The sequence below is a fragment of the Maylandia zebra genome, linkage group LG3, assembly GCF_041146795.1.
Source record: "Maylandia zebra isolate NMK-2024a linkage group LG3, Mzebra_GT3a, whole genome shotgun sequence".
In the NCBI taxonomy this organism is placed as follows: domain Eukaryota; kingdom Metazoa; phylum Chordata; class Actinopteri; order Cichliformes; family Cichlidae; genus Maylandia; species Maylandia zebra.
In genome coordinates, this window is record NC_135169.1 from 21,424,815 (window position 1) to 21,496,509 (window position 71,695).

At 40.2% G+C, this 71,695-nt stretch overlaps 5 protein-coding genes across 6 annotated transcripts in view; 3 read left to right on the forward strand and 2 right to left on the reverse strand.

The window, feature by feature from the left end:
* Positions 1-18,346: 18,346 nt before the first annotated feature.
* On the reverse strand, positions 18,347-24,215 carry LOC143416690 (protein NLRC3-like). Its single transcript, XM_076882160.1, has 7 exons — positions 24,076-24,215; positions 22,566-22,688; positions 22,114-22,180; positions 21,029-21,248; positions 19,137-20,931; positions 18,875-19,048; positions 18,347-18,524 (listed from the first exon to the last, which is right to left on the reverse strand). The coding sequence occupies exons 1-7, from the start codon at positions 24,213-24,215 to the stop codon at positions 18,347-18,349; spliced, it is 2,697 nt and encodes an 898-aa protein (XP_076738275.1).
* A 13,505-nt stretch (positions 24,216-37,720) lies between these two features.
* LOC101480398 (uncharacterized) lies at positions 37,721-51,131 on the forward strand. Of its 2 annotated transcripts, none has more exons than XM_004576139.4 (3): positions 37,721-38,062; positions 39,825-40,055; positions 48,831-51,131. In XM_004576139.4, exons 1-3 carry the CDS (start codon positions 37,852-37,854, stop codon positions 49,859-49,861), a joined length of 1,473 nt encoding a protein of 490 aa, XP_004576196.3. In that variant the 5' UTR covers positions 37,721-37,851; the 3' UTR covers positions 49,862-51,131. The 2 variants fall into 2 exon arrangements, with proteins under 2 accessions (XP_004576196.3, XP_076738512.1); XM_076882397.1 differs by lacking the exon at positions 48,831-51,131 and adding an exon at positions 45,538-46,539.
* Positions 40,602-43,494, reverse strand: LOC143416794 (uncharacterized). The gene is made up of 2 exons (XM_076882410.1): positions 43,102-43,494; positions 40,602-42,721 (listed from the first exon to the last, which is right to left on the reverse strand). The coding sequence occupies exon 2, from the start codon at positions 41,998-42,000 to the stop codon at positions 40,867-40,869; it is 1,134 nt and encodes a 377-aa protein (XP_076738525.1). The 5' UTR covers positions 42,001-42,721; positions 43,102-43,494; the 3' UTR covers positions 40,602-40,866.
* A 3,796-nt stretch (positions 51,132-54,927) lies between the features above and the next one.
* Positions 54,928-57,199, forward strand: LOC106676819 (tripartite motif-containing protein 16-like). The gene has a single exon (XM_014414191.4). It carries the CDS (start codon positions 55,335-55,337, stop codon positions 56,874-56,876), a length of 1,542 nt encoding a protein of 513 aa, XP_014269677.3. The 5' UTR covers positions 54,928-55,334; the 3' UTR covers positions 56,877-57,199.
* An 11,786-nt stretch (positions 57,200-68,985) lies between these two features.
* Positions 68,986-71,695, forward strand: part of LOC112433151 (tripartite motif-containing protein 16) — a 2,992-nt gene continuing 282 nt past the window's right edge. Inside the window, exon 1 of the mRNA XM_024801457.2 lies at positions 68,986-71,695. This exon is cut by the window's right edge and continues 282 nt beyond it. Coding sequence (XP_024657225.2) covers positions 69,037-70,713 — 1,677 coding nt within the window. The 5' untranslated portion in view covers positions 68,986-69,036 and the 3' untranslated portion in view covers positions 70,714-71,695.

The following is a 71,695-nucleotide window of genomic DNA, read 5'->3' on the forward strand; positions in this document are numbered from 1 at the left end:
GCTTCCCTTATACATTTTTACTGCTATGCTGATGACACCCAGCTCTATCTATCCATGACTACTTTAATTCATTATTATTAGGAAGTTCTAAAACCTCCCTGAAAAGCCTTCAGTAATCCAAAATGCTGCAGCAAGACAGAGCCTTCAGTTTTCAAGCCCCTCTTCTGTGGAACCGGCTTCCAGTTTGGATTCAGGAGACAGACACTATTTCTACTTTTAGGCTTAAAACCTTCCTTTTGTTCTAAAGCATATAGTTAGGGCTGGACCAGGTGACCCTGAATCCTCCCTCAGTTATGCTGAAATAGGTGTAGGCTGCTGGGGGAAGTGTTTCTTCTTCAATCACCTTTCTCAGTCACTATGTGTTAATCAGAATCAGAATCAGAATACTTTATTGATCCCTGGGGGAAATTATTTATATAGTATAGTATATATATAGTATATAATAGACCTCTCTGCATTAAATCGTACCCATTATTAATCTCCGTCTCTCTTCCACAGCATGTCTTCTATCCTGTTTTCTTTCTCTTCCTGTTAAAAGGGAGTTTTTCCTTCCCACTGTCACCAAAGTGCTTGCTCATAGGGTCATTGATCTGCATGTATTATTGTAGGAATACATGCAGTATAAAGCGCCTTGAGGCAACTGTTGTGATTTGGCACTGTTTAAATAAAACTGAATTTAATGTATTTTGAGGATTTCTTACCTAATATATGAAAACAGCATAACATAGTATTGTTGAGTTTTTCACAGATTTCTGTCTTTATTCCTGATGATGGATCCAGTGGTGGTAGGGGGTCCTTGTAAACTTGCAATGAAAAGTTTTGTTTTAATGTTCTTTTTCTAAGTAAATTATGTTTTAATTAAATTACCTGAATAAATCTGCTTCATGACTGAACTAACAAAAACAATTAAGTTCTCTAATACAACTTTTACAGTCACCCTCCATTTGGGCCAATTTAATCTTTGTAGGTTTAAATTCTTTTTGTAGAAACAGCAAAAGTTTCTACAGAACAAACGTCTTGTTCTTGCCAGACAAGAAAGTTGAAGCAGGTAGGGCCCTAACCCTATGTGGAAATAGCTTGAAGAGAGTTAAGATTTTCCTCTTTGAAAAAACACTTTGACTCTGGATTAATGTGGCATGAGCACATCTGGAATATACAGGGTGGGCCATTTATATGGATACACCGTAATAACATGAGGATGGTTGGTGATACTAAAGTCCTGTTTGTGGCACATTAGTATATGTGAGGGGGCAAACTCCTCAAGATGGGTGGTGACCATGGTGGCCATTTAGAAGTCGGCCATCTTGGATACAACTTTTGTTTTTTCAATAGGAAGAGGGCCATGTGACACATCAAACTTATTGGTAATGTCACAAGAAAAACAATGATGTGCTTGGTTTCAACATAACTTTATTCTTTCATGAGTTATTTACAAGTTTCTTTGTTCACAGCCATTGACATGTCGAAGAGGTTAACACGTGAGGAGCGGATCGAAATTGTGTTGATATCTGGTGAACGCAGTAACCAGGTCATTGCAGCAGATTTCAATGCAAGACACCCTACGAGACCACCCATCTCCCATGCTACAGTTAGCAAACTGCTAATCACAACAAAGTCCACACTGACCTCTCAGGTCCTTGGTCCTCCAGAGTAGGAGTGTACCTGGATCACAGAGCAGGTATTCTGTCTTTCTGCAGCGTCTCTGAAACCATGACTCTCCTCCACAGAGTCCAGACCACATTCACTCAGCCGCTCTATGCTGGACTTTGTGTTTATGGAGTTGAAGCCACTGCAGAGTTGATTAAAGTCAAATAGAGAAGACAGGTTCATGTTGATCCCTGACCATTATATGTACTTGTGTAGTTTCTAAATGAGGCTTTACATTTTAGAAGCTGAGAAGTTCAGTGGTCCATTGATGTGTGAAAATAATATTGCACTGATTCAAACTGTACTTACATTTATATACCTTACATCAATATAAATCTGAATTTGTTCTTATGGCTGATAATCATGTGAGTTTAAATGATACTACTCTTCATATTCAGCATGTTTGAAATCTGTCATCAGTCTGGTTAGTGGTTTTATTCTGTAGTTGCTGTAGTGGGTTGTCAAATGCAACAATATATTGGAGCTGCAGTGATTCATCAGTTAGTCAATGATTAGAGAATTGATTGTTTTATCATTATTTTAGTCACATTTAAAGCTGGTTCCAGTTTCTGAAATGTGAAGATTGTTGATTTTCTAGATCATATCTGACCATAAACCTAATGTCTTTAAAGTTTTGAACCTTTAAAATGTAACAAAAATTAAATACTTAATGTTTGACATTTAATTTTTTTTTTCAGATGTAAGTTTGATCACACTTGTATTTTCACACTTGATCATTTATACATTTAAATACAGACACTAAATGATACAGGCCTGTATATTGTGGAGAGAATGTTTCTTTGCCCTGAGCTGTGTCTGGCAGGCAGAGCGTCTCCACAAATCTGATGCTTTTGATTTGGAGAAAATGATCTGAGGGAGACACCTGGAATCTCAGCCTGTACACAAAGAGAATAAAATGAACAGAGTTATACACAAGTGGTGATGTTGAATGATTGGCAAATAAATGTCTTTTTTAATAATGGACAAACCTGGTTGAAATCGTTCCTCCAAAGCTTCTTTAGAAACTTGGCTTCAAAGAGGAAAATTTTTGTTTGTTTGTTTGTTTTATTGTTTGTTTCATGTTTAGACATCTGTTTTATTCAAACTGTTTTACCCAAAGGTTTTCTTCTTCTCTCATACATAAAATATAGTTCTTAATCTTACTAACATGAAAAACAATTTTGTTGTCTTGTTTTAAAAGTGTTCTCTAAATGTGCCTTATCCAGTCTGTATCCTGGACCCTGAGCAAATACAAGAATGAACACCAGGCTGAAACAGACACAGCAGGGACTCAGCAACTTAGAGTCAGCATACAGTACATAATAAAACATAATAAAGGATAAGCTGGTTCAGACAAAGTAATACACTATATTACCAAAGGTATTTACTCACCATTGCAAATCAAATTCAAATCAGGTGTTCCAATCACAGATGTTTAAAGTCCAGCATCTGCTTTTACAAACATTTGTGAAAGGATGTGCTGTTCTCAGGATCTCAGTGAATTGCTACTAAAAATTCAACCCTCAACTGCTTGTGGTATTATAACAAACCTGAAATAATTGGCAAAGACAGGAACTCAGCCAGTCAAATCAGGCCTTCTCGTCCAACATCGCTGTCTGACCTCACATATATGTGTCTGGAAGAATGTTCAAAAAGTCCCATAAACTCTCCTAAACCTTGTGGAAAGCCGTCCCAGAAGAGTTAGCTACAAAGGGTGGACTGACATCATATTAAACCTTGTGGATTAAGAATGGGATGTCCCTCAGTTTTATATGTGTGTGAACACAGTTGAGCAAATACGTTTGGTAATATAGAGTATGTATCAACATACACAGTTTAAGTGCTGACTCATGTCGGGTTAGTATGACTGTAGTACTCTAACTTGCATTACTCATCAAAATTACACCTGATAATAATTACACATGTGATCAAGCACTTGTCACACACAGTTTGAATTAGACTGATGACTCAGGTTTGATTTGGGAGAAGCTGAACTGAACGGGTATTCAAAAGGACCTATTTTGTGAACTTTAGGGTTGTTTTGATTGCACGAGGACGCTCTGTGACTACTTTCTGGAAGTCTGAGAAAAGTCATTTGGATAGAAAGAGTTCCACCTGAAAAAGTCCAAGAGGAAGCCGTGATCTACAGGAAAACATAAAAAAATGTTTTTTTCCACTTGCAAAAGTTCAGGGTCAGGTGAAATTAATGGCTGATTCATTTTTGTTGAATGCAAGCATTAAATAAATTATTTAATTTGTAATTAAAGTAAAAGCAAAGTGTTTCATAGGTATTTGTACTGTTGGTGAAGTGCTTATGAGAGCAGAGAAGGTTTGGGAAAAAGAGACTCAGACACTCCTTTGACTCGGCCTTTTGTGAACTGATTAGAAGTTTTCACTGTTCACTAATCAGCCAAGTCAGTCACACCACTTTAAAGTGAGATCGTCTGTCGGGTTGTGACGTTGTCTCATTCAAAATTAAACTGTGAGGTGAAAGTAGGTTTAAACACTTCCTGTGTTCATCTCAGAGAAAGTCTCACACAGTACCAAGAGCTTTGTAATCAGAAACAACTTCACATTCAACTAACGAACCACTAAGAGCATCGTGGTGCTTATATGGGAGAAGGTGATGTGTTTGTACCTTTTGGTTTTTGTGTTCCTGTTTCTAGAATGAAAGTTTTCTGGTATTTGCTGATATACGCAGGGTCTTACAATATTCTGCACACGATGAAGAGATTTTAGGAGAATACAAAAAGCTGCCATTACTTAGTTTTTACTGAGTTTATTTAAACCAACCAGTGAGGACCAACAAATTTCAGTCAGTTTGTGTTGTTTGTGTTGACTGAGGTTTGTGTAGCTGTTGTGACACTGATGTCTTGGAAGGAAACTACTTAGCTTTTGTGGTCTGGAGTCTATGGGGAATATTTCCTGTAGACTGTCTTCTTGGAGGTGACTTAATATGTCCTGTGACTTATTAAAATGAAACCAGTTTCAGTACCAACACAAACACATAAATCTGAATCTCTTATTTGATCTAGAAGAACTTACAATACTGTTTTTTAAACTTTCTGTGAGTCTAAAAACTCTCAAACAATGCAGGAAACAGTTTGTATGAAGAAATTAATCCCTGAATTTTTAAACCCATCTTCCCCATGTTTTAACAAAACCACATTACTCCATCTTCATTACACAACACTAGCCCTCTGTTAGATACGCAATCAATTTAAAACTTTCATTGATTAGATTTGAAGCCTCGCTCGGTCTCCTACTTTAGGACCCCAACTCAAGGGTTCAGGTCATGAGTTTGAGGGTCTGAACTAACCTGGATAAAGTCAGTCACTTTGTTTAAGTCATGTCTTAAAAAATAAATTCATGGGACTGTTCTCCCCAAGTTTATTTGAAGTTTGTTTCCTATAAAGCTTCCACACCAACAATCCTGCACCAGCCATCTGAACTCAAAAATCGGTGTCTCAGGATGGAGTAGATGTGCAAAGAAAAAATAAATAAAAACACAGACACTTGTATGTTCAAAGTTTAATCAAGAACATTGAACCTATCCAGTCCACTGAATCCAGAGTAGTATTTGCTGTAGTATAACGAAATGTCACAAGGTGGCGCTATTTTAACAAATAAAAAGGGAAACACTAAAGTCTGTTAACTCTCAGACTCTTCCGCTGACTGTCAGTAAATACAAAAAAAACCCATCTTGGAGTAAGAGCTGACAATGTTAATAACATGTTATGTATATCACAGTGTAAGTTTTAAACATCATAAGTCAGCAGGTTATTATAATATACAAAAAGCAATATTATAAATGAGTTCACTTCAAGTTCACAGCCATCATTCAGTAGTTGCTTAAATTAAATTAATTTTCTTATTCTGTTTTTATGCAGACTTTGCCATCAGTCTATATAATAAACAGCTCAGAGCTCCAAATTATACAAGAACAACAAAAGAGCGTTATCCATTTGAACTTGTTATTATTATCATTATCACCTCGGCGTCTTTTGAACCAGTGAGTCGGGCTCATCCCGCAGGACAACTCAAATATGTTTGGTGGGAGGAATCTCTTGTTTGCTGCACGAGTCTCAACCAGTTCACATGCTTTTTCATCTCCTTCCTGATGTAACTGGTGCGTCTCCTCCAGCCTCATGCTGTGCAGCCAATTGTTTTTGTTAGGGTTTACGTCATTATTTCCTGTATCTACACTTGTGATGAATATTCAAGAGTTTGGAGAGCTCTGCTATGCAAATTAACCCCATGCAAAATGGAGGTGAGTGCAGTCGCCTCCATTTATTTTATCTGTTTTAAATGTTTTTATATTTCACACTCATTTTATTATAACTCAGAGTTCCAAGTTTCTGTATTAAAATTCCTCAGAGATTTTGATAATAATAATAATAATAATAATAATAATAATAATAATACATTTTATTTATAGGTGCCTTTCAGACCCTCAAGGTCACCTTACAGTAACACGTAAACATACCATAAAAAACATAAGAAAAATGTATATATAGCAAACATGGTAGATAAAATTTAGACATAAACAGTCATAAAAGTATAAAAGCAAATATAAAAACTGAGCAAGGTAAAAATGGACTAAGACAGATCAGGTGTATGCAATTCTAAACAGATGGGTTTTGAGTAGTGATTTAAAAGTGGTGAGACAGTGTGTGGTCCATAGAGCAAGTGGAAGTGCATTCCAAAGTCTCGGGGCAGAACAACTAAAGGCTCTGAGTCCAATTGTAGTCAGGCGAGCAGGTGGAACTGACAGAAGGGAAGCTGAAGAAGAGCGGAGTGTAGGAAGGGGCGAGTATGTATGGAGAAGATCGGATAGATATGGAGGAGCAAGGTTATGAAGTGCTTTGAAAGTGAGAAGCAGGATCTTGAAATTGACACGGAGGTGAATTGGGAGCCAATGGAGCTGTTTAAGAACAGGTGTTATATGTTCAGTGGATCTAGTTCTGGAAATAATACGAGCAGCTGTATTTTGAACCAACTGCAGTTTATGGAGGGATTTATAAGGTAAACCATAGATTTTTTTATAGATGATCATAGATGATCAACAGCAGTGTCAGAATGGATGTGTTGGGGAAGTCTGTTCACACTCTTAGTTTGCATTAAGAGTTCTGGCAACCCACAGGTCGAAGCTGTTCTTTAGTCTGTTGGTTTTGCACCTGATTGATCTGAACCTTTTTCCAGAGGGCAGGATGTTGAAGAGGTGGTGGTTAGGATGGAGCTGGTCCTTTATAATTGCCCTGGCTCTGGAGAGACATCTTGAGCAGGCAATTAAGTCCAGGGAGGGGAGTGGACAGCCGATCACCTTCTCTGCAGTTCTGATGACCCTCTGTAGTCTCTTCTTGTCAGCTGTTGTGCAACCAGCATACCACACAGGGATGGCGTGCACCATCACACTCTCGATAGTGGCACGGTAGAAGGACACTAGGAGTTCAGTCTGCAGCCTGTTCCATCTCAAAACCTTCAAGAAATGGAGGCGCTGCTGGGCTTTCTTTACTGGGGCTGATGTGTTTGTGGACCAGGATAGGTCCTCAGAAATGTGGGTGCTGAGGAACTTAAAGGAGGACACCCTCTCCACATAGTCACCTTTTATGGAGAGGGGAGGGGGATCAGTTCATGTTTTGGGGAAGTCCACTTCATTTGTTTTCTTGGTGTTTAGGGTGATGTTATTGTAGTTACACCTTTCTGACAGTCGCTGGACGTCATCCCTATAGGCGGTGTCATCATCGTTGGTGATGAGCCCCATCAGAGTGGTGTCATCTGCAAATTTGATGATGATGTTGCAGGGGTGTAGTCACTGGTGTAGATGGTGTATAAGAGTGGACTCAGCACACATCCCCGTGGTGAGCCAGTGCTGAGAAACAGGGTGGATGGTCTCTGGTTGCCAGCCTTGACTGATTGTGAAAGGTTTGTGAGGAAGTTTTTGATCCATGCACATGTGGAGGGGGGAAGTCCAGGTTGTCTATAAGAATGTCTGGAATGATGGTATTGAAGGCCGAGCTGAAATCAATGAATGAATCAATGAATACTGATGTCCCAGGATTCTCCAGGTGATGCAGAGCAGAGTGGAGGGCGGTGGAAATTGCATCCTCTGTGGACCTATTTGCCCTATAGGCAAACTGGTGGGGGTCAACTGGAATTTTACTGGAATACTCTCAGTCTTTCACTGAACGTGCTCCTGTGACTGACCAGCATGTCATGGAGTGGGTGGGAGGTGTTATCCAACATTGTCTTTATCTTGGACAACATTCGCCTCTCCGACACCACCTTGAGGGAGTCCAGCTCCATCACCACAACATTACTGGCCTTACGAATCAGTTTATCCAGTCTGTTGGCATCTGCAACCCTCAGCCTGCTCCCCCAGCATGCAACAGCATAGAGGATCGCATTGGCCACAACAGACTCACAGAAAATCCTGAGCATTTTCTGGCAGATGTTGAAGGACCTCAGTCGCCTCAAAAAATAGAGACGACTCTGGCCCTTCCTGTAAAGTGCTGTGGTGGTTTTAGCCCAGTCCAGTTTATTGTCAATGTGTACTCCAAGGTATTTATAGTCCTCCACAATGGATTGAAACAGGGGTCAAGTGTTTCCTGGTCTTCCTGAAGTCCACGATCAGTTCCTTGGTCTTTGCCACGTTGAGCTGCAGATGATTCTGCTCAGACCACGTGACAAAGGAGTCGACCACAGCCCGGTACTCTGTCTCATCATCCCAGGAGGGTCGGCCTGATGGTGTTGAAAGCACTGGAAAAGTCAAAAAACATGACCCTCACAGTGCTAGCCGGCTGGTCCAGATGGGTGTAGACACGATTGAGCAGGTAGATGATGGCGTCCTCAGTTCCGAGACGAGGCTGATAAGCGAACTGAAGGGGATCCAGATGTGGTCTTACTATGGGTCGCAGCTGGTCCAGGATGAGCCTTTCCAGGGTCTTCATGATGTGGGAGGTCAGTGCCACGGGCCTGTAATTCTGGGGGCCACTGGGACGTGGCGTCTTTGGTACAGGGACGAGGCATGATGTCTTCCACATCACTGGGACCCTCTGCAGACTCAGACTCAGCATAAACAGTTTATGAAAGTGTCGTGGTCTGGGTGGTTTTCCACAGCATCAGCTCCTCCCCACTGGGTGGAGTCTTTGTTGTTCCTCACCTGATGGCAATCGTACCAGCAGTATTTATGACCGGCGCACTCAACTGGTCTTCGCCAGATTATCTGCCAACTTTAGTCAGTTCTCGGCCTCACGTCCGTTCCTTGGTGACTCGTCGTGTGTATTAACCGTATCTCTGTTTTTCTCGTCAGCCTCTGAAACCCACCTACCAAGCTCTCCTGGATACCAGTTTGCTGCCGCCGGTAATCCCTCTCCGTTTTGGAACTGCCATTCTCTCCTGCCTGCCTCCCTGCATTGCATGCAGCACCCACCTGGACCTCTCCTGCCTCCCCCCTCCACGCAACCCCCACCTGCAAGCTTGTAAGACAGCTCAGTGTACTATCCTTAGATTCACTCGCAACCCTCTGTGGGATTCCCCTGACTGCTCTCTCCTCTGTTTCAGTGCCCTGGCCCGCCACAGTTTCCCCTGCCCAGTACCTGCACCCAGTTATCCCTGCCATCTAGTTATCATCACAGTATTTTCTCTCGCCTCAGACATCTAGTTTATGTTCATTGATTCTAGTCTGCACTTTCTGTTAGCCTCTGAGCATTGTAAAATAAAATCTCTTTTCGTTACACCTCACCCCTGGCCTCCGGTTTTGAATCTGCACTTGAGTCCATCCCATTTCCACGGGCCACTGCGCCTGACAGAAAGACTCCACACAGCTGGGGGGCACAGGCCTTGAGGACGAAGGGACTCACTCCATCTGGTCCAGCAGACTTGCCTGAGTGAAGTCTCCTCATTTGCATCTCAACCTGGTATTGAGTGAAGGTGATGGGTGGGGGAGGGGTGTCAGGAATCTCACAGGAGGCAACAGCTCCATGTGAAGAGAGAGGCTGGCACAGTGGTGTGGCTCTGGATTCCAGGCTGACTACAGGTGAGGTTGTGGGGGTGGGAGCAGACACTGTGGTGTCGAATCTATTGAAAAACAGATTCAACTCGTCGGCTCTATTCTCACCTCCCTCAGCTCCCCTGCTGTTGGTTGGCCTGAATCCAGTGATGGTCTTCATGCCCCTCCACACCTCTCTCATGCTGTTCTGCTGGAGTTTCCACTCCAGCTTCCTCCTGTAATTGTCCTTAGCCTCTCTGATCTTGTCCTTTAGTAGCACCTGGACCTTCCTCACCTCCTCTTTATTGCCCCCTCTGAAAGCCCTCTTCTTGTTGTTGAGGAGGGCTTTGATGTCCTTAGTCACCCACGGCTTGTTAGGTGAGGTGAATCAGGTTATGATCTGACCTACCAAGTGGGGGGAGGGAGGAGGAGCTGTATGCATCCTTGACATTAGCATACAGTAGGTCTAAAATTTTCTCTCCCCTGGTGGGACAGTCCACATATTGTCTGAATGTTGTTAGTGTATTGTCCAGTGATACATGGTTGAAGTCACCGGAGATCACAATAAAGATCACCAAAATTAAATCAGCTCCAGCTTTGTTTTTATCCACCATCATGCACACTTTGACATCTTTCAAAAATGTGGACACAACAGGATGCAGCATGTAAAGCACAAAAGTGACAGAAGCTTTTTAACACTCAGTTTCACTTTTGTTTGGTATTATTTCTTTAAATGTCTTAAAGCAACATCAGAGTTTAATATGCAACAAGTGGTTGATGAAACAGAGATATGAAAAAGTGAAGGAAAAAAAAGGTGGAGCTGAAAAGAAAGTGGGGAAGAAAGAGTCTAGAAAAAGAATCAGTAAAATTTGTCAGTCTACTCGGCATCGTAGCAGCTGCACCTTCAACAGAAGAACCAGAAACAGTGCCAAAAATACCAGGCGCTCCCCCAGCTGCTAAACATGTCACAAATAGAAGGTGGACTTCATATGTATCCAAATGCAATTAACTTTTTTATTTTTCATTTTAAGGATGTGGATCTTAGTGCAAGCAGAGAAACAGAGCAGCTGACTTTGGGAGTATATGTTGTCAGACATGAAAGAGCAGACTCTGCAGATTCACCTGAGGACATTGGTGTCCTCAGAGAAGGATACACTGTGCTACAAGCTCCTAGTGATGTGGCAAAGGGAAACAGTCTATCAATGAAGGTGTAGGTTCTGAAAAACAAACTGAGTGGCACAGCCTGCAATGAACTATAGAGGAACTGGTTTTAAGGCTCTTGAACTCTTCTTTAGAAAATAAAAAAAAAAAAAACGGTTCAATTTGAACTGCCACATGAAGTTCAGCAAAGCTTTTCACTTTTCTGCGTTCTTTGTTCCTGTTGAACTTTTACCACCATCCAGCACTGAACAAGACTGCTCCTAACTTTGGACTTTAGTTTAAGTTTTGAAGAAAAGTTTTCTTCTAAATATGAACAAAAATGCCAGACTGTAATTTCTACCTGTTGTTTACAGGCCTGGATTGTGAGCTTTTCATTGTAACCCAAGCAAGTTTACATTACTTAAGCCAAGTTAATGTTAAAAATGTTGGAATCACAACACTTTTCATTTTTAATAATTTCTGTTTAACATTCTTCCTGCACTTAAAAAGCACTTGCATATATATATGTATATTTTACATTAAGTGTTATTAAAGTTAGGTTAACTAAATAACTTGATTTAATTAATTTATTTAATTTTCAAACTTATATAGAGTAAGTTGCAATTCTGTTAAAGTGATTTGATCCTATAGTTTCAGTAGAGCTTGTTTTGGTTGAGTAGATTTATCAGATATACTTAAAATTTCTTGTTCAAGTTAAATGTATCATACATTTTATATTTCACTAACCCAGTTGTGTGGAACCAGTTGACATAACTGGGTGGAGTAAATACAACATTTTATTTCTTAGAGTGTATTTAAAAGTGACTGTTTGGTGAAGTGTGCAGCTCTCTGAACACATGAGGCAGAGTTCATGTCACAGCCACTGAAGCAGCAGCAAAGTGAGCCACAAAAGACAAGAGCTGTTTCTCAGTATCAGGTTTGTGCTTCCTTAGTTGCTAATTTAAATTTGGCAAGTTAACTTAAGCGCACAGACTGTGCTCAGGGGTACCGTTCAGTGGAGCTGAACTGCTGACCTTCTGATCATGGGGTAACCACTGTACCTACTGAGCTATCCCTGCCCATTTTGTTTTGTATAAAATGAAATGTCTGGCAATTTGAATATCCAATAAATGGCAAGATGCCTTGTTTTTTGAGGATTGATGGTCTGGTATAATAAGTGGTTTTGTTTGGAGTTGTTCAGGAATTGTCTGTGTCACCGTTTCACAGATCAAGGTGTGACATTAGCAAAATTGGCCAGCAGGTGCCACTGTGGAGATGGTTTCAGATTGTTTCAAACCATCATCTCAAGAACAAATTTCCTCAAATGTTTCACGAAGCTTCGCTTTGCTCATCATTAGCATAGTGACAACTTCACAGGAAGTCCGTATTTCAGCATTTTCATAGTTATGTCACAGTTTAGCTAGAGGTGGAGCCGAAATCCAGACTTAAAGGTGAACTTTATAAACTGAGAAACTGACCTTTCTTTTGGGGCAGCAGAAAATCCACATTTACTCCCAACTAAGGGTTTAAATGGACCTAATGCAGAGAAGAGTCACACTGACACATTCAGACAGCTTAAGAAAAATGTATTTAACAAAAATACCTTCCAATAAACAATTTTTGTAATAAGCATAAATATTTTACATGTTTATCTGAGAGTCATTATTAAAAAAGTATTCACATTTAATCTGTATCAGATAATCTGGACTAATATTAATGAAAGAGATAAACTTTTTTGTACTTAATCATGAGTCAGTGAAGGACTAAAAAACAAACGATGCAAATATATTGCAATGAATGTCAAAATAATAACAAAACAAACAAAAACCGAAAGCAAATTTTGAAATGATCTCCGTCCAACGAAGCGAGTCCTCAAAATTGTGCACAATTGTTGTACTTGAGCAAACAAATTGTTCACAAGTACACAGCAGTGATGCAAACCTACCAGGAGAAAGAAAGAAATCTTAAAAGACAAAATTATCAGCAATAATTATTTGAAAGGGAAGTGACTGGAATAAATATGAACATATAACTATAAGTATACAGGCTTTACATTCACATTCAGATCATATGCATCACAGCACCACCAACACTAAACACAACCATCAAAGTGATATTATCTGATTTTTTTTTTTCATTTTATGTGCACATTTTATTTGTGTGTAAATGTATTGCTAGGAAACCCGCAGTGTTATTTTACACTGATTTCACCAGGGTCAAAATAATTCTGATGTAATAATTCTGATGGTTCTAGATGTACGTGGTCATACTTTTTCCACTATGTAATGGACAAATCTATTATAGCAAAGTTGTGATATATGGACTTCTTCTAACAGATTTTTAAATGGTGATGGGTAAAAAATCATCTCCTTGGTAGTTTAGTGTTAACAGAGCCAAACTTTTACATTTGCCTGTCAGTGGAAAATGAGGTCATCATCAGAATCACTCAGCATCAGCAGGGTATTCGAATTACAGGAAGATTTTTCTGTTTTCATTATCAAATGAAAACGTTCTTCATCCCAGTACATTATCTAATGCGAGTTAACACAGATAAAGAACAACCTGACTCCTGAAGCCAAATTCTGTTTAAAGTAGATCAATAATTTAATTAATCTAAACTCTCCCTCTCTGGTAACTTTGATTTTGCACCAGATATTATAAAGTAACCACAAGGTTGGTGCTGTTACAGCTGGTCCTCTATCCATGCCAGTCTTACTGCAGGCTAAATTATATCTGAATAGAAAATTCTGCCGGACTATGTGGGGACATTTCTTTACCAGCTAATGTGACGCATGGTTTTCATCCAGCATGCAAAATGTCATGTAAATATAGCTAATAAGTCAAAAACACACTTACATTTCATTAGCTCTGGTCTCATCCACCAAACTCCTTGAGGCTCCACACTGAAATGAGCACATCATCTTTTAGTGTGAAAACATGGCCTTCTTCATCTTTTCTAGAGAAGTAAGCTTGTGTTTTCTTTTATTTTGTAATAAAATGAAATATATAATACACTTTCAGTTCTAAGGTCCCATGTATCAATGGACAATTAAAACAAGAAACCATTTGGTCTGTATCAGGTTCTTAAATTACCTAAATACAACCTGAGGACACTGAAGTGTATTAGACATGCATCCTGTATAAATCACTCCCTGTATAAAGCAATGCACACTTGTAGGATATCTTCAGCAATAACCTGTGTAGTAATTGAATAACTTAAGAGTAATTATTTTAAGAAGAATTCTTTTTCACATGATTTTATTTTCACATCTGCTCTGCATAAATAACAAATAACTTGCTTCACTTTTCTTTTTACACTAGGAAAGTCAAACCACAGTTTCAAAGCTTACAGTGGTTCTGCATTTATTGGCATAAAGGCAGACAGTAAGCTCCAGAGAGTAAGTCTGGGAAGACAGTCTGACCCAAAACATTGGTATGGGATGACAATAAATGTGGTAAGGAGGGGACAATGAAACAAAAAGGATACATGATGTGATGATCCCTGGGCTTTGGACCCAGCATTTGGAGTTTTGGGATGTTTGGTTTTTTTCTGGTTTTGTGCTTTTGATTATTCTTGGTTTCATGATTGATTCTGTACTGGTGTCATACTTTCTTGCAGCAGCATTTCTTGGTTTCAGTCTGGTTTATTTACACCTATTTTCGGCCTTCCTGGGTTTTTGTGACTATATTGAACAGAAAGCATTTCTTTCTCCTGTTGTTTATGAGATATTTCCACCAGAAATATCAGTGGCAATAACTTTTTTTTGCTTTTTTTTTTTTGCTTTTTTCCGCCTGTCCCGTTTGGTTCATTTGCCATCAGAAGTCCAAGAAAGATGCCCAACGGATTTACTTTACTAAATGGACCATCCCGGCCTTTTGATTGACCTTTGTTTTTATTGTTTATTTATTTTATTTTATTTTCAGTTGTTACTCACGGGACAGATATGACTGGGGGAAAGGTAAGGGAGAAAGAAAGATACGGAGGGAAAGAAAAACAGCGGAGAAGAGGAACGGTGATAAAAGGCACCAAAAAAAAAAAAAAGGTTAAGGAGGCAAAAAATAGGTGGGGGGAGATAGGCCTCCATACCTTGGAGGGCCAGAGATGTCCCTAGAGAGGAGGCATCTGATACCCAACCTGACATATAGACACAGACAAACAGGCACACACAGATACAAACATCCATTCCCACCCTCATGCTCTCATATGCAATTACTCAGCACTCACCCAATGTGGAGACAGACATAAAGAGACACTGTACACACAATCACACTCCCTAAATGTACTCTATACCCCAGGTCCAGGTATCTTTGCCCCTGGAGGGGGAAACTGTACCTAGACCCAGGTAGTGTTACCCTCTTCCCTGGGGTGGAGACAAGCAGACCCCCGACTCCGCAGTAGTCCGATACTCCGATACCAATCATTTCTGTTCTAGAATCGATTCTCACATTAAAATATCGATATTTTAATAATTTTGGGTAAAATTGTAGTTTATCATTAACAGGAACAAGGTGGAAAGAAACTGTATCATTCGGATTGTCTATATTGGAAGGAACTACTTCCTCTTCCGCCTTTCATAGTCATGTGCGAAATATAGCTGTATAAATGTGTCGCAGCCCCTTGGCGTGCACACTCACAACAATAGCTGAGCGTAATTGGAGTCATGCGAGGACGTATTTTACAGCCACAAACAGCCAAAACGTGGTTTGCGATACATGTGGCAAGAAAGTGAGGTGTTGTGGCAACATCACTAACCATGTCAAACACCTCAGAGTAAATCATATCACAGAATATAACGAGCGTATGTTGAGGCGAACTGAAGAGGAGGGGAGGGACAGATGCTGCTAGAGCGAGACAGAAGTCTTCCACGGAGTCCTTTAGTGCTGCAGGCAGGCAACATGCTCAAATAACCACAACTTCAGTTTTGTTTTTTTTTATTTCTATATGATGAATTCTGCATTATTAAGTGATAAGAACAAGTAATCTGATGTCCCGTAATCATTATGACGCTATAATTTGAGATACAATAAAAGATAAAAGTTTTTGTACAAAGTATCGGTATCGGATCAGTATTGTCGATACCACCCTGAATTTTACTTGGTATTGGATCGGAAAGGAAATCAGTGGTATCACACATCACTAACGGGCAGCACTGAACGGGGGGGTGTGAAGACAAACCTCCCTCTGCCTGCTCATTATCAGTTTTGTGGCGTGTTCTAAGTGTTCTGATGGGGGGGCTCGTCTCCTGTTCTACAGTCTATCACAGATATTAATGTACTTATTTTAACCGTGGATATATTTCCTTCTGAGTGTACTCTGACTGTATCGTTGTAAATATACATCTTTTTGTTTGTTTGAAATTGCAAAAAGAGTCAAATGCCACCTTGTCAAAGTTAATTGCCTGGACTGCTGCTGAACCTGTTGTGGTCCTGGGGGCTTTGATCCAGATTTTGTCTTTGGACTCTATATTCTGGCTGATCTTTATTATTCTCTGATTGTTTTTTTATAATCTGAGTTTTGATAGTTATTAGTTACTAGATATGTATTTGATTTAGTGCTCCTGGATTTCTTAATTATTTAGTATACATTTGTGCTTAGTTTTACTTCTGTTATTTCATACTCCTGGTTATAGTGATTGTTTATTTTGATTCCTGGAGTTTCAGTTTGTTCATTGCTTTCTCTTTGTCACTTCTTGAGTCTCTGTCTCTATGTTTGTCTACCTTTCTGTCTCTGTCAAGTTCATGTGTCTCTGTCACACTCTCAGTATCCTGTTACTTCCTGTTTTATTTTGACAGTTCCTCATCTAAATGTGCTTCATGTTTGCTTCCCCTGTCTCATCAATTTGTGTTTGTTTAGCTGTGTCCCCGGGTGTGTCCACTCAGCCCTATTGTCTGTGTCTCACTCTGCTCTTTGTTGCCCCCTCCTTCATTGTTCATTTAACCTCTGTCGATCTGTTTGGTATAAAGTCAGGTTGTTCCTGTTATTGTTTTTCAGTGTTGGGGAGTAACGGAATACATGTACCGCCGTTACGTATTTAAAATACAAAATATGAGTAACTGTATTCCGTTACAGTTACCGTTTAAAAAGGTGGTATTCAGAATACAGTTACTTTGTTGAAATAAATGGATTACACTGCGGTACTTTCCTGTTTCATTTTGTCGCGGGTCAGGACTGTTTGGGTTTTGTTTGACAGCTACGTTCTGTTGTTCCAGGCGGCAGCGTTACGGTTGCCATGGTTACAGCGCGACGCTCTCTCTCTCTCTCTCTGCGACTGTGTGTTTCCTGGGTGAGAGAGCGCCTTTTCGTTGTTGTTGTTGTTGTGCTAAGCTAACAGGCAGAATGCTACAAGCATAGCTCTAAAGAATGTAGCATCATGGGGAGTGTAGTCCGTGTTGCAGGGAGAATGGACTGCCATACACGTTATGGGTCTGTGAGCGCGAGGAGGGAGAAAAAGGGGAGTGGAAAGGTACGAGTTGTCGTCGAGGAAAAACGGGAGCTGGAAGCATGTAAATATAATAATAACCACTGCAGCCAAGAAGAGTGCCTGACGAGCCCAGTTGTAAGTAAGCTAAGACTCGACTGTACACCGTGTTCGTGTTTTCCTCCGAAAACAATAAGTTCCGTTGGAGCAGTCTTTCAACGTCTCTCTCTGTCTCTCGCAAGAAAAATTGACCCACACAACAAAGTAAAGCTATTTTTCGGCTACGAGCCGACAGGGACCCCGCCGTATTAGTCAGAGGTCCCTTTACTACAGTTCGGAGTCGCGGACCTTCAGTAATAGTAATAAATCACACAGCAATAGTACATTCACGTTGTTGTAAAAAGCATGATAATATATTAAGTAATCCAAAGTATTCAGAATACGTTACTGTCATTGAGTAACGTAACGGAATACGTTACAGAATACATTTTGGGGCATGTATTCTGTATTCTGTAATGGAATACATTTTAAAAGTAACCTTCCCAACACTGTTGTTTTTGTTTAGTTGCTTAGGTTATATCCAGCCTCATTAAAGCTGTTAGTAACATCTGACTAGTGAGTCCTGCATGCAGGGTCCACTCCCTGCTTGCCTTATGTCCTCTTTACAGACAGAGTGAGGATGAAATCACTTGATGCTACAGATAACATTTTTAGAAACATTTTCATAACTTTAATAAAAACTAGAGAACAGACAAAGTCAGAGCTGAAAAATTCTGCCTGTTTTATATTCTCACTGAAAGCAGAGGTGGTTAAAGATAAAGTAATGTATTTACAGTGTAATGCACCATGCTCTCCCTCTCTGTTGATACAATTCACTGGAGCTCACCCAGTAGTAGAACCAGCGTATTCATTTATGTCCCCTGTAATGGACATTTGTTTTTGGTCTATATTTTTTGACTTATTTGAGCTACCTTACTAAGTCCTGATATACTAAGTAGAAGACATCCTATGCTTTCCATTGATATCTCAGGTGCTTGGGTGGACTATTATTACTGGCCATCAAGTCAATAGTTACAAAAAACCCTTAAATCACATCAAGTAAATATCTGTTCTTCCTTATAATATGTTGAAGAAAAAAAATTCTGTTTTCCTACCAGAGCATGTCGAGTTTCACATGTGGATCCTCCTTTAGATCAGACAAAAGCCTAATTTCTGAGTCTCCTGGGTGATTATAGCTCAAGTCCAGCTCTTTCAAATAGGAGGGATTGGAGCGCACAGCTGTGGCCAGAGAGGTGAAGCCTGTTCCTGTGATCTGACAGCCTGACAGCCTTCAAACACATCAACATGTCACATCATTGTAATGAACTGCTCTGAATATGCTGATGTACATGCAGTCGAACTAACAGATTCTGATTTCAATTAAAGTTATTAAAAAAAACAATCAAACTGGCTTTTGTGAACTCACTTTAAAAAAAGAACAAAACACATTGACTTTCTGTCTGTTTTGCTATGATGGACAATCATAAATAAAGTTATATTTTTCTGATTTATGAAGTGTGTGTGTTTCACTTCTACTCTATTGTTCTCTCTCAGAGCTTACACCACAACAGAAATTAAATCTATAAAATAATGACAGTTGTGAAATACCCAAATCTCCTGAAACAAAGAATCAGCCAACCTGAGAGTTTCCAGCATACAGTGTGGACTCCCAAGTCCAACACAAAGCAGCTTCACTCCTGAATCCTGGAGGTTGTTGTTACTCATGTCCAGCTCTCTCAGTCTGGAGGACTGAGAACTTAGAATTGAGGAAAGAGCTTCACAGCTTCTCTCTGTGAGGTTACAGCCACTCAACCTAGAAACATAAATATCAGTAAACTCTCCAAAGTCTTCAAAGAAACACTTTAAAGTAATCTCTTGCCAGGATTAAACTGGATACTTACTGGGCTGTTTTACAGGCTGTGACCACTGGCAGCAGCTGCAGAAGAGCCTCTTCTGAAGCTGAGTATTTCTTCAGGTCAAACACATCCAGACCTGTTTCTGATGACAGTAAGATGAAGACCAGAGCTGACCACTGAGCAGGAGAGAGTTTAACTTTAGACAGTTGCCCTGAACTCAGGTGATGCTGGACCTCCTTCACTATAGAGTCATCATTCAATTCAATCAAACAGTGGAGCAGATTGATTCTTTTCTCTGAAGAGAGAGTGTCATTCATTCTTTCTTTAATGTACTTGACTGTTTCCTCATTTATCTGTGAGCTGTTTCCTATTTGTGTGTGCAGGCCTTGTAAAAGATTCTGATTGGTCTGCAGTGAAAGACCAAGGAGGAACTGGAGAAACATGTCCAGATGTCCATTTGGACTTTTTAAGGCCTCGTCCACAGCACTCTGGTAGAACTGTCTTACTGAAGATTCTCCAGTCTGCACTGAGGTTGTTTCTTCTTCTTCCAGCAGGTTGATACCAGAGTTGGTGAATGTCAGATGGACATGAAGAGCAGCCAGAAACTCCTGAACACGCAGATGGACAAAACAGTAAACCTTCTCTTGGTACACTCCTCTCTCCTCTTTAAAGATCTGTGTGAACACTCCTGAGTACTCTGAGGCTTCTTTGACATTAATGCCACACTCTGTCAGGTCTGATTCATAGAAGATCAGGTTTCCTTTATCCAGCTGGTCAAACGCCAGTTTCCCCAGTGCTTCAATCATCTTCTTGTTCTCTGGACTCCAGAGAGGATCTGTCTCAGCTCCTCCATCATACTTGATGTTCTTCACTTTGGTCTGAACCACCAGGAAGTGAATGTACATCTCCGTCAGTGTCTTGGGCAGCTTTCCTCCAGCCTGTTTGGTTTTTAACACACTCTCTAGAACTGTAGCAGTGATCCAGCAGAAGATTGGGATGTGACACATGATGTGGAGGCTTCGTGATGTCTTGATGTGAGAGATTATGGTGTTGGCCTCTTCCTTGTCTCTGAGTCTCTTCCTGAAGTACTCTTCCTTCTTTGGGTCAGTGAACCCTCTGACCTCTGTAACCATGTCTATATACTCAGCAGGGATCTGATTGGCTGCTGTAGGTTGTGTGGTTATCCAGATATGAGCAGAAGGAAGCAACTTTCCCCTGATGAGGTTTGTCAGCAGCACATCCACTGATGTGGACTCTGTAACATCAGTGAGGATCTCAGTGATGTGGAAGTTCAGAGGAAGTCGACACTCATCCAGACCATCAAAGATGAACACAACTTTGAACTTTTTAAAGTTACAGATTCCTGCTTCTTTGATTTCAGTGAAGAAGTGATGAATAAGTCCCACTAAGCTGAACTTTCTATCCCTCAGTAAATTCAGCTCTCTGAATGGGAATGGAAAAATGAACTGGATGTCCTGGTTGGTCTTGTCTTCAGCCCAGTCCAAAGTGAACTTTTGTGTTAGGAATGTTTTCCCGATGCCAGCCACTCCTTTGGTCAGAACTGTTCTGATTGGTTTGTCTCTTCCAGTTGAAGCTTTAAAGATGTCTTCACACCTGATTGTTGTTTCTGGTCTGTTTGGTTTCCAGGAAAACATTTCAATCTGTCTGACCTCGTGTTCAGTGTTGACCTCTCCGGTCCCTCCCTCTGTGATGCAGAGCTCCGTGTAGATCTCATTTAGAGTGGTTTGGGTTCCTGGTTTAGCAATCCCCTCAAAGACACACTGGAACTTCTTCTTCAGGTTACATTTAAATGTATTCTCACAAAGTGGATCAGGACTTTCTACAGGAAAGCACCAGAAACATGAGTGTTATGATTATAGAAAATGTGACAATTTCATTCCTGTAAAGACTGAATTTATGAAGAGAAATCCTCTCACTGCTCTGCAGACAGTCAGCCAGCTCCTGCTGTTTCATTATTCTCAGGAAGTTAACTGCAAGTTTCAGAAATGCCTCTCTGCTGCTCCTTCTCTGCTTCTCTTCCTCACTGTCCAACACCTCCTCTTTATCCCTCTGACACTCTGAATAATCTGGATTCAGATCATTCTGCAGCTTCTTTAGCTCGTTCTTCACAAAAGTGATAATGTTTTCCTCCAGTATCTGGAAAATAAATGACACAACCTGAATTAATGAAAAATCTGATTTTCATAGTAAAAGTATTTTTTTACAGATATATTTTGTGCTTCTTTTCGATTGAACAAAAAAAGAGTAGAAAAATAATCAAGTAACAATTTAAAACAAAATTTAAAACAAACTCCAATCAGAGAAAAAAAAGAATTTCAACATTTCATTGTTTCATAACATCACTGCATCATTTTTCTTAAAATACTTTTCCTTACAACATTCTGAATAACACTCTTTGTCATTTCTAAAAATAAAAAAAGATAATAAATTGTTATATGCATGTGTACATAAATGGCCTCACATATGAGTTCATGAAAGCCCGTTTTGACCCCCCAATTTTATCTCTACAGTATAAATTTTATCAATCTGTTGCCACTTAGTTCATGATATTAGAAACAATCAGATCTTTTTAAAATTTCAATCTGCCTTCTGTTCGCATCATAATCCTGAGATTGCTTTGATCAAGGTCTCAATGATCTGTTGCTCTCTCCTGCCTCTGGGCTCTACTCTGTCTTTATTCTTTATATTTTAATCAGCTGTTCCAAAATGAATATTTAGCTGCTAATGGTTTTATCAAATCCTTTTCAGGATTTAATAATGTGTGTGGGTTTTCTTTCTTGCTCATTCTTTTGCATTTTAAATTGTTTTTAATTTACATTGTAAGTTTTCTTATTGTTCAGCACTTTGAAACTTTAATTTAACAAGAATTGTGTTGAATTTTGCCATTATTATATGACGAGTATTGGATTTCTTTTCCTGTCAGACACGTTAATATCGTTGATACTCTAAAAAGTGCAAATTTAAAATAATTACAAACAGAGTTTGGTGTACATGTACAAACCTTAAATACTGAGTCCAGATCAGTTTGATGCTGAAGACTTGAAACATCTGAACTCTCCTGATCAGCTCTGTGGAGACAACGTGAAGAAACTGTAACCATTTTGTACAAAAATACAAGATGATTTTCTTTGAATATTTTATTACTAAGTTGATTTAGCTTGAATCCTTTAAACTGATTACACTGATCACTAAATTAAGAGCCTTGGCGTACGAGACCACAGCAGCATTATTAAATGAATGAAAAATTAAAGAAAAGTTAGCACAGCCTGTAAATTGAGTGAATGAATTAATGTCTGTGAAGCTTCTCAGTCATCCAGGTCATCATAGTCTAAGGAGCTTGAAAAGAAATGAGTGAATGAAGAATGAATGAATGAAATGTCCAGGAGCTCTTAAACTTCAGGACTAAGGGCAGTTGTATTAACAGTAATAAGGTAAATTTGACATTTTTCTTACTCCTCAGCAGCAACAGATTTTGTTCCTTTAAAGTAGATGAAGTCATCCTTTGACCGATCACTCTTCAAAGACAGACATGTGGGTCCAGGATCAGCTTCAGGAGCATCTGGTGTCTCACTGATCCTGGTGAACAGAGAAAAACATCATGAGAGAGAAAAATTTTTTATTTTTAGCGATCAGATACAAAAGCTGCACAGACAGTGTTGGGAAGGTTACTTTTAAAATGTATTCCATTACAGAATACAGAATACATGCCCTAAAATGTATTCTGTAACGTATTCCGTTACGTTACTCAATGACAGTAACGTATTCTGAATACTTTGGATTACTTAATATATTATCATGCTTTTTACAACAACGTGAATGTACTATTGCTGTGTGATTTATTACTATTACTGAAGGTCCACGACTCCGAACTGTAGTAAAGGGACCTCTGACTAATACGGCGGGGTCCCTGTCGGCTCGTAGCCGAAAAATAGCTTTACTTTGTTGTGTGGGTCAACTTTTCTTGCGAGAGACAGAGAGGGGCGTTGAAAGGCTGCTCCAACGAAACGTATTGTTTTCGGAGGAAAACACGAACACGGTGTACAGTCGAGTCTTAATAGCTTACTTACAACTGGGCTCGTCAGGCACTCTTCTTGGCTGAAGTGGTTATTATATTTACATGCTTCCAGCTCCCGTTTTTGCTCGATGACAACTCGTACCTTTCCACTCCCCTTTTTCTGCCTCCTCGCTCACATACACATAACAGCAGTCCATTGGCTTCAAAACAAGCTTTGTGTCCATTCTCCCTGCAACACGGACTACACTGCCCATGATGCTACGTTCTTTAGAGCTATGCTTGTAGCATTCTGCCTGTTAGCTTAGCACAACAACAACGAAAAGGCGCTCTCTCACCCAGGAAACACACAGTCGCAGAGAGAGAGAGAGAGCGTCGCCCTGTAACCATGGCAACCGTAACGCTGCCGCCTGGAACAAAAGAACGTAGCTGTCAAACAAAACCAAACAGTCCTGACCCGCGACAATATGAAACAGGAAAGTACCGCAGTGTGATCCATTTATTTCAACAAAGTAACTGTATTCTGAATACCACCTTTTTAAACGGTAACTGTAACGGAATACAGGTACTCATATTTTGTATTTTAAATACGTAACGGCGGTACATGTATTCCGTTACTCCCCAACACTGTGCACAGACTAAGAACTAGTCACAAGAATAACATTACATTAAGTCTATAAAGGTTGAAGCTCTTCCTCTTTAGGATATTAATTCAGCTGCCTTTTGTTCTTTTTATCACCAGGTGAATAATAATAATAATAATGATAATAATAATAATAATAATAATAATAATAATAATAATAATAATAATAAGAAGAAGAAGAAGAAGAAGAAGAAGAAGAAGAAGCAGAAGAAGAAGCAGAAGAAGAAGAAGAACTCTCACTTATTATTCATGGAAGGCAAGTTGAAGTGGACAGCTGTAAGATACGTTTAACATTCAGCAACTCTTACTTCTCATCAGGAGACAGTTTCCTGTTTTTAAAGTCAGGACGGACTCCCTGTGGACTGGATCTTTCCCTCATAGTCACAGAGCTGAGTCCAGGCTCAGGCTCAGGCTCAGGTTTGGGAGAGTCTGGTCTGAGGAATAACATCAGTTAGAGGAATATATATAACAACAAGCCTATAAAGTCTGAAGCTCTTCACACTGAATGATTTCTGTCCTCTTTAGTCTGTCTAGTTTTAAACTTTTACATTTCAGGCTGTGTAAAAACCGTCTTTGCAGTTTTCAGAGTTTTGTCTCCTTTCAGATGGGATGGATCAGTTACTGTCATGTAGCCTGGATCTCTATGAGTCGCTGTAGTACAACATTTTATCATTACAGCTTCTTGTGTTAAATTAAACAAAATAAAAGCATTTAGTGTTTGTTAACAGTGCTGGGTTAAAATAAACTGATAACATAAGAAAGAACAGATGATTATCTTGTAGACAGATGTGTTGTATAGTTACTGCATGAAGGAAATATTTTCTGTATTTGTTCTTGTAGCAGTGAATCTAATGTGAGGTGTTGAGTGTGATACCTTTCCATGTTTTTAACACCTGCAGTCACCTGATGAAAGAGAAAAGTGAGAATAATTCTGCTTCGTTTCTGTTTATTGAGATTTTTGATTGATATGAAGGTACTGATGTGTTTAATATAATATAATATAATATAATATAATATAATATAATATAATATAATATAATATAATATAATATAATATAATATAATATAATATAATATAATTGTCAAATAAGAGATCTGGAGTAATACATTCAAAAGGCTAAATTTTACATAACCGTCTTTCTTGTTCTTTGTAAAACAGTAAAGGTTAAACTTGTGAATAAATATTTCATCTCTTTCATTGTTCTTACAGGTTCCTCCAGGCTTTAAAATTAACAGATCCAAAGAGCCTTTTTCTCAGGACACTGAACTAAACCTGTTCAAATTAGCATTATTTTCTGTTCATCTGTCGGGTAAAACCCACAGAATCAGATTCCTTTAAACTGAGATCTGGTCCAGACTTCCTGTATTGGCGTAAAGATCCTGAACACCATCACTCTCTCTGCACCACGATATGACCTGTTCCTGTTTTGTTGTTTTTCTATTAAGGCCTCTCTTTGCTTGAAGAGTTTGAGACTATTTAAAATAGTTTTCTTTTATTCATTTATTATTCATTATTTCACTTTGATCTCATTATCACACTAACATTAGGAATCCTTCTTTACTTTAACTGTTTCAACTTTTCTTTCAAATGTTTAACTAACCAAAGAGAAACTGTTGACTGTGTGTAACCACAGCACGATTTAAAGAAACATTTTCACATAATAATTTAATGAAGAAGTTGTCATACCCAAAAAATAAGAAATCAGTTTCATCTGCACATTCTTAACAGAAACATAAAATTAATATATATAATATAATTTTATGAATATAATTAACATAAATTAAAGCTCACCAAATGTCCACATTCAATGTGTTTTATCCTTCAGCTCACTTCCTTGTTTTTCTCTTAGATACTAATAATTTGAATGCAGGTGCTCACTGTATTGATGATTTTACATGCCTACACCGCTCGACTGGTTAAACAAGTTTAAAGTCTCACTGCTTTGTTCTAATGTTTTGATGAGCTTCCTGCCCCTAGCTACTTAATTTCTTATCAAGTGAAATGTTTGAACTGCAAAATATTGATGATTTAGTTACATAAATGATGTGCAGCATATTAATCTATAATAACAGTTGTTTTAAGAACTGTACGAGTTTTGAATATCCTGTCCTGTTTCACTACCAGGACTGACTGAACTCTCTGAATCCGAAACATGATAAATTACCAACAGAGTTCATCAACCAGAGGCATTAACAGGTTATGTCAAAGCACGTAAAGTCATCATATGCTTAAATAACTCGTGTCTCAATATACAAAAGACCAAATTCATGGTTCAGTCCAACCAACAGACGCAGAGATGGTGCACAGGGTGTGGTCTCCCTCAGTCTTCTCTGTCCAGAGCAAAGGTTCTTAAATGTTTTGTGTCAGGGCCCCGTTACAGAGGTGAACATTATCCTGTATAATCAATTGGTTTGGTCTTCGCTCAGCTTAATAATATGTACTAACTAAAATATTTATTTAATTTCAACAGGAAGCAAGCTGACCCATCATCCACTTTGCAACAGGAAAGAAGACACAGAATTACAATGAAAGAAATGAAAAGATGAAATACATACGTCTGCTGTGTCTTCTTCTTTCACTTGGTACCTGTCTGCTTCATCAGTACCTACATTAAACTGGCAGACGTGTAGTTTCACTGTATATGCAAATACAGCTGCCACACCTGGCTACCGGGGGTCAGATTACATCAGTTTGTTCCTCTTTCTGTGTTCACTTCAGCTTCAGTTCATTTCTCTGTTTGCGTTTGTTTTCAGTAACTTTGTAGAAACACAGAGTTATTAATTTTGTGTGGCTTTATGAATGATGTTTGAAGGCAGCAGTAAAAATACCTCTCATCACTTGTTTAAGGCACCTTTGCATCAGCACAGATTGGTGAAGCATTTGTGCCACATAGAGGAGAAACTTATAGCAAAAGTACTTTTGTGTGTATTTTAATCTAAAAGGAGAAAAAATAATCCTGTGTACTGTAACTAAGTAACTAAGATGAGTTCATATTTACAGAAAAACTTTAATCAGAGTACATGTATAAATGTAGCTGCGCAGCTACAGGCGGATGGAAAACCCATCAAGAAGAGGAAGTGAGTAACGGCAGATATAAAGATTAAATAGTGAAACAAATACTCCCATGAGTGTTGATAAGATGAAAGCTTCTCAACATGACAAATATAAAAGGCATGTGTATATGTATATATTTGAATCTTGAGGGAGGGGGTCTGTCCCACTTGTCAGAGGGAGAGAGGCAGGACAGTTCACCAGTCTGTCACAGGGCCAACACAGAGAGACAAGACAACCATTCACACTCACATTCACACCTATGGCCAATTTGAAATCACCAAATAAATCAATCCAACTCCACATGTAAGGCTTCGCACTGTGGGAGCAAAGCTGGAGAGAAGCAAACCACCATTTAGCTAGCCATTTTGTCATGTAACAGCTGTGCACAGGCAGGAAAAAGGACCCACACGCTGGACTCAAAGGCAGAACGTAAACTTAAACACTGCTTTATTGCAGGCTCGGAAGTGATACAAAAACAACGAAACTAAACTGGGGTAAACCAAGGCTCAGAATTCACTGGGAAACAGACAGTATGAGGGTGAACCGACGTTAACAACACGACAACGAGCACTGGAGGACACACTCCCTATAGGGCTGTGGAACGTGATGTCACGGGAGGGGGGATTTTTGTTTGAGGTGCTGTTGGAGTCAATTTGTTAAATGTTGTCATTGTGTTACTTAAATTTGTAAGTCTTCGTTCAAGCAACAGGATCAGAGACATTCCTTTGTCTCTGACAACCTCTCCAGCTACTCTGGTGCTGGGGGAGGCTTTATTATAGGCACATCCTATCTGAAAGATCTGTTTTCTTGTGTAGTGAGCTTCCTGCTTTTGTGATCCTTTTGGTGATCAGGAGGTCACACAAACACGGGCGTCAGCCAGGGCCCTAGGTGGCCTGTTGAGAAGTCCCAGGACGTACGGTTTGTTGCTGGGCCAGTTGTATAGCGTCTGCCTCCCCCTCGATGGGCACGGATCCACACTTCTGAAGCAGACCTCACCTGGGAACGACTTCGTGTGAGTATACTTTCAGTTTCGTATATATGGAGTGTAGTTGGGAACTACTTAAGTCTCTCGGGGAGAGCCACGATCAGGGATCATGAGACCCGGTGTCAGGGACACATAGAGAAGGGGCCCGTCACCGGGGGTGACGTAAAAGTCTTTACCAACGTAAAGAGCCTTTTTCTCAGGACACTGAACTAAACCTGTTCAAATTAGCATTATTTTCTGTTCATCTGTCGGGTAACACCCACAGAATCAGATTCCTTTAAACTGAGATCTGGTCCAGACTTCCTGTATTGGTGTAAAGATCCTGAACACCATCACTCTCTCTGCACCTGTTCCTGTTTTGTTGTTGTTTTTCTATTAAGGCCTCTTTTTTCCACTCAGTGTTTGAAGAGTTTGAGACTATTTAAAATAGTTTTCTTTTATTCATTTATTATTCATTATTTCACTTTGATCTCATTATCACACTAACATTAGGAATCCTTCTTTACTTTAACTGTTTCAACTTTTCTTTCAAATGTTTAACTAACCAAAGAGAAACTGTTGACTGTGTGTAACCACAGCACGATTTAAAGTGCACAGAGGCCAACACAGACAAGGGAGCCGCTCATCTCCACACCTTTGCCGGATCGTCCATGGCAAAGGATAGCCCTGGATCTCTGTGAACACAACCGGAATAATTACCTTGTTGTGTCGGACTACTACTCACGTTTTATGGAAATGCTGCACCTACCATCCACGACCAGTGGCCAGGTTGTTCAGAAATTGAAGTCGACCTTTGCTAGGTTTGGGATCCCTGACGAGGTGGTGAGTGACAATGGCCCTCAGTTCTAGTGGGCAAAATGGTCACGCAGAGAGGGCAGTACAGACTGCAAAGGAAATCCTCCGGCACAATGACCCACTGATAGCACTAATGTGATATAGGTCTACTCCCTGTACCACTACAGGCTTCAGCCCAGTGGAACTTATTATGGGGAGGAAGATCAGGACAACCCTGCCTACCTTGGAGAATAATCTTCAACCTAAATGGCCCAACAAAAGAGAGGTTAAACGAAGGGCTGCTGGTCAGAAGGCCAAGCAGGCGTTCTACTACGACCACCGCCATGGTACTAAGCCCCTACCTCCACTCCATCCAGGGGATGCTGTCCTAACTAAGCTGGACCAGGAGAAGGCTTGGGCAACACCGGCCATCATCTCCAAGGAGAGTGTCACTCCGAGGTCTCGTCACCACACCCCAAGGTGCAGTGCTGCGACGGAACCGCCGCCATCTCCGCCTCGAACCATCTCCACGGGCTATGCCACAACCACTTCCAACACCCACTGTGGACACTGAGGAGCTGCCATCTCAGTGCACTGGTGTGTCCACTCCAGAGACCCCACCTTTGGCCCCTAGTCTGGCCCGAACCCTTGCACCCACTCACGCCGACGTACCGGATCAGGGTACGAGGTACAGCCGGGTACGCAAGCCAGTCAAGAGGCTGGATCTGTAGACACTGGGGTAATGGGAGGGAAGGAAGGACTGGGGAGTGGGAATGTTGTATTGTTGCTGTTTTGCACTTGTGTTTTGAGCTGCAACCAATGCTGCTGTTACCTGGTTGAGCTAATTACCTTAAAGGTTTAACATGTTTAATAAGTCCTGTTTTGTGGACACTGCTCTTCAGGCTGACAGTAAGCCAATTGTGCCTGGTCCTTAAGAGATCCGCCCAGAGGCTATTATAGTGTCACATGTTATCATTGTGTCGTTGCTGTTCTATTTGGGGTTTGTTATTGGAAATAACATGAAAAGGTGGGGGGAGGGGGGGGTCATATACTGGGTTGCCTGTGTTGAGCAGGTGGGCGTTGCAGCTTTACGTCACCATGACATGCTTTGTGGCAGGGCTGTCTATGTGCACTCTTAGCTGCCACACCCATTGTTGTGCTGTTATAACCCATGCTGGATACACGTTCAATAAAGCAGCATCATAAGAAAGCTACTGAGTGGTCATTCTACAGGTATGATCCGAGCTCAGACACTAAGCGACTAAGCGAGGGGGCGGGGCAGCTGCTGCCTGCGAGTGCGCTGTTGGAGTAACGCAGCCAGGCAGACAGAGGAGAACTGAAGTTTGACCAGGTACCAAAGCAAATCATTCGTACTGTACAAATAATGTAAATATGACGGTGCATCACAAAAGATTGATATCAAACTGATCACTTGACCCATATTACGTTACTTGCTCTTCAAGTGAATCAACAAATGGCGAAATGAAAAGCCGAACAACAACAATGCTGTTTCTTTAGAGAGTCTTAGTTTACGTGTGTGTTTAAATAAATAAATAAACGGCTAAATAAATCGGTTTCAGTAATGTACTGATATACAAGAATGGACATAAGGGGCTTCTTTCAAAGAAAAAACTCAGGTAGATGTTATTTTATATATTATGCTTTGTATGTTGTTCAATATATTTCTATGCAAAACAAGAGGAATTTCAATACACAGCAGGATATTCACAGTTTAAACCAGATATTTACACTTCATGGAAAACACAAGAACATTTTTTTACTTTACAACATCAATTTAGAATAAACTTGTTTTGTTTTGGATAAATAAATATTGAAATATCTTTTGAATTAGTTAAATGTCAGAATAAAGAGAGACAGAGCTGTCTATTTTTATCACTTTCATCAAATTTAGGAGCACATGTACACTAAGTTTATTGTTAATTGATAAGAAAACTGCAGACGATTCCATTCTGAGCTGAGAAGCTTCTGATAGGTTTGTAGAGTCCATGTGAGTAAACTGGTGGCACACCTGTGTGCATATAAGGCAAAACACAGAGCCTGTTTCTTTGAAATGTGTCATGGTCCTGGGTCGGTGACCCAGCGCTTTTAGTTTGTTATCATTTTCTAGTTGATGATGATTGTTTGAGTTCTATGTGTTATATTTGGTCTGCCTTTGAGTCTGCGTCTGTGTCTCTGTCTGTCTATGATGTCAACCCGTTTGTTTGTGAAGCTGTCTGTTTAGTTCTGTCTTTCTTGGTTCCCCGTGTTTGAGTTTCCTGCTTTATTATGAAGGTCTCTGTCTGATGTGAGTGTGTTCAGTTTACATTTCCCCTGTCCCGTCAGCTCCGATTCCTCCCAGCTGTGTTGCCCTCCTGTCTCTCATCCCCTGATTACTGGTGTGTGTATTTAAGCCCTGTGTGTTCTCCTGCCTGTTGCTGGTTCGTCTGTGTCACCCTGTGGTCCACGGTGTCCTGTTCCTCGGCTGCGGCGCGCTGCGTGCTGCGTCTCATCCCGTTGTCGTATGCTCCCAGGTCTGTTATTTTTTTTTAGTTCTCCCAGTTTAGGTGTCTTCAGTTATTTGTTATGTCCCACTGCTTGTTTGCCACTACACCTCTGTAAATAAACCTCACCAGCAACTCATCCACTGCCTGCATCTTGGGTCCTTCCAACTCCACACGGCTCGCCTCGGCAGCCGTGACAAAATGGGAAAATCAAGAGATATCAACCAAAACACCAGGAAAAGAATTGTGGAGCTCTATCCGTGTGGCTCAATTTTGAATACAATTTGGTGCCATTTACAATTAAGAAATACAGATAGTTTCTCTTTACTCTTAAAGTTAACAAATATGTTTTTTTTATATTTATCTAAAATATTTATGATAATATGATTTATCTAAAAAAATAAATAAACATTTAGTCTGATTTGATGTTACAATTAAAAAAGTGTTTGTGTTTTTATCTGAAGAGTGTAAATATCTGGTTTCAACTGTATATTTGATGATGTTGGTGTTTGGCTTGATTGTCAGCACAAAGAGGGAGAGAGAGGAACAGAGAGGGAACAAGAGCAGGTGAGACACACATGTTAGTCAAATGGTTGTTTACCAAAAGTATCACCGTATCATAGGTCCTCATGTATCTCGTACCTAGTGTTTCTTTTTAGGTTTGTTATTTTTCAAATTCTATATTTATTAAGTTATGCAGGCTTGTTTGCACAACAAGGCTAAATAATTATATAAACTTTTCTCAAACTAAATAGTGGACTTTGGTAGAATTAAAAACAAGTGTAGTGCAGGTCTATGATGATTTTTAGTGCTGCTATCATCTAGTTCTGATTCTGGTTCTGTCCTGGTTAAGTCCTCAGTAGTCCTGATTTTGAACTGTTGTAGTCCTGTTTTAATTCCGGATCAGTTCAGGGTCTGGTTGAATTGGGGTTTAGTCCTCGTGTCTTGATACAGCCCTGATTTTGTTCTGCCTTGCTGCTTAATTAAAAAAACTAGTTTAAGGTGTCCTGCACATGTGATATATATTTCTCCCTATATGAAGTCATTCTTTTTTTTTTTTTTTTTTTTTTTTTGAAGAGAACTCAAAACAGAGCCAATTAATCTTTCAGTCATTTCTACCCCCTCTCCCCCCCCCAATCCCACATGCATACTAATTATCATAATTATGCAAAGTCTCGTGGCCATTGATCAACAACCACTGACCAAAACCCACTGATCAAAGACAGTTGATCAATGACCATGAGTACCATTCACAGAGAGTTGGGGAATGGCTGCAATCACAGCATTGTAAGATGGCGAAAGATGTACCTGTTAGAGTTAAATTGTTAAATGTTTGTCATTTTTATGTTTACCATTTGTACAGTGTTTTAACTCTGATGAAAGAAATTCCACTGTCCTTCCCCCCAGATTCTCGAGGTTCTGGTGGGGGCTGTAATGTTTTATTGTAGATACATCCTATTCTTTTGATGTAAGCTTCCTGGGTTTATGACCCTTTGGTCAGCAGGAGGTCTAACACACACACACACACACGCACACACATTCTCACATAACACACACACACACACACACACACTCAGTGTATACATTTACATACAGTCCTTGTCTTTGTAACCAAAGGGGGTTGCAAGGGGAGGTGTTTTGTAAACTATTGTTTGAAGTTTGTCAATAAAAGGCAGCGAGAGGAGGCCATCATCGGGGTCTTTGTCGTGCTGGACACAGATGAGAGGCCTCCCTTGCGCAAGTAATGGATCGATCGACTGTCTTGTTTTCTTCATGATGAATAAGTCTCTAGAATTAGCAGGGTTTGTGGAAACAGACCCAACAGTACCCTTAGGCCCCCTCCTCGTTTCAGAGATGGTCTTTCCCTTTTCACGTAAACGGCCTCCTTGACTCCGCACTCAAACAAGCGTTCCTCCCTGTCCAGGATGTGTACATCCTCATCATTGAAAGAGCGTCCACTGACCTGTAGGTGTAAATAGACTGCAGAGTCCTGGCCTAAAGAGGTAGCTCTTCTGTGTTGTGCCATCCGCTTCGCCAGAGGTTGTTTGGTTTCCCCGATGTATAAATCCTGGCAATCTTCCTGGCACTTAACAGCGTACACTATGTTACTCTGTGTCGGGGGACCCTTGGGTCATTGTGGGACCTTAAGGGCACACAGCACCTCCTCTCTGTCCACGTGTTTCCTCGTTCCCTCCCCTTCAGATTTGCACTTTGAAGATGGGTGTAACCAACATGTGGTGACATGTAAGAGCTGACAGGCTCCATTCACTGCAGAAACATGTTGTTGAGATCAGAGCTCAGACTAGTTTCAGTTATTACGAAGATAAACTCACACAGTCACTGACACTGAGAGGAGAAATGGCACAGAAAGGAGTTCAGCTGGACCGAGAAACCTTCTCTTGTTCCATCTGTTTGGATCTACTGAAGGATCCGGTGACTATTCCCTGTGGACACAGCTACTGCAGGAACTGTATTAAAAGTTTCTGGGATGAAGAGGACAGGAAGGGAATCCACAGCTGCCCTCAGTGCAGGAAGACTTTCACACAGAGGCCTGTCCTGGAGAAAAACACCATGTTAGCAGCTTTAGTGGAGCAGCTGAAGAAGACTGGACTCCAAGCTGCTCCAGCTGATCACTGCTATGCTGGACCTGAAGATGTGGCCTGTGATGTCTGCACTGGGAGGAAACTGAAAGCTATCAAGTCCTGTTTATCTTGTCCAGCCTCTTACTGTGAGAAACACCTCCAACCTCACTATGATGCAGCTCCATTAAAGAAACACAAGCTGGTGGCCCCCTCCAAGAAGCTCCAGGAGAACATCTGCTCTCATCATAAAGGCCATGAAACAGTCCCAGCTGCAGCAGAAAGGACTGAGAAGCAGAAGGAGCTCGAGGTGAGACGACTAAACATCCAGCAGAGAATCCAGGAGCGAGAGAAAGATGTGAAGCTGCTTCAACAGGAGGTGGAGGCCATCAATGGCTCTGCTGATAAAGCAGTGGAGGACAGTGAGAAGATGTTCACTGAGCTGATCCGTCTCCTCCAGAAAAGAAGCTCTGATGTGAAGCAGCAGGTCAGATCCCAGCAGGAAACTGAAGTGAGTCGAGTCAAAGAGCTTCAGGAGAAGCTGGAGCAGGAGATCGCTGAGCTGAAGAGGAAAGACGGCGAGCTGGAGCAGCTCTCTCACACAGAGGATCACAACCAGTTTCTACACAACTACCCCTCACTGTCAGCACTCAGTGAGTCTACACACTCATCCAGCATCAATATTCGTCCTCTGAGCTACTTTGAGGATGTGACAGCAGCTGTGTCGGAGACCAGAGATAAACTACAGGACATTCTGAGAGAGGAATGGACAAACATCTCACTGACAGTCACTGAAGAGGATGTTTTACTGTCACCAGCAGAGCCAAAGACCAGAGCTGGATTCTTAAAATATTCACATGAAATCACGCTGGATCCAAACACAGCAAACACACATCTGTTATTATCTGAGGGGAACAGAAAAGTAACATTTATGGAACAACAACAGTCTTATTCTGATCATCCAGACAGATTCACCTTTTATGATCAGGTAGAGTGGAGAGGAGCGGTAGAGGAATAGAAGTAGCAGTCTCATACAAGAATATCAAAAGAGCAGGGAGTATAAATTAATGTGTATTTGGATAGAATGACAAATCTTGGGCATTACTTTGTGAAAACACCAGTTATTCATTCTATCACAACAAAGTCCAAACTGATCTCTCAGGTCCTCGGTCCTCCAGAGTAGGAGTGTACCTGGATCACAGAGCAGGTATTCTGTCTTTCTACAGCGTCTCTGAAACCATGACTCTCCTCCACAGAGTCCAGACCACATTCACTCAGCCGCTCTATGCTGAACTTTGGGCGACCGTGGCTCAGGGGGTTGGGAAGCGCATCTGTAATCGGAAGGTCGCCGGTTCGATTCCCAGGCTCCCTGTCCTGGTCGTTGTGTCCTTGGGCAAGACCCTTTACCCTACTGCCTACTGGTGTTGGCCAGAGGGGCCGATGGAGCGATATGGCAGCCTCGCTTCTGTCAGTCTGCCCCAGGGCAGCTGTGGCTACAACCGTAGCTTGCCTCCACCAGTGTGTGAATGTGAGAGTGAATGAATAGTGGCATTGTAAAGCGCTTCGGGTGCCTTGAAAAGCGCTATATAAATCCAATCCATTATTATTATTATTATTATTATTTGTCTTTATTTCTCTGCTGGAGCTACTGCAGAGTTGATTAAAGTCAAATAGACAGAGAAGATTGTTGGTTTTCTTGATCACATATGACCCTAAACGGAACATCTTAGAGGTCTGGACTTTTGAAAAGTATCAAGAATTTGAGTCATCATCATTTTTTATAATACAATTGATATCAAAAACACACAAAAATACTGAGGAAGTGTGGTGAATAGGGAAAAGATAAAAACATGTTAAAACAATATTGTGATTATTGCACTTGGTAAAAAAGAAAAAATTCAAAATGTACTAATTCATCGTGAAAAGATAAAAAGTTCTATATTCAAATAATCTCTACTATAAAAATCTAAAATACAATTCAAAAAGTAAATAAGGTTTTAATAAGCTAATAAAAAATTTTCAAGTTTGGAACACTTTCAAACAAATCCACACACATTTCACAGATCTGGGCCCTATTTCAGGAAGCCGGTTTATGGCCACTAGAAAGCCGTTATGGCCACTAGAAAAAAAGCGGAGGCCCGAAAAACAGGTGGGGGTCCTCCACCACCACCACCACCCACAGAGGCTGAGCAGTTGGCTTCCACATTTGTGATAATGGGAACACCACAAACGAGTACAGGAGACGTTTCAGTGCAACTGTAACATTCCTGACTGCCCGACAGACGGTAGCCTTGGAAACGTGCTCAGCGTCACCAATATTATACAGAAAAACCGAAGTGCGATACAAATAATATGTACAGAACTGAGAGGATGTCCACAATGTGTCACATGAGCAATATTAGGCCTGAGGATGTTATTCAAATAAATTATAGATTGTGCTGAAAAACGGTAACGTTCACACAGAAAATCATCAGGAAATGATAAAATGTCCAAACGCGCTCTAATCACTCTCTCCCGGCGGAGAGCTCTGCGGAGAATTTGGGCTTCAACATCTACTGGCTCTTCAAGGAAGGGGCACGCCATGTCTGACACTTCCTACACTCAGGTTTCCGACACAGAGGCGGAGAAAGTCAGGGTTAGTTGAAGTAAACCTGCTAGGGGGCAGGTTAGCTTCACGGAGTGTGTCGTCATAGTGACTCACTCAGGATTAATCTAAACTCGCTTTGTGAAACCGAAAACCCAGAGTTTTCGTTAACTCAGGGTATACTTACTCAGAGTTTGCACTAAACCAGCTTCCTGAAATAGGGCCCTGGTGGGGTTGAGGTGCAAACATCTGGTGACACAAATCTGAAGGCTAGATCAACCCATTTAACCACTTTTTGCCCCTGACGTTTATGATCTTCAAAGTAAATGCAATGTCTTTGAGGTCTAATCTTTAAAAATGTCACAAGAATTTGAATCCTTGAGTTGTTACAAATTTTTAAATGTCTACTGCAAATGAGTCATGCCTGATGTGCTGCAATGAAGCTTAATAATAACATTCTTTTTGAAAACTGCAACCATGAATATATATATAATATATTTGTTTGTTCTTTCAGTAACAATAACAAACAATAAGGCCAAACCCAGAGTACCCTACTGCCGATGTCACTGTAGAGGTAGATACTGTAGAATAGCTCAACCCCCAAAAAATGTTTTTGAAAAAAAAAATTGCATATGACAAATGTATTCATTTTTACTTAATTTTCTGTTATTCACTTTACCTAAGCATAAGCAGGTTACTAAGGTCTACGCTTAACCTACCTAAAAGTAGGTGACATTCAAATCCACAAAGTGTGTATGTGTGTGTGTGGCTGTCATTTAGGTTAACACAACATTGGAAAATATTATTACTGAAACACACAGTTCATTACATTCACAGTTTCGTGTTTTTAATGTTGAATGGAAACAGTGTTTCACAAAGCCTCGCTTTACCCTTCGCTACATTTATATTAACTAGATAACTGAGTGACATGGAATCCCTTACTTAATAATTCACTTCCGAAATAGACATTTGAAGGATGCAGACACAACTCACGAGCCGCCGTTGTTGATGAATAAATAATAATAATGGACATGGTGCATAGGTTTAAAGTCGGAAATCCCGAGTTCTCTGTCGGAAATGTGTTGTGGAGGGCCCCTTACATCGGATTTCACACTTGGAAAGTCAGAGTAGACCAACATAAACGATTTAACAATCCAAGAAGGCGGGACTGAATGTGAACAAAATTAGAACTGTAAACTTTCAATCTGCTCTGCAACTCGTTCAATTAGTCATACGCAGAGAAGTGAACAGGCTCTATCACTGAATGTGTTTTTAAGCACAACAAATAAGTATCAGGTCTTACTGCTATCGACACTGGAATGGCTCTACCTTGCTAAACTGATTCTGTTTTATCTGAATGCTCTCACTCAGGAGTGACGTAACTCCCGAGATCCGAGGCATCTGGAACGCGGCATTACCATTCAACAAATCGGCGTGGCTCCCTGAGTCACGTGACGCACGAGCGCAAACTCACGGCGGACCTGGGTGGAGCGAGAAGTACGTCCGCAACATGGCCGCTGTTTGATAAAGCTGATTGAACTTAGAGGAAAAACACAAACTAAAGTACTGATCTTATGACGTTAATATCCATCTGATACCGGTGTCGATGCTTGTATCGATCCGCTCAGCCTCAGCGGAAGCAGCGATGAGTTCAGCTCAGTATCTGAGAGAGTTCATCAGGGAGAGACTAACTGCTGTTTGTGAAGAAATCTTCTCAGAGGTTCAAAAAACCATCGTCCAGTATGAGGAGGAGATCAACCGTCAGCACAGACTGCTGGATATCAGCCGGAAACCCGACAGAAACTCACACATCATAGGTATGGACATGTTTTTAACTCTGTGCTGTTCAAGCTCAGATTCTTCGGTATTTAGTTGATTGGTGATAAATCTGAAAGTTTATCAGCATCTCCAGGATTTCTCTAAGCTGATGTTAGCTGAGAGCAGGCAGCTGTTACTTTGGTGATGAATTCAGAGGAGCAAACGGTGATAGTTGAGGAAGAGCACACACACTCTTAATGAGACAGTGTGAAAACTGTCTGCTGACTAACATTGATGAAGATGAGCGTCCACACCAACTGTTTATTCCATTTATTTTTTATAACAGCCTCAAAGTGAAAAAACATAGTGACAGACTCTCCAAAGTATCAGAACAAAATCTGTCCATGTTACAAATACTTCTATAAATAATGTCTTTACATCTGCAGCAAAAGCAAGAAAACAATCACTGAAGCAAAGTATGATGTCTAAATGTGTCTCCTAAGTGAAAACAAGTGCTCAGGGTCCGATTGAAGATACAGTGGCTTTACTAGAAGATGTTAAACTGGGTATTTATCAGTGCTGTGGTTCAGTGTCCAGTGATGGACTATGTTGGACTGGTGCATGTTCATGGTCACCGCTGTGAATTAAAACCTCTTCTTGTTGAATCAAACTTGATATCATATTGACTAGAAACCACAAGACTATATATTTTTTCAATATTTACACATTTTATTTAATCTGATTGACACAACTGTGACACCAGTGATGGTGTGATCTGAGCTCACAGGGCTCTAGAGTGCGAGCAATGTGGTCGCAAATGCGACCAAAATTTTCAGTGGTGCGATCACTTAAAGCCTAATTTTTGCTGTTCAATACAGAAGAAATGTAAACTTCTTAAAATTATGCAAAATTATAGAATATTTTTAAGGTTATCTGCTATAAAAAGCCAGGCCAGAAAAATCTCCTTCATGTTTTTCTGTGTTTTATTCTCAGTTACTTTGACACAAAAGCATCTGCTGTGATGTTCACAATTCTGATGAAGTCACATGTATCCGTACTGATAAATGATCAGAATTATAATATTTCTGACTGTCTGAGGCTAAATTGAATCAAATCAGGACTTTGAGAACCTGAATCGAATGGATTATAGAAATCAGTGATGATGATACGCAGCCCTAGTGAGGCCCGAAAGAAGGGGATGTAGCTGTGGGTAATAAGAAAAGATGAAAAGAACTATTGATAACTTTTTTGTTAAGTTAAGGCCTGATCCATCTGAAGTTCATAGCCAGCTCTGACATGGTGCCATCTGTCTTTGAACGCTGAAAAAGCACAGTGTATCCAGAAAGCACATTATATGCTGCAAAAAATGCACTGCCCAAGTGTCCACTCTCCCCACTGCCTTTCAGCAGCAGACAGCAACAAACAGGTCGTCAGAGGAGGCCAAGATGATGATTAAGTTTAACATTTTCTACAATATTGCCAAAGCACTTTAAGTACAAGATTGTTAGTTAATAATTTAGAAATGAATATTGTCTGTATGGACTGCAACTTCCCCCCCAAAAAAGTGCACATGTAAAACTGCGGTGTTAAGTGGTTGAAAAATTTGAGTGCGCCTAACTTTTGTGCCAGTGCGCCTAAGTTTTTAAAGATGCACTGCTGCGCCGATGGCAAAAAGTTAGTCTAGAGCCCTGGCTCACTGTCTCTGTAAAAATGTGTGTTTAAATTATCACTATTTATTCAGGCTTTGACACACATTTGTAAAATATTTGTGAAAACTCATCACAGTTGTGACCTTGACTCTGTACTTCTTTGTTGCTTAAGACTTCCCACGACAACGTGACTGCAATGAAGAGGAGGGGAGGAACTCCAGTCTGGACCAGGAGGACCCAGAGCCTCCACAGATTAAAGAGGAACAGGAGGAGCTCTCCAGCAGTCAGGAGGGAGAGCAGCTTGGACTGAAGCAAGATGAAGGCATTATCGTCTGGTCCAGGGAAGAGCAGATTAGACTGCTGGGGACCATCTGCAAACCTGAGATAAAGTTACACAGAATAGGTATGTAAAACTGATTGTCGTAATAACAATGAATATGAGTCATGTAGGATCCTAATTGGAGTTTAAAGTTACATTTATTTTTAGAGGCACAGGAAGAATTGAAGGTCCAACTGTAATAAGCAGCATGAATGCATCTCTTTCTGTTAAGGGAAATTTATTTGTTTAGCACATTTTAAACAGATGCCCCTGGTGTCTCTGCTGGAATTACCAACTGTGAACTCTATGGCTACGTTCACACTGCAGGCGAAAGCGCATCAAATCCGACTTTTCTGACCCTCTGCGACCCATATCCAATCATATTTTCAAATCCGATCTGGGTAGGGTTGCAAAGGGGCGGAAAATTTCCGGTAAATTTCCGAAAAGTTTCCGGTAAATTTCCATGGTAAGTTAAGCTTGGGAATTTTGGAAATATTCCATATTGGAAACTGTCCATGGAAATAATGGGAATTATGGAAATTAATGGGAATTTAGGAGAACTAACTGGGAATATATTATTTCCAAGCATAAATATAAACAGAAATCATAAGAAAACCTCCATGCGAAATGTTTTCAACAGATATTTAAACAGATTTATTTGTAAGTACAGTAGAATAGAACACGTTTCAATAACTTGTTTCATGGATGAATAAAAACAGAAATGTTGAGTTCAATATTACCATCCCCTAACCCCGCTCATTCAAAAATGCCCCCTGTCCAAAAATCTCCACAAAGTCCCATTCAAAAGGTTAAATGAAAAATGCCACTTATCCTCCAAAACGTCCCATTAAACATGCAAATCTTCCTTCAAGCAGTCCTCTTTTCTCATTTTTGCTCAGTCAATAGACTCTTCCTGGACCTCATCATCATCCAACAACATGTCCACTTCCTCAGCATCCAACTCTGAGTCTTCCTCTTCAGTGTCACTTTCCAGCCTTGTTGAGGATGGCTCTGTGTCAGGCTCAAAGAGCCGTAGGTTTGCCCGAATGCCGACCAGCTTTTCCACTCTCACATTTGTGAGCCTGTTGCGAACCTTTGTGTGGGTGTTCCCAAACAGTGACCAGTTGTGCTCGGAGGCAGCTGATGATGGTGGGATTTGGAGGAGAATGGAGGCTACAGGTGCAAGGGCCTCAGATTCACATAGTCCCTTCCACCAGGTGGCTGCAGATATGTGCTGGCATGACTGCCATATTCCATCCCCTTTCCAAAGGCCTTGCTTTGTTCGATACTTTGCCAAACTGCCTAGAACTTTGCCTTTATCGAGACCCAGGTGGTCAGACATGGCTGTAATGACCGCATAGGCACCGTTGATCTCTTCCCCAGAAAGTATGCCCTTGTCATATTTGGGGTCCAGCATGTATGCTGCTGCATGCACTGGCTTCATGCAGAACTCCCTCCGCTGTTCCAATGACTTGACCACAGCCGTTTCCTCTGCTTTCAGTAGTAGGGAAGTGGGCAGAATTGTCTGGATTTCTTCTTTGAGTTCTGCAAAAAGGCACTGGACATCTGACAAGATGGCACCATCCCCCTCTATCTTCGCTATTGCTGCTGCAATAGGTTTGAGGATTTTCTGACTGCTAGATACTCTAGATACCCAGAACACATCATCCAAGATGACCTTCTTGATGTCACTGTCGATGCCTACAGACTGGGATATGGCCATCTCTTGCAGAGACTCCTTTCCCTTCAGAAGGCTGTCAAACATGATAACAACACCACCCCATCGCGTTATGCTGGGAAGCTTCAGTGTAGTACTCTTGTTCTTTAACTTTTGCTTTGACAGAAATGTAGCGGAAGTTACTTGTTTGCCTTTAACATATTTCAGAACTTGCTTCGCTCTCTTATTCAGAGTGTCCATTGTTTTTAGTGCCATTATGTCTTTTAGGAGAAGGTTTAGTGTATGGGCTGCACAGCCAATAGTAGTTATATGAGGGTAGGTCTCCTCCACATGTGCCCAGGCAACCTTCATGTTGGCTGCATTGTCAGTGACCAGTGCAAAAACCTTATCTGGTCCAAGGTCATTGATGATCACTTTTAGCTCATCTGCAATGTATTGGCCTGTGTGTCTGTTTTCCTTTGTGTCTACACTCTAGTAGAACACAGGCTGAGGAGTGGTGATTATGTAGTTAATAATTCCTTGTCCCCTGATATTGGACCATCCATCAGAGATGACTGAAATACAGTCAGCTTGGTCAATGGTCTGTTTCACCTTTGCTTGAACTCGACTGAACTCTTCATCCAGTAGATGAGTAGACAATGCATGTCTGGTTGGGGGAATGTATGCTGGTCGGAGAACATTCAAAAATCTCTTCCAGTACACATTGGATGTCAGCATCAGGGGTGAGCCAGCTGCATAGATTGCACGAGCGAAACACTCATCTGCGTTTTTCTGGCTAGTGTCATCCATAAAATCAAAGAATCCTCTGATGCCAGAGGGACCAGGAGCTGATGAGTGGGTATCTGACTCTGATACAGCTGAAACAGATTAATTTTCCCCTTGAGTGGAACTCCTGGCTGCTGCATGTGTTGGGCCTTGAGGAATTTTTTTGCACTTTGCAATGTGCTGCTGCATTTTTGTGGCATTCTTCACGTACGTCTTATCACAATACTTACACATATATACAGATTTCCCTTGTACATTAGCTGGTGTAAAATGTCTCCACACATCAGATAGCGCACGTGGCATTTTTCTGTAAAATAAAACAAGAGCTTGTAAAAATGCTAATGCAATGCAAGAGATCGTAATAATACAATTGCAATATGATAATAAACAGATATAAATAGTAAGGCTAGCTAAACAACTGGAATGATCTTCAAAACAAAACAACCAAATGAGGAAGCTAGCATCTTCTTTATGTTATACTAGCTATGGCTTATTTAGCATCTAACAGATGCTGGCATTTTATTTAGCATCTAACAGATGCTGGCATTTTATTTAGCATCTAACAGATGCTAGCATTTTATTTAGCATCTTATCAGATTGCTATCTACCAGATTAATACATTTTATGTGATATTCACAATTTAAACATTTAATGAATATATTTTCCCATAATATCATCAAAACTTACCTCACTTGTTAAGTCCACAGGCTCAAATGTGTGCCTTTAATACTCTTTGTCCTTCAGGCTCAAAAGTGTGGTCCATGTGTACATGTGATGGAGGCATGCACAGTGCCAGTAGGTGGTCTCAATAGCCATGCAGCAAGCTTGTGCTCTGTACATGTGATTAAGGAATGGCATGGATATTCAAGTGTATTTGAATTGCATTTGTTTGTTTTTGTCAATATTATGCTAAAATATACTTTCCTCAACTATATTTAAGTTCCCTAAGAAGAGCCAACCTTCAATTTTGAAAATTCCCACTTTATTCCCATAAATTCCCGTTAATTCCCGTTTATTCCCATAGATTCCCGTTAATTCCCATGGAAAGATTCCATCTTTGAAAATTCCGGGAATTTTGCAACCCTAGATCTGGGTCACTTTCATATGTGGCTGTGAATCCGATACGTATCTGATGTTTTAGAAAGCGACTGCTGTTTGAACGGTCATGTCGCATGAAATCCGTCTTGTACGTCACTGACACGAGACAGATACCAATTATCAGCACCGGAGAAGACATTGTGAACGCTTCCTGCCCATCCAGAGAAACTGTTGGGAAGACAATGTTGGAGAAACGTGAACATTTTATTTGTACTGTATAATCTGCAGATTCTGACAGAAATCTGCAACTATCCTTTGAAGCACCGCTCCTCTAAAACAGCAATAAGGATCATTATTAGGCGATATGTAAATAACACAATAACTTTATAATTTAAAGCAAAATTGGGAAACGTAAAGTCCGAAACAGCCAAACAATACTTTTGCTCTGGGTCTAAACAGAGCGTGTTGTGTGTGACGTCTTCTTTTGCGCATGCTGGCCGCTTTGAGGGTTCACACTAGAGCGTGTTTGATGTCACTTTTTTTTTTTTTAGCGTGAACAAGCAGACAAAAAAATCGGATTTGATCAAAAAATCGGAATTGAGCATTAAGACCTGCAGTGTGAACGTAGCCTTAGATCCAGTCTTTTGAACTGGGAAGGACCACTTATCTCTTCTGCATGAAGATTTTATACCTGGGCATCCTTTCTTCCTCAAGGTCCAACTTTAATAAGCGGCATGAATGTATCTCTTTCTGTTATGGGAAATGTATTTGTATATTACCTCTCAAATACAAATAAGTTATTCAAGTTGGTTTACAAGATTAAATTAAAACCAAAAACAACAGAAAAAAGACAGAAATTATATCCATGATACAGCCTTGTGATACAGTCAGTGAAACTAAATTCCTCATCTATGATTTCACCAAAATTTTCCAACCAGGTTGAGGTCTTCAGTGCCCTATAGATTCAAGATGTGAATTAAGTTGTAATCATGGATCTTTGTTTCCAAACAGGAGAATCTCAGTTTTGTCTCTATTTAGTTGAAATCAATTTTTATTTCATCCACTTTGTTTTTTTAAGGCAAAAAACATAATGAGCTAACATTGTTTGGCAAGAGAGGGTTGTTACTTTTCTAAATCTATGTATACTAGAGGTGGGAATCACCACACATCCCACGATACGATATTATCACAATACTTAACGCACGGTACGATATTATTGCAATTTTTTAAAATATTTTGCGATATTCAGATTCTGTACATAAAGGTAAACTTTATCAATATTCATTTTATCTAATATCAAAGTCTCACACTCAGTCTTTCTCTCATTTCAGTCAGTTTTATTGTTGACAAACTGAACGGTTTGTATTACAGTCTAGTCCAACTTAACTGAATGCAACCATCTGGTACAATTATAGCTATTCTGAACTATGCAATTTATGAAAACTATGCAGCCCATTCAGCAACTGAAGAATTTGAAAGTAAATTAAAACAAAATATAATTTTACATTAAATAAAAAAGTTTTAAACTTAATTAAAATAAAACATGTCTTAAATTAAAATAAGTAAACTGTCATGTTTATTGCTGCCAAAAAAAAAGTTAAACACATTTGGACAGTAAGGAATGTCAGGATTCTTGCTCAGAAAAAGGATCAACATGCTCTGAAGTCAGAGCACAAAAACCTTTTTTGTAACAACATATCGATTTCTGCTGTCCCTGTATCGATACATTATTAGCAAACAAAATATCACGATACTACACAGTATCGATTTTTTCCCCCACCCCTAATGTATACTGTATTAATCCTGTAGGAAATTGCTTAGTCCTCGGCATTTAACCCGTTCACTCAGCGAATCAAGGATTTGTAGAGACGGTACCTTACTCAAGGGTACCTAAGGGGTAGCTGAGTAGCTATCCCTGCCCCAACTGGGGTAACGTTGCCTTTACTCCTTGTTTTCAGGCATCTTCAGAAACAAAGTTGAGATGTACATCGTTCCTAAAAATCAATGAAAAAACAAAGAGATGTGATGTTTTTGGAACATGCAGAAAACCTTGAACATGCGCTAACTGCAGTCACTCTCACACAGGTTGTAGGACCCTTGCAAGTAAAAGCTGTGTTCTTGCTTAGAGACACTCTCCAGACAGATTGCCAACATGTTGCAGTCAGTCTGAATGAGTCGTCGTCAATAAGCACCACTTGAGGGGACTCGGCTCAAAGTCCTGAGGGGGTTGCTTCAGGAATATGGATGAATGGCCCGTGTTAGAAGCTGTACGGGACCTGCACACCTGTTAGCTGGTAATAAACAGGGGTGCAGATAACTTTTCAAGTGATCTACTCAGGTAAGGACCAAGAGATGGACCAAGTCATACACAGAAGAGGCTCCCATGCGTTTCCCTGCCTGCCTTAATCACATCCATTCTGTTACAGTAGTGTCTTTGTCAAGCTGCAAGGTGACCTCGTATTTCTTGAGAATCCTGCAAACTGTTGTGTTTCTGAAACTGTGGAGTACTTGCTTTCTTAAGGCCATGTTGAAGGATCAAATACTAAGAAATGATTGCATGACTTGAGGAAGTCGTATCTGATTTACCCCCGGGTAACTTTGCTTGTGTCTGTCAGCATGAGCATTAGAAACAGTGTGTGCCCTATAGTGGCCTATCACTATCAAGCAGAAGGATAAACTGTCCAATGGCCACGATGAGTTCATCCTTACATTCTCCAATGATCCGCTTTTCCCTCTGAAACCTAATGGTTGTGGTCTTTAAAATGCTGCCAATGTTAAGCATGTATGCTACAAATCACTGTTGTCACTCGTAGCCAGTTGCATTTTAATGGCTAACAATTGATAATATTTTTAACAGTTTCATGCGTCCATGCAGGCCACCTGATATTATGAAACTCGCCCAGTTTCACAAAGGGGATCCCATTTTTGTCACGCAGCTTCTTCAGTGCAGTTTTGTATTTTGCTCCACCTTTTTGCATAAAAACTGCAGCAGTTTGACCACAGAGCGATTAAATGTCTCTCAGTAAGGAACGTTGTATTCAGCTGATTTTATGCAATTTTCCAGTATGTGCAACTGCAGCAAGTTGCCAGAGTTTTAGCACGACGCTGTTGTACATACCCATGTTGACAGCCTGTGCACACAACGACCAACTTTGTTGTCCAGTCATCCAAGCCTGTGTCCTGGAAAAGTCTCACAAATCATCTGTTATGGCCTGTGTCTTTCGGTCAGCACCCAGTGCAGTCAGTCCAAGAAAGTCTCCGTTGTTGGACACGGACACAATGTAAACAATTTCCTTCTCGTTTTTTGTGATGTCCTCAGATCCAAATTCAGCAGACTCCAATTTGGCTCATAACTCCCCGCTGATGGTGTGAGCAATGCTCTGCATGATCTGTGTGCCCCCTTCAAGTGAATGACATGCACGTCTGACGTTTACACCTAGCTGCTTCAATAAAGAAGGATATGAAGACATAGGATGTGTGTGTTAAACTTTGTGGAAGCGAGGAGAAAAATATTAAACAGGGCTTACCTCTGTTCGTCATTTCGCTTGTCTTGCCATCTGTTAAGGGGGCAACTGCACATATCTTCTCGGATGGCTTGTTTATTAGCAATGACTCGCACCACATTCATGTGCTCCTTGCCCTTTTCACATTTGTCAAATAAAGGATGGTTACAATTCTTTGGGCCTTTAAAAATGCACCTGATTTGTCTCTTAGATGTAGATGAGAGAGGCAAATCTTTCACCACATTTTAGTGCACAGTGGCAACTTTTCTGAAAAAGTATTTTCTTCAGCACTGGCTCTGGTTAGCATTTCTTAGCTGGTGGCGAAACACCAAAGAAGCTACTTATTGTCTGTTGTTTTTTGGACATTTAGGTGGTGACAAGCAAAATGTGTAAGGTTAAATGACATGGTCAAGTACGCCAAAGGCACTTGGTAACACAAGTGTCACTACGCCTTCTTAATTTTTGTCACACATGCGTACCAGTTATCTGCACCCCTGGTAATGAGTCAGACTCGTTTCTGGTAGATGTTGGACTAAACCAGGGCTGCCCTTTGTCACCGAGTCTGTTCAGAATTATTATGGATACAATTTAAAAGCATAGCCAGCTGGCTTAAGGCCTCCACTTTGGTCGCTTCAGAATCTCACTTTTTGCAGATAATGGGGTTCTGTTGGCTTAATCAGATGGTGGCCTCCAGCTGTCACTGGAGTGGGTCGCAACCAAATGTGAAATTGTGAGAATGAAAATTAGTACCTCCAAATCTGGGGGCCATGGTCCTCAGCCTGAGTGAGCACAAGTTATTGGCCCAAGTGGAAGAGTTCATACATATATCATGGTCTTGTTCATGAGGGAAGCGAGAGATTGACAGATTGGGAGACTAAAGAAATGCAGAACGTACAGTAAAACAGTCATTCTATGTCCCTCCCTCACCTATGGTCACGAGCTCTGGGTACTGACAAAAAAGATGAGATTGCGAATAAAAGCAAGCAGAAATAAGTTTTCTCCATAGGGTCACTGACCTCTCTCCTAGAGATAGGGTGAGGAGTTTTGCCATCCAGGAGGGGCTTAGTATAGAGTCGCTGCTACTCCTCCACATCAAAAGGAGCTGGGCATGACCCACCAGAATGAGGTCTTGGGGCAGACCCAGGACGCACTGGAGAGATGACATCTCACAGCTGGCTTGAGGATGCCTTAGTGTTCCCCTGGATAAGAAGAATTGCTGTCTGCATAGACAGTGATTAGGCATGTGATTTTCAATGATATATCACAGTTAATTGTCAACTTGACGCCATTCAATCACAGACTGATAGAAGACAGACTTTGTCTGGCAGCATTTATAACAGCTTTTAGTAACAGTGTTGGTAATCTTGGCAATCTCATTTTGCTGAAAGAAAATAATAATAATAATAATAATAATAATAATAGCTGTAGTGAGAGGAGTTTATTTGGAATAAAACGGATACTGAAAAGGTTTGAGAACATACATCGCAGTTGAAAAACTGTGTTAAACTGTAATACATGTTATTGCAATATCCAATATTCATGTTGCAAAAAGTAAATAAAAATAGCATTATGAAGCCTGTGGTCATTCTCACCTCTACTTAGCAGGATACAATTGTACCCACACATCCGCGTTCATTTAACAGAAAACACACAAGCATCTTTATATTTCATATACAGCATCACAGACATCCACGAAGCTGATCTTTGAAGGGTGTAAAACTAAAAAACAATTTGAATCAGTGCATTCACTTTAAGTTTCACTGCTCAATATTAGCCACATGTTCAGTATGTAGAGTTCTCCTAATGGTTCAGCTTATACTATATCTTCTCAAATTTTTGTTTTTCTACTATTTTTTTCTTCATTTGTCCATTCAGACCTCCAACAGCAGCATGTCTGTGATGAGGAGAAGGTTGTCAGAGGTCAGCAGGTCTGTAACCAGGAGAGGAACTCTAGTCTGGACCAAGACGACCCAGAGCCTCCACAGATTAAAAATGAACAGGAGGAACTCTGCGGCAGTCAGGAAGGACAGCAGCTTGGACTGAAGCAGGAGGCTGATGCCTTCATGGACACCCTTGTTTATCAGGAAAGTTACCACAGTGAACTGGAATCAAACAGTGAGCAGCTCCTTTCTCACAGCTGTCCTGAAGTAGAAAGCAAGCATGTAGTCTCAGGATCAGCTAGAAATATAGCACTAAAGAGGAGGAGACGTCTCAGACTTGCTGACACAAGGGAAAAGTCTCTAAAATGTGACACATGTGGAAAAGCATTTTACTTCCAATCCCACCTGAGTGCACATCTTAGAGTTCACACAGGTGAGAAACCATATTCTTGTAGCACCTGTGGGAAAAGATTCAGCCACAAATCAGCATTGGATAATCATATAAGACGTTACACAGGCGAGAAGCCATATCTTTGTATCACTTGCGGGAAAAGATTTGTTCAGAAGTCTCATTTGGAGCGTCATGTGAGAATTCATACAGGTGAAAAGCCGTATCCTTGTATCACCTGTGGGAAAAGATTTAATCAGAATTCAGAGCTGCAACGTCATGTAAGAATTCACACAGGTGAGAAGCCGTATTTTTGTAAAACTTGTGGGAAAAGATTTGCTGACTCATCAGGACTCATAAAACACATGAGATTTCACACAGGTGAGAAACCATTTTCTTGTGGGATCTGTGGAAAAAGTTTCAGTCAGAAATCAGCATTGGAAACTCATGTAAGAACTCACACAGGCGAGAAGCCGTATTCTTGTAGCACTTGTGGGAAAAAATTCAATCAGAAATCAGGAATGAAGTCTCATGCAAGAATTCACACAGGTGAGAAACCACATTGCTGTAGCAGGTGTGGGAAAACCTTTAGCCAGACGACACACTTAAAGAAGCACATGAGAATTCATACTGATTAAAAGTTTAAAGCTTAGAACATGTGGGACAGCTGTTAGTCATAATAGAGTGTTGGTTGTCGAGCTCACACTGAGCAGAAGTCAAACCACTGCAACACCTGAGTGAAAAGATGAATCATATTCAGGTCAGTATTATGTGGGTTCTATTCCAGGAAGCAGGTTTAACTAACAACTGCAAGTTTGCTAATCCTGACATGAGGGAGAGAAAGAGAGTTAACTTTAACTCAGTGTCACTCACCAGGTTAAGAAACTCTTTGAACCTAACAGATTTCAGCAGATTTTCTTAAACAAACTATGAATTTGTGTAAGAAACTCATAGTCACTCCTCCCATTTGCTGCACCTGAACCTGCCAACTGACACTCCAGTTAATTTCCTCTTTCATAATGTTGTTAACAACGCACATTAATCTGCTGGAAGTTTGTTCTTACAAATTGTCAGTTAGATGTTGCTTTGTAACAGCGATTATTGCAGATTTATTAAGAGCTGAGAATAAGAGCATATAGTAGCATATACTAATTTAGTTTCTGTATTTCCAACTCTGACTTAGCAGAGCCAACTTTGAGTACATTATTGTATTTTTGTAGTACGTCATTGTCCTCTTTAAAGTTTTAGACCCATAGAGCACAGGATTAGCTATACTTTAAAGTCAGGTTTGAAATGCACACAGTAGACTGTCTGTGTTTTGAACATTTCATTCTGAAATTTCACAGACTCACAGGACTCAGTCATATAATAATCTCAAACAATGTTTTGAAAGGTAAATTAAGGTAATTTTAAAGGTAAGGTAAATTTAAAGGTAAGGTAGATTTAAAGTCTGTGACTTTAAATGAAACACATTTTTCATTCACACTAACCCAAATCCATCTCACTGGGGTATCATATAGCCCTTTTTCACTAGTACCCACTCTGCTCGACTCGACTTGGTTTCAGTGTTTTTTCCATTACGCTGGAGTACCACCTACTCTGGGTGGGGTCGTTATAGCAATGTGGCCTAAATTCCCGTGACGGCGTTTGTAAATGACACAACAAAATGAGGATGTTAAGATGTTGGTATACCTGCTACCTGGTCACCACAAAAATGACACTAAAAACGAGCGTATAACGTTTGCCTCTACTGTTTTCTTTTATGGAAATCTCAATAGAAAAAAAGAGGTTGCTACAGCCCATCAATGCATGAAATACTGGCTTGAAATGTTTCATTTCATTAAAAAATGAAATTGTCAAATTGTGGCAAAAACATTTTTTGTAATTTAATAAAATGACTTGACTCTGTGTGCTGCTATCTGATGCTACGTCCATCAGTAAACTGTGTCTGATCTGTTTATCTCGATTTTTATCTTCAGTTTCTGTCATTTTGCTGCTATCGGGTTACCCCTGAATAGATTTCAAATTCAACTTCAGATCATTTTAATGTAATATATGTTAATTCATGGGTAAATAATGACCATGGGAAGTATAAAAAGTTGTTGCTATACATTACATGAAGTTTTATAATATCCGATGATGATGATGACAGAATAGACCAAGAAAATGAATTTCTCCTCTCCTGTTATTTTAAAATAACTATTTTCAGCGCTGACACGTGTTGGTATTTTTCAAACTACTCCATCAAAATGGAGGTTCAGCTCTTAATTTACTCATGGTAATTTATGGTATCTGAGCTCCATACCTTTCTTTCTCTTCTCACACACACTCTTAACTCAGAGTTGATTGAACTTTGATCAACTGTTCGGGAACAGGAAACTCAGGCTTACAGAGTTAATCATCTCAGAGTTTGTTTTTTAAACTCAGAGTTTATTGGACATGCTTCCTGGAACAGGGCATTGACCAGGGAAGAACTCTCAGCATTAATTCTTACAACTGTATCAGAGAAACCCTGATCTTACATTTCATGATGGTTGAAGTTAATTTTCTGTCTTAATTCAAATGTTTTTCCTTGTTTCTTTAATGTTGTTTTATATAAATCTAGAAACTTGTGTTTTAACTTTGTACCCCAGTCCAGTGGTTCCCAAACTTTTTTTTGCTAGGCCCCCCTTTGTTTTACAAGAAAAATGCCACCCCCCGCGCGCGCACACACGCACACGCACTAACACATCCTCCAACCACGCACACCCATATTCTGCTCCATTGCGGTTTATTTCACACCTCAAACATTTAGCAAACAATTGAGCAAATACAAGTAATCTGCAAAAAATTACAGGTAGTAAGAAAACAAACTACTAACTCTTTTACGCTACGTTCGCACCTACTTTTGAAAACACAGCTGTTTCATCCACGCGTAAACGGCGTTTCGAATCACCGAAAACTGAGATTTTTAAAACTCCTCTTTTGCGTTTATGTGTGGACGAGGAGTTCATCACACAACGTCAAAGGTATGTGCCTTTTGTCACATCACGCTGTGCGCCACGTTATTGTTTACATGAGATGAATTGCAGATAGTCAGATTAATTAACTAATTTTGTCTGTGTCTTCAGGTTTTACACACTTACATACACACACGCAGTTACTGTCCCTCTATTTACAAAGGCAGAGGCATCACAGTGTAATTATTTTACCCTCAACATTGCTATCAATACATTTTTCAAAAATGCCTCTCTGTGCAAAATGGGTTTAAAAACATAAACAGCTGTGGGATCCTGTTTGTCCGTGATTTAGACAGGGGGAACAAATTGTGGCAGGATCAGCCTGATGTTATTTGTATCCCGCTGTAACTTTACTGTATAAAGAGCTAACATCTCCAAAATGTCAGGAGTAGTTAGTCATTACGACAAGTGTTTGTGAACTAAAAATCAAGAATGTGGGATACTGTTTGTCCGTGATTTGAAGAGCCCAGTGTGTGCTCCCGACGCAGGGAAAAGCAGTTATGCAGGGGAGAACTACTTTGGCACTTGTGCAGGTGAAGCCAAAGCGAAGATATGCTTCACCATATTTTCTAGTCTTTGGCTTAGAATGAAGTTGGTTTGGAAACATATTCAGCTATGCTTCATCTCCTGCTTTGCGTTTGTGTAGGCGCCCCATGATAGCAGTGTCCAAGCATTGTTGTCGTTGTGTTTTTTCCTTTTCATACCACGCCCCCTCCTGCAATGGCTCTCTGCCCCCCCTAGGGGGTGGGCCCCACACTTTGGGAAGGTCTGCCCTAGTCTATATTATGGTTCCCTTTTACTTTCCTCTTATTCTTTTTTTTGTATGGAAATAAAAAAAATATTGCCTTGTGTAACACGATTCTGTGATTCATTGACCGGAATATGATCTTCTAGTAGAAAGACTTGACCCTCTATTTAGGAACCTGCTGAAAATGTACAGGTGCACTCTCAAAGTACATTTACAATTGTGCAATAATAACAGAGCAGAATTTATTTATTTTTTATTATGTGTCACCACACATAAGTGTAGTTATATCACAATAATGTTTGTATTATCATCTTTGCAGTTTGTTGAAGCATTGACGCTCCTTTCCTCAGTATTTAGAGAATTCCAACTCGAGCTCTTATTATGGCTGCTGTGTAGATACCTCAGGGTCAGCTCTTCATCAGCAAAACACAAAACGAACTATTACAACATAACCTCAGGGTTACATGGATCAGCTCCACAGTATATCACAGTTGTATTAACTCAATATTTCTGTCTCTGAGGTCATAGTCCAACAACTTCTCTCAGACCTCCTTTACCTGGAAACAAAAGGTGAGCAGACTTTCTTTGGTGTTGCTGCAGGGTACTCACTAACGCATGTACTGCGCTTGGTTTGACCATACATACAACTCTCTAGTCCTGTCTTAAGTAACCAGCCTGATTAGCCAATGAGCCATAGGTAAATATGATCTAATGGGTGAGGAACCTGGAGGAATGCGGAGAAAGCACCTGAAGGAAATTAAACAAAATACCCCCAAGCATACGCATACAAATACTGACAGAAAAACAAGAAAGACAGAAAAGCAATGGAGAGAGGGAGAGAAAAGGCAGGCCAGCCTGAGAGGCCTCAGGAACCATGACAGTTATGTTATTTTCATATTTTGAATGTCAAATAGTAATGTTCCCCTCAAAATAACTTTGGTTCAACTCGAGTTTCTAAATTTGTTAAATCACCCAAATCATCTGGTGCATTAATGTCCTGTGGGATTTCAGAATTGCAACACATAACTTCAAATAATATAACGTTAAAATATGCCTTTTAGGCTAAATTACATTCTAAATTCAAGATTTTACCCTAAAATTACTTAACCCTTTAAAGCCGGTCAGAGCGGGCACGCTCCGTTTTGTGTAACTATTTTTAAATCCCAGTAGCACTGCAACCACGTAAGCTAGCGCAATAATTTTCTTTGCATGTGAAACTGGAGGAGTTGTACTTACATCATGCCATCAACTTGTCCTAGGTCACAGTTTCCTTCCACATATGGCTTTGCAAAAGCTGCATAAAAAGCGCTTGCAGCAACAAAAACATAATATTCGAGAAACACGCTTTGCGGATCCGATCAGCTGTTCAAAACACTTCCTACGTCCATCAGCGTGAACTGTCGCATGCCCACCATGACCTGCCCGAAACCAGAAGTGACGTCATTTTCGCGGAAATGTAGTTTTTTACCATCAAGGCCTCATGAGCTTATACTGGTGTTTTTAAAAGTTATGTTTGACTTTATGACTTTCTGTGTCATTTCTGGGATGCTTAGGACTCATATTGCACTGCTGGAAATAGTTTATTTTGATGCATATGCTGCTTTTTTGCAAATTTGCCCTATAATATTTATTTTCGTTTTTCCTGCAGTGTATAGAAATTGGTGTATTTCAAAAATAAAACTATGAAGACACTCAAAATAAATTTCCCGTGGTGGGAAACTATTTTGTGCAACTTTTTTGTATTTACAGTTTTGAGGGATAAGCCTCTTAAATTTCTCTAACTAGAAATATATGTTAAAAAAACAAAAACAATTTTCAATTTTTTTGTAGTTTATTGATCTTTTTTGCAATTTATGTAATTACTATGCACTTAATGAATACATATTATTAAAATCTGGGCTATAATGGTTGTATTGATGTATAGCAACTTGAAATGCTCCCAAAAATGGCTCTACAACATGTAAAAATATAATATAAGCTCTGGTGGACTTGGTTCTATGGTAGGTCTTAAAGGGTTAATTACTTAATTCAGTAATTAATTATTTAAAGCTTACAAGTTGAGGTGAGCAGTAAATAAAAAGTGTTTAAACACACAATAACAATTACAAACCACTTCCTGGAGTGAAATACAATCCTCCCTGTTCTTCATCTTCTTTTTCTTAAACAAGGGAAGTCCCCTTTGTTCAGATGTTTCCTCATTCCCTTCACTTCTGATCTGACCTTTGAACATTTGTGTAACCACGTTTCAGAGCTGACAGGCTCCATTCACTGCAAAAAAAAACACATGTTGTTGAGGTCAGAGCTCAGACTAATTTCAGTTATAAGGAAGAGAAACTCACACAGTCACTGACACTGAGAGGAGAAATGGCGCAGAAAGGAGTTCAACTGGACGGAGAAACGAGGAAGACTTTCACACAGAGGCCTGTCCTGGAGAAAAACACCATGTTAGCAGCTTTAGTGGAGCAGCTGAAGAAGACTGGACTCCAAGCTGCTCCAGCTGATCACTGCTATGCTGGACCTGAAGATGTGGCCTGTGATGTCTGCACTGGGAGGAAACTGAAAGCCATCAAGTCCTGTTTATCTTGTCCAGCCTCTTACTGTGAGAAACACCTCCAACCTCACTATGATGTCTCTCCATTAAAGAAACACAAGCTGGTGGCCCCCTCCAAGAAGCTCCAGGAGAACATCTGCTCTCGTCATGATGAGGTGATGAAGATTTTCTGTCGTACTGATCAGCAGAGTATCTGTTATCTCTGCACAATGGATGAACATAAAGGCCATGAAACAGTCCCAGCTGCAGCAGAAAGGACTGAGAAGCAGAAGGAGCTCGAGGTGAGACGACTAAACATCCAGCAGAGAATCCAGGAGCGAGAGAAAGATGTGAAGCTGCTTCAACAGGAGGTGGAGGCCATCAATGGCTCTGCTGATAAAGCAGTGGAGGACAGTGAGAAGATGTTCACTGAGCTGATCCGTCTCCTCCAGAAAAGAAGCTCTGATGTGAAGCAGCAGGTCAGATCCCAGCAGGAAACTGAAGTGAGTCGAGTCAAAGAGCTTCAGGAGAAGCTGGAGCAGGAGATCGCTGAGCTGAAGAGGAAAGACGGCGAGCTGGAGCAGCTCTCACACACAGAGGATCACAACCAGTTTCTACACAACTACCCCTCACTGTCAGCACTCAGTGAGTCTACACACTCATCCAGCATCAATATTCGTCCTCTGAGCTACTTTGAGGATGTGACAGCAGCTGTGTCAGAGACCAGAGATAAACTACAGGACATTCTGAGAGAGGAATGGACAAACATCTCACTGACAGTCACTGAAGAGGATGTTTCACTGTCACCACCAGAGCCAAAGACCAGAGCTGGATTCTTAAAATATTCATGTGAAATCACACTGGATCCAAACACAGCACACAAAGAGCTGTTATTATCTAAAGGGGACAGAAAAGCAACACAGTTGAAACAACAACAGTCTTATTCTGATCATCCAGACAGATTCACCTTTTATGATCAAGTCCTGAGTAGAGAGAGTCTGACTGGACGTTGCTACTGGGAGGTGGAGTGGAGAGGGAGAGGGATAGAAGTAGCAGTCTCATACAAGAATATCAGAAGAGTAGGAAAGTCAGCTGATCGTATATTTGGATACAATAACAAATCTTGGGCATTACTTTGTGAAAACAACAGTTATTCATTTTTTCACAAGAAAGTACGAACTGTCCTCTCAGGTCCTCGGTCCTCCAGAGTAGGAGTGTACCTGGATCACAGAGCAGGTATTCTGTCTTTCTACAGCGTCTCTGAAACCATGACTCTCCTCCACAGAGTCCAGACCACATTCACTCAGCCGCTCTATGCTGGACTTTGGCTTTATTTTTCAGCTGGAGCCACTGCAGAGTTGATTAAAGTCAAATAGAGAAGACAGGTTCATGTTGATCCCTGACCATTATATGTACTTGTGTAGTTTCTAAATGAGGCTTTACATTTTAGAAGCTGAGAAGTTCAGTGGTCCATTGATGTGTGAAAATAATATTGCACTGATTCAAACTGTACTTACATTTATATACCTTACATCAATATAAATCTGAATTTGTTCTTATGGCTGATAATCATGTGAGTTTAAATGATACTACTCTTCATATTCAGCATGTTTGAAATCTGTCATCAGTCTGGTTAGTGCTTTTATTCTGTAGTTGCTGTAGTGGGTTGTCAAATGCAACAATATGTTGGAGCTGCAGTGATTCATCAGTTAGTTGTCATGGTCTGCGTGCAGGCGAGCAGGAAACAGACCCAATATGCAGGCTCGTGGAGGCGTAAACTTAAATTCAAAGAACCTCAGCTTTATTGCTGGCACTGAACTGAACCCATACTAACACTAGAAATCACAAACCACACAGAAATCATAAAATAACAATAACAATACACAAAACACTGGGTCATCGACCCAGGACTGTGACATTAGTCAATAATTGGAGAACTGATTCTTTTATAATTACTTCACACTGAAACGTTTTGTTGTGTTTTTTTCTTTTCTTTCATTTTATACTTAACATTTTTTAACATTAAGTGTCTTATACCCCACAGGATTTAAAGCTGTGAAGTGACAAACACACAAAAATGTATATCCAAAAAAAAATTATGTTGATTTTCAAAACAGTTTAAGTTTAGTATGCTCCTGTTTTGTCATGTCACTTTAAATAAAGAGGGATACATATTTTGATGAATAGGAGAGATCATGTCTGGGGCTTGTAAAGAGGTGTGAGCCAGTTATTTGTGTTATCAGTTGTGTAAGCGGTAAAGGTTGTTGAACTGATATGGCTTCACAGTAACAAGCACACGTTGCCTTGATCAGGTCAAGGTTTAACTGTGGGTTTGTTTTATCTAGGACCAGTTAAGACCATCTCAGTTTATGCTCTTCAAGTGGAGGTAAGAGAAATTACGCCTTGAATTCAGAGGAGGCAGCTCTCCGCAAATTATTGGATTAGATTAAAGTGGCATGATGAAAGCCACTGACATAGAAAGTCTTGGAGGCTTGAAGAACTCAGCACAGCAAAAAAAAAAAAAAAAAAAAAAAAAAAAAAAAGGATTGTTGCCCCTGTGTGCAAATCGAGTTTGGAAGTTTCAAAACGCATGTGTTCACATGGAGCTTCTGAAGCGCAGATGTTTCCAAACACTGCTCCAAAGCGTGGTTCAAAATGCCCAGGTCATGTGACCATAACTAAACGAGGTTTAGGTGCAATTCACCACAGTTTCAGCAGCTGGCGTACCTGGTACTGGGCAGTGTGAGACTCAGACAGTTACACTTTCTTTTAAACAGAGTGATTTGACCTGGGACTTGTAACTAGTGAATTGATGTTTTTAAAACTACCTCTTCTATGTATTACTCATGCAAGTGTAAAAGAAAGCAATATCCTCTCTCTCCTTATTATTGTTGCTGTGGATTGTGAAGACCAATATAGATGATCCAATCACATAAACACCAGAATCCAAAATGTAATCAAATAAATATTATATAGATATATAAACAATATGTAGACGTCTTATTAGAATAATTATGGCCACACAGATAAGAGAAAGTGAGATAAACAGAGACTAGTGGGTGAACTCCATTCACTCATATTAGCAGAGAGAGAGAGAAATACTGTGCTATTAACTCATTTAAGTATCTCAATAAAAACTGTCTGTGCTTTCAGGGAGAAAATAACGGGTCAGCATCTGACTCTGTCTGCGCTCTACATTTTTTCTACCTTCTAATCTGTTAGTCACATACTCTGCCACTATAAAGATTAGTTATTCTATAGAAAAATGGTGTTATAAACACGTTAGAAAAACACATCCATTAAATGCAGGTGACCTATTTCATTAAATGTTTCATGGCAAAATCCACAGCAGTATACAGTTTTGGAAGGTTTTTTCATGCTTCAGACGTTGCTCAGCAGAGAATGATTTAAATGGCATATCCTTGTAGCACCTGTGAGGAGAGCGTCAGTGAATTAATGTACAAATTCCCACAGGTGTAATCTCTTAAATATGGAAGCAGCATATCAGAGTGCTTTCAAATCCCTTTTTTCCCACACAAGTTTTTATTTTTCTTTCATTTCTGATGTTTTATAGAAGTGTAAAAATTGATGTTTTGACTGTTTGGATAAACTTGCCTCAGTCTGTATTATATTTTATTTTTTACATCACTATCATGAGACGTTGGTTGTTTGAAAGAAGTTGGACTTATTTTTTAATGACTGATGAAAATTTGGTGGTGGAAGAAGTTTTGAATTGGAGCACACCAATAAAAAATGTTTGATAACAAATGGTCTAAATCAGGGGTCTTAAACTTAAATGAGCTGTAGGTCACTGCTGGCGTTGTCATCTCACTGGAGGGCCACTTAGTTTAAGTAGTACAAAAAACAAACAAACAAACAGCAAGAAAACACCCACAAATATTTCCAAAAATGTAGCGTTTTGTTTGTTAAATGTTGTATAACAAGACAAAACTGCAAAAGTGAATGCTATTTTTTCTCTCCCTCTTAACTGAAACTTTTCATTGGACTACCAAATAAACACATTGGTACTCTCTTTCTGGACAGACACATGGCAGCACTTGTGCTATAATTTTGTTCATTTTTAACAAAATAAAAATGCAGACATAAGTGCACACATTAGTTTTTGACTGCGAGTACAAATAACTGTCTCACTGAAATAACACAGCCAAATCCCTCTCTCTGCTCATATTGCCTTAATATTAAATAATTTTTGGATCTATAAGATCTATAAAAACTTATTTTGACATTGTACTCAACAACAAACAAATACTCCCTAACAAAAAAAAGTAACTTTAAGGGCCAAATTGCAATATATTTCCTCACATCAATATACAGGCCGCAAGTAGGGGTGACATGGGCCACGAGTGGCCCCCGGGCAGCGAATTTGAGACCCCTGGTCTAAATGTACAGGTGTGATAAAAAGCTTACATCCACTCATCATCATGGGCATAAATGACATTGTAGTTTACAGGATATCTGTACAGGTTTTTAAAATCTAAGAATATTCTAACTGCATCCTTTTTCTGATCTATTGCGTTTCTAAATCCTTCGATCGATGTAATTAATGCCAATCATGCCGAACTGTTTGATCTGAAACTACTGACTCTAAGAGAGTAATTTATGTCTGTGTCATCAATTATTGAACAAATTTTTGAGATTTCTGGAGAACTCTGGAAATTGAGAAACAGGCCTATAATTTGTGAAGTGGTGGCTATCCTCAGTTTTATGCAGCAGCAGAACTTTAACTATTTTCATTTAGTTTGGAAGTACCGTTCTGAATAATCCCGAAATGTATGTTAGTGGTTCTGAAATCCCTTCACTGATCTTCTTGACAGTTTTCATAACAGTAGATGATTTGTATCTACACTTATTTACAGTATCAATGCTTTCGTTTTCCTTCACTCTTGTAAAGAACATTGAGTTAGGATTTCTTCTACCACTCGGGTGCACTAACCTTCTAATTTACATCTGCTAATCAGAATGTTGGTAGTTTGATCCCTCGCTTCTCCAGTCTGCATACAAAAGATTCTTGATACTAGTTATGAATGTTTGATAGAAATCAATAAAGCAGAGGGAAAAAGCTTGTGTGAATGAGGCATGTATCATGGTCCGGGTGAGTGCGGGGTTTTTCCACTCTGCTGGGCTCCACCTTCAGGCAGAGACTCCAATCAGCTTTCACACCTGATTCCAATCAAGTCACCAGTATAGAGCTTTGAAGTTGGCGTCATGTCGCAATGCATTGTGGGAGCGTGGCACCATTTTCGGGGTCTACGAATCAAAACAAACACACTGTGTTGGAACAACTCAAAAGAGAATGGACTGTATAGAGATCTAGAGTTCTATTGTTGATCAACAAAGCACAAGAATCAGAATACAATACAAAATACAAAATCAAACCAAAACAAGAGAACTCAAATTACTGGGTCAAACTGACCCAGAACCGTGACAATCACACCCCATTCACACAAGCACTTTTTAAAAACTGTTTAGTGCTTACTGTCTAACATTCATACGCATTCACACTCTGAATGCTTCGGAGAGCAACATGGGGTTAGCATCAAAACAGGAAACAGGATATATGATACAGCAGAAATGTTGGGCTTTACAAAGGTGACAGGCTAAAGTTTTATGATATAAGCATGCAAAAACAGTACAGAAACAGGAGGAGGACATCTCTATTTACTGTCTGGTCTAATTATTAGTGGTTTACAAAGGATGAGAACTTGTTTAACCATAAACCTCAGCATGGTTCAGTCTGTTAGTGATGGTAAATTCGATTCTTTTTACTGAATCGAGTTTGAATGAGTCACTCACCAAAGTGAATCGGGTTTGAGTCATTTCAGTCACAGAACCAGTTGTCCAGAGAGTGCAAAAAATGTACATTTTCACTCAAACTTAATTTGTTTCTCTTTTCATGTATATCCTACTGCTAAGATGAGTGATTAAAAAAAACCCAACTATTTTTATAGAGCAAAAAGATTAAGACTTCTAAAGGGAACATTTATTTGATTTATTTTCATTTTATTTTAGGCAAGGCAAGTTAGGCAAGTTTATTTGTATAGCACAATTCAACAACAATTTGATTCAAAGTGCTTTACAGAGACATTAGAAACAAAAACAAATAAAAAGCATGATTTAAAACTGATTAGAACAAGCAAACAAACAAACAAACTAATTAACAAACAAACAAACAAACAAAACAGTATATAAAATCAAAACAGATAAAATCAGAACAGTAGATAAAATCAGTAGTTAAATGTAAGTTTTGAAATTTAAGCTTAAAGTGTGGATTTGGTGCTTTATTCAAATGCAGCTGAGAACAGGTGAGTCTTCAACCTGGATTTAAATAAACTGAGTGTTTCAGCTGATCTGAGGCTTTCTGGGAGTTTGTTCCAGATATAAGGAGCATAAAAGCTGAATGCAGCTTCTCCGTGTCTGGTTCTGACTCTGGGAACTGATAAAAGACCAGATCCAGATGACCTGAGGGATCTGGAAGGTTCATACTGGGTCAGGAGGTCATTGATGTATTTTGGTCCTAAACCATTCAGAGCTTTATAGACCAGCATCAGAACTTTAAAGTCTATCCTCTGACGGACAGGCAGCCAGTGTAAAGACCTCAGAGCTGGACTGATGTGGTCCACTTTTTTGGTCTTAGTGAGGACTCGAGCAGCAGAGTTCTGAATGAGCTGTAGTTGTCTGACTGATTTTTTAGGTAGACCTGTAAAGATGCTGTTACAGTAATCAAGCCTACTAAAGATGAATGCATGGACTAGTTTTTCCAGGTCCTGTTGAGACATCAGATCTTTTATCCTTGAAATATTCTTGAGGTGATAGTAAGCTGACTTTGTTATTGTCTTAATGTGTTTTTCTAAGTTTAGGTCTGCATCCATCACTACACCCAAATTTCTTGCCTGGTTTGTGGTTTTATTAGTACTTTCCTCAAATGTGTCGAATATGTATTTTCTCATCTAAATGTCTACTGAGCCAGGGGGCGGTAATGTGCCTTAACATTGGTTTCCAACCAGGAAGAAGAAGAAGAAGAAGCTGTGAGCCATGTCACTACCCGATCCGTACCGGTAACCCAATCGGTACCCCGCATGCGCGAAAGGTTTCTACTTCCGGTCGTAGCGTTTTACGATAGTTATGGGTCAGAGTATCTGTTAAGATGTTAAGAATAACAAGTATATCTTAAAATGTTTGCAATAATGAAGCGTTTCAGTACAATGTAGACAAAAACGAAAAATAAAAAGAAAGTTACGGATCAGGACTCTCCGATCCTTACTGCGCATTTGTAAAGTCTGACCGTACAAATCGGGTCTACCCGATCTGTACCGCGCATGTGCAGATGTTTTCTTCTTCTTCTGTTCGTTTAATGGCAGTTTACTCCCCAGTGTACGAGGATACCGCCACCTGCTGACCGAGCGAATAAACCCTATTATAAACTGAATTAGCGTCATTACAAACGTGTGTTAAATCTGATTTAGCGATAGTCGAGTGTGTTTATGCTTGTCTGTGAGGAGAGGATTGTTGGAATAGTGATGATGATGATGTGCGCTATCACTGTCAATTGTCAGTAAACACTTCATCTGGCTGATGAATCTACACGTGAGATATTACAAAGTCTGCATTATTAACTCTGTAATTAGGCGCCATTCTTCTTATTTTACGGCGCTGTTGCTCAATCGGGGGACGCTCTCTGTTGAGGAGAAAAGCATGAATTTCTTTGTATACGGATTATCCATTGTTTAAATGTCCCGGGCAGTCGAAAAGGAGGCAGAGCTGTTGAGAAATGCTAGGAGCTAACTGGGCGCTAACCGTATCATTCAAATATATTGAATGTCGCAATGTTGGCAAAGAGAGGAAGTGACGTAAGATTTGTGCATGTGGGGTACCGATCGGGTTTCCGGTACGGATCGGGTAGTGACAAGCCAGGAGGGAGGGGGTGAGTGAGTGCTGAGCATGAGAAGGTGGGTGAGGGTGCGGGGGGGCTGAGCATTGACTGTAGAAAACATGGACAACGCGACAGCTCCCCGAAAATGAAGCCAAAACGTCTCTATCGCCGTCATAAACCCCGCCTCCTCCATGTTAGCGGATAAGACTGGGGTCAGACTAAAATAAATTTATTCTCTTTTGTTATCAATGGTTCTCATCACGCTGATTTATGTTCAAGGGGTCTCCTCTCCCATAAGTCTGATTCTAATTCCTACCGCGGTGATGTTAAATTGGAGTGAGACGTCATCATAGCAGCTTTGACTGGCAGCTGCAGTCACGGAGAAACTTGCGTATCTCTGTTCGGGAATAGCAGATAGAGCCTCTGAGAGGAGGGCCAGCGTTTACGCTACGAAGACACGACCGAGTGTTTTAACCTGACAGCCTGAGGTGTTCTTCAGTAAACTGGACTACCCGACAGAAGGACCCGAGGCCCTGCTGCACTTTTTCGGTAAGTTAAACGTGTTTGTAAGCTAATCCGTAACTACCGTCCTTAGCTCGGTCCTAAGACCTAGCTAGCTAAGATGAGGACTCGGCTGTCAGGGTTCGTTTAGCTAATCTGTGCAGGTGAATGAATTTACCCTGACTAAAGAAATCAAGAGAAACGCCCCAGGCTGCTCAGTCATTAATTATCGTCACTGTACTTTTATTACAAGTGTTATACTTTAAAAACAGCAGGCTGCATCCTGCTGCCGCTGAATATTAAATATGTGCAAACAACAGCATGTTTTCAGTCTCTTGCCACATCGGTAAAGACAGTAACATTTTTTTTTAAAGCTTGAACTTCAGTAACTCCTCATTAATCAGGAACTATGGATTAAAGTACTGTAGTGTACTGCAATACTGAAAAAAATGCAAGAGAAGAACTTCAGATCCTGAGTGTGTGAGGACAGAAGAATCAGCTTTATTTCAATTTTGAGGGATAAAATTTATATTTGAGTTCGATGGTTCTGTTCTCTTTGTGACTACAGGAGCTGCCCTCAGATTCAGACCTCAGCACCACCCAGTGACAGCAGACAGATCATCCAACATGTTAACTGCAAAATGAACTGATGAAAACAGTACAAAGGTTAAAGTACCACATGTGCTGTCAGTGAAAGCTGCAGCTGTTTTATTGATAAAGTTAAAAACAAAAGGATTAATCACTCATGTAACTGTGTCACTATATATCAGCATTAACAGGACCTCAGTTTGGTGTTTCACAAAGCTGCTGATCTCAGACCTGCACAGCTTCCGTTTTAAACACTTGATGTACTCAGCTGCATGAAGAGCATATGAGATTTTCTCTAAAACAATTAAATAAAACCTGATGAAGGTCAAAGGTCGTCACTTGTATGTTGAACTACAAACTTGTCATGTGGAATTCTTTCACAGTTTTTTGCAGATAGTGTGTTATTTACCATAAAGTGATTCAGAGTTATTCATACCAAAGTAACCAGAGAGGATCATATGTTTTTAAATATGTAACTTTCTACAGGACTGAATATATTATGTTTATGTAAAAGTCCGGAGCCATCTTTTGTGTGTGTGTGTGTGTGTGTGTGATTTACATTGCTGTGCTTGAGAGCCACCATCTACCGGAACCAAATTCCTTGTATGTGTCTGCATATATACTTGGCCAATAAACACGATTCTGATTCTGATCTGTTTGACCATCACCAGTTAATCTGTAACACCGGCAATATTTATTCCCTTGGTTTGTTGCTGTGTGTGATTGCCAGAAGGTGAGTTCTGATCGCATTATGTTATGTAGGTTAAATGCTCTTGGGTGTATTTGTTCACTTGAGTGTATGCAATTGCTGTTTTTGCAAAGGCACTATTCAAGCTACTAAGCTGTTGTGTTGCGACAACGCCGGTCTCTGCGATTCTTTTGGTCCTGGTAGAGATCACGCTGAGATGTTTCCATGTTTTACACAATCCTTTTATTACCCATTATTCTTACAGATGCATCTGGAGATCAGCACACTGCATCCTATGCTAAAGGCTGATCTAAAGAACTCCACAAAACAGTTACAGTTAAAACTTCTGGTCTCTTCCCCCCTACAGTAAACACCCCCACAATGGAAATAGATAAGATAAGATAAAACTTTATTAATCCCTCGGGTGGGTTCCTCTGGGAAATTCTGTCTCCAAAAGCACAGCACCGACAGAAGTTACAGAGTTACAGAATATTATACACACACACACACACACACACACACACACACACACACATATATATATATATATATATATATATATATATATATATATATATATATATATATATATATATATATATAATAAAATATACGAAGGGGATAAATAGAATAAATAGGAATAAAAATACAAGTAAATTGCACATTTCAAGTATTGAGGTCTATTGCACCATTGACAATAAAAAGAAAACGTATTGCACAAAAATACACTAGTACAGTGGCCAAGGGTGCTGACACCCTGACCCCCATCTCCTTTTAAGGTAGTGTCTCTTTTGCCCTTTGTCTGCCCCTCACCCTCAGTAACTCTTGCTTTCTCCCTGGGGGTGGGTGTTGATTGTCCTCCTGTCCTGCACCTCAGTTCTTTGTTCCCATCCCAGGCCCATTTTTCTATTTTGTATTCCCATTAACCGCCATATTGTAATATTACAACCAATCCCCAAATATATTCTCTTTAACTCTGATCTATATTAAGGAATCTACAGGGAGTGCAGAATTATTAGGCAAGTCGTATTTTTGAGGAATAATTTTATTATTGAACAACAACCATGTTCTCAATGAACCCAAAAAACTCATTAATATCAAAGCTGAATGTTTGTGGAAGTAGTTTTTAGTTTTAGCCATTTTAGGGGGGTATCTGTGTGTGCAGGTGACTATTACTGTGCATAAATATTAGGCAACTTAACAAAAAACAAATATATACCCATTTCAATTATTTATTTTCACCAGTGACACCAATATAACATCTCCACATTCACAAATATACATTTCTGACATTCAAAAACAAAAGAAAAACAAATCAGCGACCAATATAGCCACCTTTCTTTGCAAGGACACTCAAAAGCCTGCCATCCATGGATTCTGTCAGTGTTTTGATCTGTTCACCATCAACATTGCGTGCAGCAGCAACCACAGCCTCCCAGACACTGTTCAGAGAGGTGTACTGTTTTCCCTCCTTGTAAATCTCACATTTGATGATGGACCACAGGTTCTCAATGGGGTTCAGATCAGGTGAACAAGGTGGCCATGTCATTAGTTTTTCTTCTTTTATACCCTTTCTTGCCAGCCACGCTGTGGAGTACTTGGACACGTGTGATGGAGCATTGTCCTGCATGAAAATCATGTTTTTCTTGAAGGATGCAGACTTCTTCCTGTACCACTGCTTGAAGAAGGTGTCTTCCAGAAACTGGCAGTAGGACTGGGAGTTGAGCTTGACTCCATGCTCAACCCGAAAAGGCCCCACAAGCTCATCTTTGATGATACCAGCCCAAACCAGTACTCCACCTCCACCTTGCCGGCATCTGAGTCGGACTGGAGCTCTCTGCCCTTTACCAATCCAGCCATGGGCCCATCCATCTGGCCCATCAAGACTCACTCTCATTTCATCAGTCCATAAAACCTTAGAAAAACCAGTCTTGAGATATTTCTTGGCCCAGTCTTGACGTTTCAGCTTGTGTGTCTTGTTCAGTGGTGGTCGTCTTTCAGCCTTTCTTACCTTGGCCATGTGTCTGAGTATTGCACACCTTGTGCTTTTGGGCACTCCAGTGATGTTGCAGCTCTGAAATATGGCCAAACTGGTGGCAAGTGGCATCTTGGCAGCTGCACGCTTGACTTTTCTCAGTTCATGGGCAGTTATTTTGCACCTTGGTTTTTCCACACGCTTCTTGCGACCCTGTTGACTATTTTGAATGAAACGCTTGATTGTTCGATGATCACGCTTCAGAAGCTTTGCAATTTTGAGACTGCTGCATCCCTCTGCAAGATATCTCACTATTTTTGACTTTTCTGAGCCTGTCAAGTCCTTCTTTTGACCCATTTTGCCAAAGGAAAGGACGTTGCCTAATAATTATGCACACCTGATATAGGGTGTTGATGTCATTAGACCACACCCCTTCTCATTACAGAGATGCACATCACCTAATATGCTTAATTGGTAGTAGGCTTTCGAGCCTATACAGCTTGGAGTAAGACAACATGCATGTAGAGGATGATGTGGACAAAATACTCATTTGCCTAATATTTCTGCACTCCCTGTATTCTCAACAGTTGTAAACTAGTCCAAACATCTGGCTATGGGGTGCCGGGCCGGCGGCGCGATCGTTGCTTCCTCCCCACGGATGGCTCCGATGGGCCGGGCAAACTTGTGATTTTTTTCCCCACCACTGAGCGATTAAAACTGACTTTTTGGTTTCTCCACCTGCTGAATCTCACTTTAACCTCTGACTGTGCTCATTTTCCTGTTAAGAGGCAAAGGCACTTTGTACAATAATGGCATTAAAAAAATTGCAATTTAAAAAAAAAATCCTTCTTTTTCTTTTGACTCAAGTTGAATACGATTAGAATTATTACATTACTATAGCACAAGGTTCAGTTAGCTTTATAAAAAAAAATAGGTGGGAGAAATGTCCTGCAAAGAACTGCTTTTTACTTTTTTTTTACTTTGAGTACATTTCAAAGCCTATACTTAATTACTTTTACTTGAGTAAAAAAGTTGAACCAGTACTTCAACTTTTACTGTAGTAAAGTGTTTTTTAACACTAGTGTCTGTACTTCTGCTTAAGTACAGAATGTCTAGACTTTTGCCACTTTTGACTGGTTCTCACATACCTGTATTTAGCCACGTTCCTGTTAAAAATGATTGTAGAAGTTGTGATCAACTCAACTGTAACAACAGAAAAATATTTTTAAAGGAGTCAGGGTTTCTTTTTATTATTCCTGTCAAACATTTATCACATTTTTATGGAGATGAATGTGTTTGAAAACACTTTAATTTGTTTACTGCCTCATATACCAACTACTACACCTGCTGCACCCTCTCACCTCTGATGGTATTTGAGGGAGAGAAACAACTGAAATGAACATAAACTTAAATGCAACATAAGCATCATGTCAGTGGCTGCCTTATCTGTATGTTTAGGATCATTATCCTCCTGCATTGACTGAAACTGAAGGACTGTTTGTTAACTTCGGTGAGAACTCTGACATTTCTAAACTGAAGTTTATTTATATAGAAGAAAGTGTTAACAAGCTTAAACGTTGATGTGAGCAGTAAATAAAGGGTTAAACTATCAGTATCAGTATCGCTCTCAAACTGCTCCTCTTCCTGGAGTGAAGCACAGCCTGATAACCCTCCCTCTTCTTCCTGCTCTTAAACACAGCACCTCCTCTCTGTCCACGTGTTTCCTCGTTCCCTCCCCCTCAGATCTGCAGTTTGAAGATGGGTGTAACCAACATGTGGTGACGTGTAAGTTTCAGAGCTGACAGGCTCCATTCACATTTTGAGATCAGAGCTCAGACTAGTTTCAGTTATGAGGAAGAGAAACTCACACAGTCACTGACACTGAGAGGAGAAATGGCGCAGAAAGGAGTTCAGCTGGATGAAGAAACCTTCTCTTGTTCCATCTGTTTGGATCTACTGAAGGATCCGGTGACTATTCCCTGTGGACACAGCTACTGCATGAACTGTATTAAAGCCCACTTTGATGAAGAGGACAGGAAGGGAATCCACAGCTGCCCTCAGTGCAGGAAGACTTTCACACCGAGGCCTGTCCTGGAGAAAAGCATCATGTTAGCAGAGTTGGTGGAGGAGCTGAAGAAGACTGGACTCCAAGCTGCTCCAGCTAATCTCTGCTATGCTGGACCTGAAGATGTGGCCTGTGATGTCTGCACTGGGAGGAAGCTGAAAGCCATCAAGTCCTGTTTAGTCTGTGTTATCTCGTACTGTGAGAAACACCTCCAACCTCACTATGATGCAGCTCCGTTAAAGAAACACAAGCTGGTGGCCCCCTCCAAGAAGCTCCAGGAGAACATCTGCTCTCGTCATGATGAGGTGATGAAGATTTTCTGTCGTACTGATCAGCAGAGTATCTGTTATCTCTGCACAATTGATGAACATAAAGGCCATGAAACAGTCCCAGCTGCAGCAGAAAGGACTGAGAAGCAGAAGGAGCTCGAGGTAAGACGACTAAACATCCAGCAGAGAATCCAGGAGCGAGAGAAAGATGTGAAGCTGCTTCAACAGGAGGTGGAGGCCATCAATGGCTCTGCTGATAAAGCAGTGGAGGACAGTGAGAAGATGTTCACTGAGCTGATCCGTCTCCTCCAGAAAAGAAGCTCTGATGTGAAGCAGCAGGTCAGATCCCAGCAGGAAACTGAAGTGAGTCGAGTCAAAGAGCTTCAGGAGAAGCTGGAGCAGGAGATCGCTGAGCTGAAGAGGAAAGACGGCGAGCTGGAGCAGCTCTCACACACAGAGGATCACAACCAGTTTCTACACAACTACCCCTCACTGTCAGCACTCAGTGAGTCTACACACTCATCCAGCATCAATATTCGTCCTCTGAGCTACTTTGAGGATGTGACAGCAGCTGTGTCAGAGACCAGAGATAAACTACAGGACATTCTGAGAGAGGAATGGACAAACATCTCACTGACAGTGACTGAAGTGGATGTTTTACTGTCACCACCTGAGCCAAAGACCAGAGCTGGATTCTTAAAACATTCACATGAAATCACACTGGATCCAAACACAGCAAACACACGTCTGTTATTATCTGAGGGGAACAGAAAAGCAACATTTATGAACCAACAACAATTTTATTTTGATCATCCAGACAGATTCACTGGATGTTATCAGGTTTTGAGTAGACAGACTCTGACTGAATGTTGTTACTGGGAGGTGGAGTGGAGAGGGAGAGGAGTTTGTGTAGCAGTCACATTGAAGAATATCAGCAGAAAAACGGGCCTAAATGAATGTTTTCTTGGATACAATGACAAATCTTGGGCATTACGTTGTGACACAAACAGCTATAAATTTTGGCACAACAAAGTCCCAACTGTCCTCTCAGGTCCTCGGTCCTCCAGAGTAGGAGTGTACCTGGATCACAGAGCAGGTATTCTGTCTTTCTACAGCGTCTCTGAAACCATGACTCTCCTCCACAGAGTCCAGACCACATTCACTCAGCCGCTCTATGCTGGAATTCGGTTTTGTCACTCTGATGGAGACACTGCAGAGTTGATTAAAGTCAAATAGAGAAGACAGGTTCATGTTGATCCCTGACCATTATATGTACTTGTGTAGTTTCTAAATGAGGCTTTACATTTTAGAAGCTGAGAAGTTCAGTGGTCCATTGATGTGTGAAAATAATATTGCACTGATTCAAACTGTACTTACATTTATATACCTTACATCAATATAAATCTGAATTTGTTCTTATGGCTGATAACCATGGCACAACCTCAATTCCAATGAAGTTGAGACATTGTGCCAGATCTGTTTCATCTCAATTCAGAACCAAGAAATTCAAGGTCATCCATGTCTTTATGTCTTTAAGGCATTCCTGCAGTTAATTGTTTTTGCCATCTAGTGCTATGGATAGATAAAGATGGGTTACATCTGCATAGCAATGAAAATATGACATGCCTCCCAATCATACTGCGTAAGGGAAACTATATAATGTAAACAAAGTATAGTTAAAATTTTTAAATATAAAAACAAATAATACGGACCTGTATATTGTGGAGAATAGAAATGTTTATTTGCCCTAAGCTGAGTCCTTTAGATAGTTTAATCTGACTGAATGTGCAGCTGCTGTACAGAGACAGAGTGGGTTAAGTTTGAACAGTTTCTGTTTTAAAAGTTGGAATGTTTGGCTGTACATGGAAATATTTATCGTGCACTCACACAATTTTGACTCTTTCTGCGTGGAAATAGTAGCTTTTGACTTCGTGGTGTTTGAAATGAGGGAAGATACAAAAGTAAAATGTGTAGCAAACATGTGATAGAATTATACAATGGAATGACCATAAAAATCCCAAAACTGACCTTGACCATAAAATTGACAAATAGACTTTAATAATGCATTTCTGTGTTCAGCAAGTCACGATGAACCTGAAATCTGATTAATAACACAAGAGATGTGCCTTCACCCTGCTAAAAGGGATGGAGTGGTAGCTCAGCTCAGATTGTTCACATGTTTTGCATTCTGCTATGTTTTCAGGCTGATTAAAGCTTA

Excerpts from the sequence above, each read along its gene's own strand:
- LOC143416690 (XM_076882160.1), bottom strand. The coding sequence starts at position 24,215 with ATGTTATTCCTCAGACCAGACTCTCCCAAACCTGAGCCTGAGCCTGAG. Across the intron at positions 22,689-24,075 it reads AAACTGTCTCCTGATGAGAA|GATCAGTGAGACACCAGATG; the intron begins GTAAGAGTTGCT and ends TCTGTTCACCAG. Across the intron at positions 22,181-22,565 it reads AAATCTGTTGCTGCTGAGGA|AGCTGATCAGGAGAGTTCAG; the intron begins GTAAGAAAAATG and ends TTGTCTCCACAG.
- LOC101480398 (XM_004576139.4), top strand. The coding sequence starts at position 37,852 with ATGCTTGTATCGATCCGCTCAGCCTCAGCGGAAGCAGCGATGAGTTCA. Across the intron at positions 38,063-39,824 it reads CAGAAACTCACACATCATAG|ACTTCCCACGACAACGTGAC; the intron begins GTATGGACATGT and ends TTGTTGCTTAAG. Across the intron at positions 40,056-48,830 it reads GATAAAGTTACACAGAATAG|ACCTCCAACAGCAGCATGTC; the intron begins GTATGTAAAACT and ends TTGTCCATTCAG.
- LOC143416794 (XM_076882410.1), bottom strand. The coding sequence starts at position 42,000 with ATGAAGGTTGCCTGGGCACATGTGGAGGAGACCTACCCTCATATAACT.
- LOC106676819 (XM_014414191.4), top strand. The coding sequence starts at position 55,335 with ATGGCGCAGAAAGGAGTTCAACTGGACGGAGAAACGAGGAAGACTTTC.